Consider the following 54,607-nt stretch of genomic DNA (forward strand, 5'->3'; position numbering starts at 1 on the left):
AACAAAAAAATACTAGGATCCTAAAATATTTTGAAGAAAGAGAGACAAAATTATAAATACGGTTTTAAATAAAGATAATGAAATTTAAAAAAGATGGAAGGAAAGGGAAGTGAGAGAGAGGGACATATAATCTCTAAAAAATGATGAAAAAACGAAACTAATGTCGTAGTATCTTTAAAAAATCTTTAGGTGTAGTAACTTTTTTTGTAGTTGGGTTGATATTCAGTGATTGGACAATGGAAGAAAAAGATTAATATTCAATCTAGCCAATAGCGGGATAATTTTAGAACGCAGCCTCTAGTTACTCAATATTTGTTAATGTTCGTTTGTCTTACTTACTAATTGTTAATTATTTGTTAAGCTCTACTTTTATGTGGGTTGTCATTCGTGTTTATTTCTGGCCTTTGTATTTATAGTCTTAGATATTTTTATGTTAATTCAAGAAAAATATTTTTAAATTTTTTTATTTTTGATCAAATTATTAATTATGTTTTTCAATGTTCTATAATATAGATTTTTCTCAAGACATGTCATTAAACAAGGATGACAACCTCCAATAGTAGCAAGCCATTTGAAATTATAAGCAAAAAATAAGAAAAACTGAAAGTTAGAAATGAAATAGGAAATAGTCCAGACTTACATTATTTCATACTTGATTAGATGCTTTTTATAGTAAGTTTAATTGTATGACAGATTGAATATGAAATTAGGGATAGCTGCATCGTATTATAAACAGCTTTCCGCGTATATGAAGATGTACAATTATTAGATTAAAACCATTTTTTTAGCCCCGAGATGCCGAAGGCACGGACTAAAAAACTGGTTTTAATCTTAATGATTGTATATTTTTATATTCGTAGAAAACTGGATATAATACGATGCTAGACAAAGTTTTTTGTATTGATAAGAAACGGTTCTAATCCGACGGTTTCGAATGAATACGAGAATATCCATTATTAGCAGTGCAGTTCACAGTAAAATGTTCCTGGAACGATTATCTTTAAAAATCTATGAACTTTAAATTCTTCTGACAACCAAACGCTGAAAATAAAAGATTATCCTCAACACAATTTTAACCAACAAAAGAAGGCCTACAAATAAACTGGAATAGTCATTTCTCAATAATGCACAGTTATCTTGCAATGCACGAAAAAGACTTATTTAACGCGTTTTTCTACAGTGGAGTTTTCTAATTGCATCATTAGATCTTAGGTATTTTAGATTTTTATAGGCCTTCTTAATTTTGTACCGCTTAACACGGTGTACGGGCATGACATATATGTTCCTATGTTTGGCAGTTAGCAGCCTTCAAAGTTCATAGATTTTCGAAGATAATCGTTACCAGGAACATTTAATCGTGAACTGCACTAGATCCTAAATATTAATATCAATGCAATGTACTGGAAACTAAATAAATGAAACAACTTCAATTCTATTTTTATACCTTAAATTGTAAATTAAGGAAGAAGAGAAAATACTTTATTTGATTATATAATTTGCAGAGAAATAGTTGCAATTCTCAATAAACAAGGTTGTCAACATCCATAAAAGCGTAGCTCTGAAGCGGTAGGACAAACGAACATTAACACTTGTAGAGTTTCAGAACTAAATAATCAAAACATAAATGTATAAAAGTCGAAGCAAAATTGTAAGTAAATTTGTTGAAAAACTGAATAAATAAAGGATAATGTTTAAGAACATACTTACGTTTTTAGGACTTGACTATAGAGATGCTTCGCTTATAACATTGTACTTTGTTGACCTATTAATCAGTTCATATAAAACAGTTAAAAATCGTTATGTTTAAAAAGGACGTACGGAAATTCTAGTAATGATTAAAGAGTTTTTAAATCGTACCCAACTACTACAGGAATCAACATGCAAAGTATGAAATCGATAGGACAATTCTTAGATGCCTAAATTAACGAAAAGAGCTGCGGACGGACGAATGGACGGGCGGACGGACCGATCCTAATAATATAAAAGCTTCGCTTTAAACAAGGTTGACAAATTCCAAAGGAAGAATCAATAAAATAGAGAATTTATCTATCTACCTTTTTTTTCTTTACTTTCTTTAATAAAGGTACTAAGAAAGAGAGGGAATGTCTGATTGAGCGAATAGGAGAATCGCATCGGAATTTACATTGGATCTCATTGGTTGAAATTATGTACACATTTTCCTACGAAGGCATGTTTTTTTTCATTTCATACATACATAAAAGTCAGCTGTTAACAGTATATTTTCTTAGTAGAAAGCTTTGCGGAATCAGAATTAATTGCCCAAAAATTTCGTTTACAATTTGAAAGCTTGAAACAAAGTTGGATTCTTAAAAAAAAAGTTAGGCTGGCAACTCGCTGGTGAGGCAAAATTATTTTTGTGAAAAATCCTCCAAAATCGAATAAAAAAATTTACAAAAATGAAATAAAATCTTAAGAGGGTTATTAACATATGATTTTGTTTAATTTTTGTAGATTTTTAATGTGCTTTTGGATGATTTTTCACAAAAATAATTTTGCCTCACTATCGAATAGCGAGTCTATCATTTTTTAAGAATCCACATCAGCTTGAGTCGAAAGTAAACAATACTTTTGTCTGCTAGGAATGTTCTCTCTTAGATTTGACGAAAAAAGGGTTCAGAATATTCTTCTACTCTTCTATTTCTATTCTTTCTTTCTTTCGCTTTTTTACTATATTTTTTTCTTACTATTTCATACTTTTCTCTTTATTTCTTTCTCTAACCCAAAATTTTCCCATAAAAATCCTTTTAATTTCATGTGACTTATGTTAAGGTTACTCATTTTTCAGACAGAAGTCTTGTAAATTTGCAATAACATGATAATTACTTATATTAGAACTTGCGAAAAAAAATTGGCATATACTTTCTTCATTACTAAAATGACATCATAATTCTTTTTCTTAAAATCTAAAATTATCTCATTGTTTTAAAGGTAAATTCAAATTTTGGGTTATTTAGTATTTGTTCAAATTTTAATTAAACTTTTTAAAGATCAATAGTAATAGTTATTTCTCGCATCGCATTATAAACGGCTTTCCGCAGATATAGAATGTAGAATTATAAGATTAAAACCAGTTTTTTTTAGCCCCGAGGTGCGAAGGCTAAAAAAATGGTTTTAATCTTATGATTGTACATTTTTATATTCGTAGACAGCTGGATATAATACGATGCTAGACATAGTTTTTTTCGTATGGATAAGAACCGGTTCCTATCCACCGGATTCGAATCAATACGAGAAAATGTTTTACACTAGACAATTCGGAGCTTTTCAACAATGCACTGATAAACCCTTCCCTTATCTTCCGTTCGTTTGTTGATTACTCTAGGTTAGGTTAGACGAGGTTATATTGGGTTCTGGGTAGCCCCGCAGGTTTAGGGCACCGCAGGGATAAAAAGTAACAATACCCATATTTTCAGTTTATTCTAAAAGTAAGTTAATATTATTGCTGAGCATTAGGATATATAAGTTGGAAGGAATTTTAATGTTACAGGGAGATTTTAAATCTGCATCAAATTTTAAGGATTTTTTTTTTATAAAATTCGTTTTTTGTATAATTCTTTATATAAAAGCGGAAATACAATTTAAGTTAATAAATTTTGACCAATAGGATAGGTGAATTGGAAACTACCTGCGCTCTAATTGGCTGAATGATGTGCGACATTTCAGCTTCTACTATCAGAGCGCAGATAATTTTCATTCCACCAATCACAGATGTCAAAATTAATTAACTTAAATTGTATTTCCGCTTTAAGATAAAGAATTATACAAAATACGAATTTTATAAAAAATCCTTAAAATTTGATGCAGATTTTAAATCTCCCTCTAACATTAAAATTCTTATATCTTATATATCTTACTGAACAGGCACCAAAAATACCTAAAATTACTAGCTAAGTATGCTGTGCTTAATTCGGTAGTAATTGTATAGTATCCTATTATATAAAGTAAATATATTAACACAACTTATCTATAATACAAAGTAGAATGATGTCTCTCTGTCCGTCTATCTGTCTGTCTGTTTAGAGCTTAAGAAATCAGTAACCACTGAACAGATTGGGCTCTACTCTTTAAGTAATATACCTACTGGTCCTGTGATAATTTCAAGCTATTTTCTTGGGGGGTGGGAGACCCCCCTCTAGATATACCACACTTTTCTGGGATCTTGCTGAGTCAAGTATCAACTGTTGGGAATATCAAAGGATGACTCCATGCAAAATTTGAGCCGGATCCGGCCAAAACCGGCCGTGAATTTTATGAAAAACCGTTTTTTTCCGGTTTTTAGGGGGTATCTGTAAATCGATTCAGCTGGAGCAAAACCGGTTGGAGGTACAAAAAATTTTACTTCACATGAAATTTAGCCAATGCAATTGCCTACAAAAATGTACTTCATCATCAACTTGATTGGACAACTCTTTCCCCTCCTATATGTCCATTTAAATCTCGGAAACGGCAAAAATCGCCAAAAATCAAGCCTTCGGCGGCAAATAACGGCTAAACGGTCAGCCGGAGGCGAATAAAACATAAATACAGAAATGTCTGCCTCAAAAAGTTGTTCAACATCAAAGAGATGCTTGAGGTCTCTAAAACGACTCCTTCCCCTCCTTTAAGGGGAAAAACTGAAAAAACGTGATTTTCAAAAGTATGCCCACTTTGTGGGTGTGGGGGGCACTGAACCCGTCACCCCAGGGTCACTAAATATAAAGTCTAGGCGGCTCACAATGCTGAATTTTCACCAAGTGAAAGTCTTGCGTCATTATCTCTTATGAGAAAAAAGTTATTAATTAATTAAATTTTCAAATTGTGATTTTTTGATGGATTTCTTTGATGAAATGACAGGCCGGTCAATTTTTAGGCCATTTTTTGCGGTTTTTGGGCCGTCACGCCCAAACGGTTTGAGATAATCTCACGGGACCTTTTGCCCAACCTAAGTCTGGTTATTTGTGAGGTCTAGGAAAAAAAACAGACTTACGCAAAAGATTATAATTATAATCTTTATACAGAAAAATGGCACGAGGTGAGGGTTTGAGGGGGCAAAATGAGCCGACCAGCGATTTTTGACGGCGCCCAGCGACGTCGTGCTTCATCCAATCCGGGATTTTTTTTTCTTAGACCTTACAAATAACCAAGCTTAGGTCGGGCAAAAGGTCCCGTGAGATTATCTCAAACCGTTTGGGCGTGGCGGGCCGAAAACATCAAAAAATGGCCTAAAAATTGACCAGCCTGTCATTTCATCAAAGAAATCCATCAAAAAATCACAATTTGAAATTTTAATTAATTAATAACTTTTTTCTCATAAGAGATAATGACACAAGACTTTCACTTGGTGAAAATTCAGCATTGTGGGCCGCCTAGACTTTAAATTTGGTGACCCTGGGGTGACGGGTTCAGTGCCCCCCACACCCACAAAGTGGGCATACTTTTGAAAATCACGTTTTTTCAGTTTTTCCCCTTAAAGGAGGGGAAGGAGTCGTTTTAGAGACCTCAAGCATCTCTTTGATGTTGAACAACTTTTTGAGGCAGACATTTCTGTATTTATGTTTTATTCGCCTCCGGCTGACCGTTTAGCCGTTATTTGCCGCCGAAGGCTTGATTTTTGGCGATTTTTGCCGTTTCCGAGATTTAAATGGACATTTAGGAGGGGAAAGAGTTGTCCAATCAAGTTGATGATGAAGTACATTTTTGTAGGCAATTGCATTGGCTAAATTTCATGTGAAGTAAAATTTTTTGTACCTCCAACCGGTTTTGCTCCAGCTGAATCGATTTACAGATACCCCCTAAAAACCGGAAAAAACCGGTTTTTCATAAAATTCACGGCCGGTTTTGGCCGGATCCGGCTCAAATTTTGCATGGAGTTATCCTTTGATATTCCCAACAGTTGATACTTGACTCAGCAAGATCCCAGAAAAGTGTGGTATATCTACCCCCCTCCCAAGAAAATGAAAATCCCCCCTCCAAATTTCATTTTTACTTTTTCTGTTTAAATCTAAAATACGAAAAATTAGGTTGATCAAAGCCCCTAGAGGCTAGGGGCGAAACCGCTAGTATTTAAGTAGTACGGGTATTTGTCTGAAGCTTAAAATCTCAATAACTACTGCACTGATTGGATTCTCTATATTAAATAAGAATCACATAGGTCTCTTGACGGTTTTAGGCTATTTATTTGCAGATTTACGTCTTGGAACAGTTTTAGTGCGAAGCCGCTAGCAATTGTATAAAATAAAAGTTTTTGGTTTTACAAAAATGTTTGCACACAACCACAAAAATAACACAAAATTAATGATTTCCCCCAAAGTGCCCAGCGAGCATTGAAAGAGAATTTTGTTGAGCTTTTTTGTGTTTTTGTTTTACTTTAGGTTTGTTGGGTACAGGTTAACCCCGCATGATTAGGCTCTGCAAAGTTAGGGTTTCCCGTAGTGGTCTAGGCATTAATAAAACAATATAAAATTATCCCCCATCCCATTATTTAAAATGTTTTTTTTTGTAATATTGTTTTAAATTAGGTCAGGCTGGGTTAGGTCTAAAGAAAAAAATCCACCACCCATTTATTTCCAATTTAAAAAGGCGAAGTGGGCAAGGGGGCACGCTATGCACTTGGAGGGAAAGCACGAAATTATTTGTGATGTATAATGTATGTATATGATGAATAATAAAATAATATTTATATATTTAAGCCTATTTATGTTTGTAAATGAATGGAAATAAATGAAAATATTTATCTAGAAATCAGTGATATCATTATGAGCGCATCTGCTCTATAACAAGGTTATGACTGCTTGTTTGTCACTTCGTTACAACTTAGGTTTTAGAGGTTTTAATATTATTTTTAGCCACCCTCCTTTTCTTTGCGATTGTTCATATGTCTCATGAAACAAAAAGAGCATATTCCTTGAAAGGCAATCAGGACATGGAGATACATTTTACTGTATTTAAAAACTTTTCTTATTTGATTGCTTAAAACTTAGGGTAGTTTTTGAAGTCTAGGTTATATTGGACAAACTACTAGAAGTACCTTAACTAAAGCAAAACTACCATAAAACAACACAAAGTGTTATTTAAAATCTGAAACTCTTTATGGAGGTGGGGGGGAGGGAGGTCCACTTACAAGAAAATGGGATATTGCACTCATTTCTTCTCACATAAATCATATTTAAATATTTTGCTTCCGCAATCAACTTTTTCCTTTACAGGTCAACTTTTATAAAGCAAAACCAACTTCTACAAAATTCATGCTTGTGACTTCGCCCTTAGCATCTGTAATTAATAGAATTTCTCTACTTTCTGTAGTTAAGGTTTGTTCGTTCGTCCATATGGGACATTCTAAATAAGCATTAATATATGTATGTTATAATTGTGGTAGTGCGAATGGGGCGCTTGTCCAATATTATGGTATGGAGATCGCTCTTCTATGAGTACTACTAAAAATCCTACTTTTACTGCAATACACATAGACATTCTCATCGTCGGTTCGTCAATTTAGAATGCTTGTCCCTTTATTCCCACAAGTATAATACGAATTTGGTTGAGCTGGTGGTGGCTCAACAAAAGACCCACGCGAGGTATTATATTGCTTTAAACTAAGAATAAATGGTTGGTTATGATATTCGATCGGAATTATATAAGTATATTAAGCACTTAAGAAGGAAGATGGTTTTATAAAGTGTATTTACATTACAAGTGAATAAGTTAAGTATGAAAATATTTACAGGATAAGTGATAATAATCATAAGTAGTGTAGGACAGAAAAGTGCCCTAAGTCCTAAGCATTGAATTGTGCTAAGTGTTAGAATTCTAACATAAGGCCTAAGCTCAATTCATGCTAAGTACTGAGGGTCCTAAATTTAAACTACAATGCATGCCAAACAACTAAGTCATTACCGTTTAAAGCCAGAAGAACTTGATGGTAGGAGAGTCAATAAATAACTGAGATATTTTAAGAAGTGCATGCTATAACATCAACTTATAATAAGGATCTAAGCGTTTGTCTGTTTAATAAAGTGTCTGTATGTTAACTTGTGACGTAAATCAAACTATGGTTGTAGGCATACATACTTGAACTAAATGGTTACATGGTTACTTTAACAATAAACATAATGTTTTAATAAGCATATAACATTAATAAATCACATACAATTTACCATGATTAGGCTAGCATTACCCATATATGGTATTATATTGGTAAAGATAGGCCTATAAATGCATAAAAGTATACAAAAGATGCCCCGGGCCTAGCTAAAGTAATTGTGTCTCGTGCCTGAGTTGTGCTTGATAATTGCAGGGGCACATCAATCAAATATTTAGATTCTACTCTTATATAGTGTAAACTTTATATTAAACATAGGTAGATAGTCTGGATGCGAAGCATTTCTGTAAAAGTCTTATTTGTACGTTCAAAGAATTTTGAAAATTGGGGATCGCATCTCCAATTGCCTTTTGATTTCAAAGTTACATGACCATTCCTGGAACAATTAAGAAAGCAACTCTATAATTATAAATAGAAGGACCGAATGTATATTAAACATAATGTTTCTTTTTATATGATAAAACTTTTTCTAAAATTTGCGTTTAAAAAAAGTGATTTCTATCACGATTTGGCTTAATCACAAAAGCTTTGTACCTCTTTAATTAATGCTTAAAAAGTAAGTATTTCAGTCATTAGTATCCCGCAGATTTTTAAAATGTTAAAGCTTTTCATTTGTTAATGTTTGCTTGTCTGATTTGTTCAGTTTCGCTTCTATGGATGTTATAATTCGAGTTTATGAAGATGCTTTGCTACTAAATAATGAAAGTTACGATCAAGAGCGTTGCAAACAATGAATTCTTTAGATTTACTAATATCCAAAAAGAATGACAACATCCTTAAAAGCGAAGCTCTGAAACGGTATGACAGACGAACATTTACTCTTGTAGAATGTCAAAACTGAATATATAAAATATAAATATGCATGTTTAGACAAAATTATACGTAAATTTGTTGCAAAACTTCTTAAATACAGAATACTGTTAAAGACATACTGACATGTTTAGGACTTGATTATAGAGATGCTTCAATTATAATATTGTACCTCAATGTAATGGGAATCAGTCCTCCAAAAATCAGATCAATCGGATGATTATAACACATAAAAAACTGTTGTTAAAGTTTTAAATGCAAAATTTGAAATTGATAGGATAATTATAAGAGGCATAAAATAACGAAAAAAGCTATCCGTTACGTACGTACGTACGCACCGACCCTAATTATAGAAAAGGTTCGCTTTTAATAAAAAAAAAGTAAAGCGAGAGAAGTGCATTGTAACAAGAATGTTCAGTTGTAAAAAAAATAGAGAGAAATCATAGATAAACAACGAAACAAAAATATAAAATGTCGAACACAGTAATAGTGTCTGACTGATTATGACGTAACAAAAAAAAATTAGCCAATTAGAGGCCACTATAAATTTTACCATTGGTCAATAACGGCCTCTCATTGGCTAATTTTTTTTGTTACGTCATAATCAGTCAGACACTATTACTGTGTTCTAAAATGTCTTTTAAAGCATGACATACAGACCGACGGTCCAAGGAAAACTATAACTTGGATTCTCATTGGTACAGGGAAAATTCACCAAAAATTTCAGCTGTCTGTCTTAAATAACAGCTTAGAAATTCTTATTTTCCCTGACAGACAGACTATTGAACGTACGGACGTATAGACAAAGTGAGCTATACAGAAGCTTCGTTTTTAAAAAAGAATTTAGACAGAAAAAAAACTACTCAGTAATTGTGCAAATGTGTTTATATGTTCTTAAACAAAAAATGAAGGTTACACATGGAGGGAGGGAGGAGACAGTGGACTGTAAATTATACTGGTACCCAAAGTTTTATAAATACGTTCTCTTATGAGAATTTTATTCAATCTTAATTGAACAATTTTTAAAATTTTTACCAAATATTTTGAACAATAAAAGGGGTGATTTTGTATATCATAATTAAGTGTTCAATAATTTAACAACCATTGTCTATCCCTTAAATTTCATTGAGGTTACCCAGAGAATAGAACAACTGTAAAATAGAATATCACCAAGAATGACATGTAACCCAAAAAGCAAAGCGGTGTTTTCCCTCAAATTCTCTAGCGAACACAGAAACTCTTTTCTCGTATTCATTCGAATCCGGTGGATAGGAACCGGTTCTCATCCATACGAAAAAACTATGTCTAGCATCGTATTATATCCAGCTTTCTGCGAATATAAAAATGTATAATCAAAAGATTAAAACCAGTTTTTTTAGCCTGTGCCTTCAGCACCTCGGGGCTAAAAAACTGGTTTTAATCTTATAATTGTACATTCTATATCCGCGGAAAGCCGTTTATAATACGATGAAAGAAATAACTATTCTTATATGAGATTAATAGAATATAATGAGAATGGGGGGGGGGGTAATTTAATACGAATAAATTTTAAAAAAGGAGGGGGGGGGGGTTATCAAGTACCCGAAATAACATAACCTAACCCTGGTAAATAAGGGAATAATAAAGAGTAAATGCTGTTAAAAAAAACCTTTTGTTGGTTAAAATTTGTGGTCGAAACGTTTATACAATACTACTAATCGAAATTAAATAAAAGTACCCAAAGTTCAGTTCAGTTCAGGCGCGTCTCTCTTTTGGACTGTGGAGTCCAGAGAATACGGCCACCCCGCTCCTCCATGAATTCCTTTTTTTTGGCAAGTGCTTCAGCTTCTCCCCATGTTAATTCCAAATTAAAGAGGTCCTTTTCAGTGCTCTGCCTCCAGGTCATTTTTGGTTGTCCCCGTTTACGTTTACCAGTGGTGGGGTTCCATTTTAAGCATTTTTTTGGAAACCTATTTGTTCCATTCTAAGCACATGTCCTAGCCACCTTAGTCTTTTAAATTTCACTTCTGCTTCAATACTATTGCACTTGGTCTTAGCATACAGCTCAATGTTTGATATTTTGTTTGGCCAGAATATTTTGCAAATTCTTCTTAGGCAGCTATTGTGAAATGCATTAAGTTGATTTGTTTCAGTTTTCACAGTTCTCCAGCATTCAGCTCCATAAAGAAGAACTGATTTCACATTGCTGTTGTAAAGTCTGATTTTTGTTTTCAGAGCAAGTTTCTTTGAATTCCAAACGTTGTGTAGACTGTTGAAAGCAACCCTAGCCTTTTCAATCCTGGTTTTAATATCAGCTTTTGAGCCATTTTCACTGCTGATAACACTCCCCAAATAGGTGAATTTGTTGCTTTGTTTCAATTGTTCACCATTTATTGTTATAGTTTGATCAGGGTTTGTAGGTATATTCATAATTTCAGTCTTCTTGAAATTAACAAAGAGCCCGACTTGTCCTGCGTATTTGACTAGTCTATCTGTCTTAGCTTGTAGATGTTTAATTGTTTCTGAAATCAGTGCCAGGTCATCAGCAAAGTCCAGATCTTCTAGGTGTCCTAGTATGCCCAGCTGGATACCACTTTTTTTTTGTCCTCTGTGGTTTTCTTCATCACCCAGTCAATGACCAATATAAATAGAATAGGTGATAAAATGCATCTCTGTCTAACTCCAGTGCTTATTTTAAAGAAATCAGTCTTATTGTTTCCAACTGAAACACAGGCTTGGAAGTTGTCATAAAATTTAGTTATCATAATTATCATCTTTTCAGGTATACCATAACTTCTTAGTATTTTCCAGAGTGTTTGTCTGTGTATGGAGTCAAAGGCCTTAGAGAAATCAACAAAATTTACATGGAGTGGCTTGTTAAATTCAACACATTGTTCAATAACTGTCCTAAGGGTGAAAATTTGGTCAACACAGCCTCTTCCAGAACGGAATCCAGCTTGTTCTTCTCTTAGTTTATTGTCAATTTTCTCATCAATTCTGTTTAAAATAACTTTACATAGGACCTTGCTTGGGATAGAAAGCAGCATAATTCCTCTCCAATTATCACAATTGTTCAAATCTCCCTTCTTAGGTAGTTTTATGATTATACCTTTAGACCAGTCAGTTGGTATCTTTTCTTGTCTCCAAATTTTATCAAAGAGATCAGTCAGAGTCATAGCAGAAAGATCTATGTCTGCCTTAAGCATTTCGGCAGTTATCAAGTCAGGTCCAGGTGCTTTGTCATTCTTTAGACTATGTATAGCAGCTTTAACTTCTTGAATAGTTGGTGGTCTTGTGTCTATGTCTATTTCATGTCCTGGTTCTGGTTCAGCAGTAATTTCAGGTTCAGGTCTGTTCAACACTTCTTCAAAATGCGATTTCCACCTTTCAGCAACTTCTTTTTCTGTAGTGAGTAATTTACCATCTTTAGCCTTGATAGTTTCACCACTCTTTTTGTTATATTTGCCACTTAATTGCTTGGTTATGTTGTATACTGTTTTCACGTACCAAAGTCAGCTGCTCTCTGGGCCTTTTCAGCCATATTGTCAATGTAATCTCTCTTGTCTTTCCTTGTGCGCTTTTTGACTTCTTTGTCTTTAGCAGTATATTCAGCTCTTAAATTGCCCATGTCAGCCAAATGTTGAGCATTATGAATTTTGTTTTTAAGCTTCTTTCTCTCTTCTATTTTGTTCCATGTTTCTTCAGAGATCCAGTCCTTTTTCTCTGGTTTCTTGTGTCCTAGGATTTCCTTAGCAGTAGATTGAAAGTTTTCTTTAATTGAAGTCCATGTGATCTCAGTCTCGTCATTTAGGTCCTCTAAGACTTGAAATCTATTTCTGAGTTTTAAGACTGGGTCCTTTAATCTTGAAGAATCATATTGTCTACCAATCTCACTCTTTTTATCATGGCCAGTACGCTTCAGCTTTAATTTAATCTTACTGACAACTAGTTCATGGTCACTGAATATGTCGGCTCCTCTATAGCTCCTACAGTCTTGCATTGACTTGACCCATTTTCTATCGATCATAATATGGTCAATCATGTTTCTTGTTTGTCCATCAGGTGTTGTCCAGGTATATTTGTGAATGTTTTTGTGTTGGAATAATGTACCTCCTACGACCATATCATTATTTAAACAGAATTCAAGTAAAAGTTCTCCATTTTCATTTCTTGTACCTATGCCAAAGTGTCCCATTGCATTTTCCACTCCAGTCCTGTCAGTTCCTACTTTAGCATTCATATCTCCAAGAACTAGACACATGTCATGTTTGGGTACTGAGTTTCTGATTGATTGCAGTTGATCATAAAACTCTTGTTTTACTTCTTCATCTTTGTCATTTGTTGGGGCATAGCATTGGATAAGGGTCAACTTGCAGTGCCTTGATTGGAATCTAGCCTTAATTATTCTGTCTGATATAGGTTTCCAGTCTATTAGTGAATTGACATGTCGTTTTTGAATAACTTTGGGTACCGGTGTAATTTACGGTGCCCAATTTCCTCTTACTCCCTGAACCTAACCTGACCTAATGTAATACACAAACAAATGAACCCTCCCCCTTTCATTATTTTTTTTTTTCAAAATAAAAGGGTGGGGTTTCTGTGCCCCACCCGACAAGTGGAAAACCGCCAAAACCTGTGTGTTTAAGTTTGACGTGCTACAAACTAGCTTATAGTGCCTAATAAAAAATGACGTCATACAAGACAAATGTCATTTTTTAATAGGCACTATAAAGAGCTTATTTAGCGTTTTGTGCTACTCTATCCTGTGTATTTCTAATATGGGAACAAGGCCAAATAATTTTGTTATTGTTTTCATGCAACATTTCCGCGTATTATTATCATACAAATGAAGCAGTATATTTCAAAATCAGTTGAAAATATTCCTATTCAATGCAATAGCTAGGCAGCTTTCCTCTTAATTGTCTGTTCAGCTTATGAATATTTTTTATGCTTAGAAATTTTTTTTTTTATAATTGTACTTAAAGTTTTTTGTATGGGGACAAAGTATTTCAAAAACCAGCCATGTGACGTCATAAAAATGAGATGGGAGGAGAAGTAGTAAATAAAAGAAATGGAAAATCCCTCATTTTTATGACGTCACATGGCTGATTTTTTGAGACACTTACGTTTTTTTTAACCACATTGTCTTATTTCTTGGCTCATAAACTTTTGGTACTTTAACAGAATTGTGATTGGTTGGTTTTAAACTAGTTGAAACTTTTCAACCAATAATTTACAGGGAGGAAGGGGACAATGAGTTGCTTATTACACTAGTCCCCAACGATTTGTGATTAATTTCCTTATTTGTTAGCTTAACAACTTTGGGGACTTTTATCGAATTTTGATTGGTTTGTTCATAACGTTTCAACCACTAACTGTAATCTACAGAAGGGGTTATTTTGTATATCATCATTGGGGATGTACATCAATTTATTAGCAATTGTATTATCCCTTTAGTTTCCTGGGAAAGATAATATCTATATTCTGAGTAATTATTCAGATTAGAGAAATAATTATCAGTCTCCAACTAGATTACCATAGACATATTCAAACATGCAGAGCTAAAAAGTGTTTAGACATTAAAAACAAGCATTTTTTCTTTATTCTAAACCCTGAACAATTTTTGTAATCATATCACCCTCCAGCCATAAGGAAAAAGGATGAATACTCACCCCTTTTTCATGGTAAATACTACTTCCCCATCCCTAAATTTAGAAGCAGACGAAAATCAAAAGCCGCCCAGGGCTTTTTGTAAGTCAATCATAAATAATAATGTGAATAAAAAGAAAAGCGATATTTAGCAAACAGCCGTGCGCGGTCAGAATCAGCTGAATGTTCATTATGAAAAAAATTTCCCCCTTTTTAGAAATAGAAGGATTCATCTTTCATGAACAAATTTTTTTAAAATAAAAATAAAATTCTATGTAATTTTTAATTCAAACATTAAAACGAAAATATCTAATCTAATATTCTTGCCCTAAATATGGAAATAGTAAAAAGTAAAAAAATATTTTTTTTAATAATTTTTAATCCTCCCATTTGAAAAGTAGTGGAATAGCAATAAATTTTAGCGCGGCAACAGCGCTGAGTAGGCCTCTAGGCCCACTGCCTATTTTCGTCTTCTAGTTGCTTCGATTCCTCTCTTTTATTTTTTTCTCTATGCCCTCCAGCCCAGCATTATTAAAAAAGAAAAGAATGGCAATTTTGTTTACTCCAATTCATAAGGTAAATACTGTAGTTTTTAGAAGATGGTTATATTTCTTTCGGGAGGCTCCATTGGAGGCTGCTATGACTACAAAAATTGGATCATAGTTTAATATATAAGTTGTCATCATGGACATGCACTTTGATAACATTTGGCTCACCATCACCACCAATAGGAGCTTCTTAAAGGTCATCATCCTCAAAATCAAGATTTTAAAATGAATTTTTAACACATCAAAAAACATTTTTGTATACTTTTCAGGGTAATTTTTATCTTTAACGTGTATTTAGGTTCATCCATAAGACTGGGGGTCAGAAGCTGTCCTCTAAAATGATAGGGATCGAATTTATTTTTTTTCAAACATTTCTTATTTAGAAAAATCATTAATATCTACCTTAAACTATATTTCATGCCCATAAAGTATTAAAATTGATGGACCAAGCCGTATATCTTGAACAGCAGCGGGCTAATTTCCTATATCTTTACATGGATAAACGATTAGAGAAAAGCAATAGAGGGAGAACTGTATCTCCCCATCGCAACCGCCTTGTGCAACCTTTCTATTGGGTCAATGTAAATCAACCAATGGTATCGCTTATATAAACACAGCCAAGTAGCAGAAAATAATTTTAAATCAGACAAAAGAGGTCTTTGAAAAAGGTAGGGAGTTAGTTGTCTGTATATACATTTATACTATAGATCTGTTGATAAACGTACAGACAAAGTGACTTAAAGAACATCTTCGCTACTAAAAAGGAGTTTAAAGTAAAACCTGGATAGCCAATACAGCATAAAAAATCAACAGCAACAAGCCAGCCACATTTTTTTCTTGCTATTTACTGCTTAACCCGCACAAATTTGAGACAAAGTCTAGATGAAAAATTTTACCAAGACCGCTTCCGTAGCCATCCATTAAGCTATCTCCTCAGCTTGCAGCTTTTCCAGCCACCATAAAAATCCACAGCCACCCTTAGCCACAGTCACCACCAAATTTTGATTTATCCGCAGCCGCAAATTTGTAATCAGCAGCAGCTGCCGACCCTGACATTGTGTAACAAAATATAGCATAACAACCTAACAAAATTTGTGTTTATCTTGTAGTTAAAAATCAATTTGTTTTCCTCAAATTATTAGTAGTAGCGAAACTGCGCTTATTTAGGGTATGTCCTAAAAACAAGGTTTTAGAGTTATTTCAAACTTTGTATGATGATTCCTTTCACAGTTAGGTACGATCTAGAAAGCGAAGCAACTCTATAACAACTTTTAACAACTGTTTATATAGATATAAAAATCCTGCTTATCTTTTTTTTGGAGTACTGATTCATAGGACAACATAGTACAATGTTATAAGCGAAGCATTTCTATAATAAAGTCCTAAAAATGTAAGTATATCCTTAATATTGTCTTATATTTAAACAGTTTTTCAACAAATTGACTTACTTTTTTTCAATTAATATACATTTATATTCAGTTCTGACACTCTACAAGTGTTAATGTTTGTTTGTCTTACCGTATCAGAGCTTCGCTTTTATGGATGTTGTCATCCTTGTTTTTATATATTTACTTATAATTACATCCTACATTTTCTTATTATATTGCAAATAGGATTTCAAATATAGCTCTCTTTGGGCGAATAGAAATTTAAGACGACCTTTATATATTAATAGAATTTATTCTTCAATTATATTTTATTTTCAGTCCCCAGAATAAAGAAATCAATAACGTATCTTTTTCACATTTACACACCCATTTAAAAATTGAACAACAATATTCATAGTGTGTTTACTTAATGTTGCAAAAAAATAGTAAATTCTAAATAAATTGGCATTTAAAAGCTTACAATATTTAAAAATAATTTTAGAATTGTAAAATTTAAAGTATCTGATGATGAAAAGAAAACGAAGTAGTGGGTTTTGTCGTATTTTCACAGTAGACTTTAATTATTGTAGGTTAGGCAAATGTTAATGATTGCTCCGTAGTGGTAGGAAATTTAGCTTAGCAAGACTAAAGGAACACCGTTATATCCCGAAGAGTGTTTATTTGTTAATACAGCCACCAGATAATGCGCTAACATAGCGCGCACACCGCCAAATTTTTCAAGTTGGCGCACAAACAAAAAGGATTAGGGGAAACAACACAGTCGTGTCGGGGAAAATTAGGTTTTTACCTGGGAGGAAGGGACATTACATTTGAAATTTTAATGGTACCCAAAGTTGTATAAACTTGTTTTTTTATTCATTGATTTAAAAACTTTGGGTACTTTTATAAAATCTTGATTGGTCGGTACAAACTTCCAGTCTCCAAGTTTGTAATGTAATAATCTACAAAAAAAATTGTATATATCATCATTAGGGATTTTTGTATATATAATTTTTATCGCCCATTGTCCTATCCCTGTAAATTCCTGAATTTTTCCTTGTCATGTCAATTGTTGGGGATTTCCCCTTTGTTTCGCACATTTAAGGGTGTGTGGTTTAGCAAGAAGGGAGGGGGGGGGGGGCAAAATGCGGGAAATGCTTTTGCGATGAAGGGATGGGGGGAGGGGGTCAATTGACGCTTGGGTCAGAGGCTGACCGGAACAATGCAGTAGCGAAGAAACTACTCGACCACGACAGCAAGCGAGGAGGTAACAATAGCACAGTTTTTAGCAATTTTTCTTTAGTTCCCGCTAATCATTGATTTTGATCATAATTACATCAATTTAATTAATTAATTTGCCATTGTATACTTAATTAAATTATGCTTTAAAATAGAATAAAACCTGAAAAATCTTTTGGATTTAAAAGTATAATACAATAGATGACAAACTGATGTACATCCCCAATGATTATAAACATAGTTAACCTGAAATGTTAGTACATAACCTACTAATTAAGATTCAATAAATATACCAACGTTTAAAAATATTTGAGGAGAATTGTATTTTACAGTCCGATGTTCCCTCCCTCTTTTGTGAATTATTATTCAATTAATGTAGTTTAGACTTTAGTAAAGTGGTTGATTACTTTTAAACTTTCAATTTAGGTAGTGCTTTTGGCCCTTCGTTGTTATCAACCATCCAAAAGAGTATAAATCAGATAGCGTCTAAACCAACAATAACTTTAGATTATTTTATAATATAAAGCGGCTAAATACGCCCCTAGAGGCCATTTAGGGGCCCGTAAAATGTTTTCTTTTGCATCTATGTTAAGATTACCTGTTTTCAACAAAAAATATCTTAAATTCCGCTTGGCGGTGTTATATTTTTCTTTAATTTTGGCGATTTTTCTTGGGAAGTTTGTGTTACCCTGCACCAAAATAGTTATAAACCTGCCCATGACCTATAAGAAGCTAAACTGTAAAGAAGAACCGTATCAGTTCACGCAGACAGACAGAGATCCTGTTACTTTATTATTAGGATTTAATTTGAAACTGTTTAATTTTCAGGTAGTGAATATAATTAGTATATTAAAATGGATGCCATCAGAAAGAAGATGCAGAGCTTGAAGGTTTGTCAAGTTTTTTTCATACATTGTTTTTAAAATTAATTTATATGAATGTAGGGGGACAAAGTGACTCAAAAATAAGCCACATGATGTCGTGACGTCATAAAAATAAGGGATTATCAATATCTTTTATAGGGGTTTTCTTTCCTTCTTCTCCTCTCATCTCCCTAATTTTTATGACATCACGTGGCTGATTTTTGAGTCATTTTGTCCCTCTACTACATGAATACTTTTGAAATTGCAACGTTTTTTTTTATAATTTTGTTTGCAACCTTCTGAAGGATTTCAATGTTCTTAAAACTTGAAAGAAAAAAATAATTAAATGATAGGAAGTAATTTTCTTTTGGATCTACTGCAGTTCACGGTAAAATATTGCTGGTAAGCAATATTTCCAAAAATCTATGAATATTAAAGGCTGCTAGCTGCCAAACGGCTGAACGCACAGATCATACCCGCACACTATTTTAAGCGGCATAAGAAGGCCTACAAATAATCTGGAATATTCAAGATCCAACTATGCACAGGGAAAGCTTCACTAAAGAAAAAACGCGTAAAATAGGTCTTTTTCGCGCATTACTCTGCACTGCGAGATAATTATGCATAATTGATTTATGGCTATTCCAGATTATTTGTAGGCCTATTTATGCCGCTTAAAACAGTTGCGGGTATGATCTGTACGTTCAGCCGTTTGGCAGCTAGCAGCCTTAAAAATTCATAGATTTTTGGAAATATTGCTTACCAGCAATATTTTACCGTGAACTGCAGTAGATCCTTTCTTTTTCTAACACTGATTCATTGGTTAGTTTTTTTGTACGTCTATACGCCATAATCCAGAGGTTTATATATAATTATTATTACTAGGCTCAGACAGATGGTCTGTACGCTATAATCCAGAGGCTTATATATAATTATTATTACTAGGCTAAGAAAAATGATCTGTACGCTATAATCCAGAGTTTATATATAATTATTATTACTAGGCTGAGACAGATGGTCTGTACGCTATAATCCAGAGTTTATTTATAAATAATAATTACTAGGCTGAGGCAGATGGTCTGTACGCCATAATCCAGAGTTTATATATAATTATTATTACTAGGCTGAGACAGATGGTCTGTACGCCATAATCCAGAGTTTATATATAATTATTATTACTAGGCTGAGACAGATGGTCTGTACTCCATAATCCAGAGTTTATATATAATTATTACTACTAGGCTGAGACAGATGGTCTGTACGCTATAATCCAGAGGTTTATATATAATTATTACTACTAGGCTGAGACAGATGGTCTGTACGCTATAACCCAGAGGTTTATATATAATTATTATTACTAGGCTGAGACAGATGGTCTGTACGCTATAATCCAGAGGTTTATATATAATTATCATTACTAGACATATAATCTGTACGCCATAATCCAGATGTTTATATATAGTTATTATTACTAGGCTGAGATAGATGGTCTGTACGCCATAATCCAGAGTTTATATATAGTTATTATTACTAGGCTGAGACAGATGGTCTGTACGCTATAATCCAGAGTTTATATATAATTATTATTACTAGGCTCAGACAGATGGTCTGTACGCTATAATCCAGAGGCTTATATATAATTATTATTACTAGGCTAAGAAAAATGATCTGTACGCTATAATCCAGAGTTTATATATAATTATTATTACTAGGCTGAGACAGATGGTCTGTACGCTATAATCCAGAGTTTATATATAATTATTATTACTAGGCTGAGACAGATGGTCTGTACGCTATAATCCAGAGTTTATATATAATTATTATTACTAGGCTGAGACAGATGGTCTGTACGCCATAATCCAGAGTTTATATATAATTATTATTACTAGGCTGAGACAGATGGTCTGTACGCCATAATCCAGAGTTTATATATAATTATTATTACTAGGCTGAGACAGATGGTCTGTACGCCATAATCCAGAGTTTATATATAATTATTATTACTAGGCTGAGACAGATGGTCTGTACTCCATAATCCAGAGTTTATATATAATTATTACTACTAGGCTGAGACAGATGGTCTGTACGCTATAATCCAGAGGTTTATATATAATTATTACTACTAGGCTGAGACAGATGGTCTGTACGCTATAACCCAGAGGTTTATATATAATTATTATTACTAGGCTGAGACAGATGGTCTGTACGCTATAATCCAGAGGTTTATATATAATTATCATTACTAGACATATAATCTGTACGCCATAATCCAGATGTTTATATATAGTTATTATTACTAGGCTGAGATAGATGGTCTGTACGCCATAATCCAGAGTTTATATATAGTTATTATTACTAGGCTGAGACAGATGGTCTGTACGCTATAATCCAGAGTTTATATATAATTATTATTACTAGGCTCAGACAGATGGTCTGTACGCTATAATCCAGAGGCTTATATATAATTATTATTACTAGGCTAAGAAAAATGATCTGTACGCTATAATCCAGAGTTTATATATAATTATTATTACTAGGCTGAGACAGATGGTCTGTACGCTATAATCCAGAGTTTATATATAATTATTATTACTAGGCTGAGACAGATGGTCTGTACGCTATAATCCAGAGTTTATATATAATTATTATTACTAGGCTGAGACAGATGGTCTGTACGCCATAATCCAGAGTTTATATATAATTATTATTACTAGGCTGAGACAGATGGTCTGTACGCCATAATCCAGAGGTTTATATATAGTTATTATTACTAGGCTGAGACAGATGGTCTGTACGCTATAATCCAGAGTTTATATATAATTATTATTACTAGGCTGAGACAGATGGTCTGTACGCTATAATCCAGAGTTTTATATATAATTATTACTACTAGGCTGAGACAGATGGCCTGTACGCCATAATCCAGAGTTTATATATAATTATTACTACTAGGCTGAGACAGATGGTCTGTACGTTATAATCCAGAGGTTTATATATAATTATTATTACTAGGCTGAGACAGATGGTCTGTACGCCATAATCCAGATGTTTATATATAGTTATTATTACTAGGCTGAGACAGATGGTCTGTACGCCATAATCCAGAGTTTATATATAATTATTATTACTAGGCTGAGACAGATGGTCTGTACGCTATAATCCAGAGTTTATATATAATTATTATTACTAGGCTGAGACAGATGGTCTGTACGCTATAATCCAGAGTTTATATATAATTATTATTACTAGGCTGAGACAGATGGTCTGTACGCTATAATCCAGAGTTTATATATAATTATTACTACTAGGCTGAGACAGATGGTCTGTACGCCATAATCCAGAGTTTATATATAATTATTACTACTAGGCTGAGACAGATGGTCTGTACGCCACAATCTCGAGGTTCGAGAACGCCACAAAGGAGAGCAACAGATTAGCGGACCAGGTAAGTTATTATTTATTTTAATTCCTTTCCATAAAACATGTTTCCCATTTATTGTTAAAATAATTTGAAAATTATAAGTATAATTTTTACTTAAATCTAACCCCTACGGGTTGCACTAAACCTACGGAGCTTATACCTACGGTATCCTTTCCTGATCTGGTAACCAGTACGCAAAATTACCTAACCTAAAATAAAACAAAATAAGAATAAATTTATTTCAGAGTATTGGGAGATGTAAGGTCTTTAATATTCGATAAATAAAAATAGATTAAAAATTTCCTCTTAAATGTTTATCTCAAGCATATCTAAACATCTAAACCAAATAAGAATCATGATTTTTTATATACATACTAGCAATTACACCGCTAGAAGTCTCTAGGGCACTTAAGATGAGAGGGAAAGTCAAACCCACCCTCCGAATTTTGAATTTATGTATTAAAAAGAAAAAGTAAAAAAAACTAGTGTGGGAAAGGGTATTTTTACCTTTCCTGGACATATTATTAGCTTCACTATAAAGAAGAACCATATCGGCTCAGCGGTTAGCGGGATCCTTTCTCAAGACAAAAAAAGCTTTCTTTAAAAACTCTTTTCTAATAGTTTTAAAAGAATTTGTTTCATACTTGAATTTTGTGAAATATACTATCGCGTTAAAATACTATAAATTTAGACTTATCTAACTTTTACTGGATACGGTTAGTTAGCAATCTATATATTTATAAATATATATTGTTTCTAAGAGTTTAGAATAGTTATTTATCGCATAGTATTATAAACAGCTTTCCACAGATATTAAAATGAAATATAAAAGAGGAGTGGCCGTAGGCTCGGGCTAACAAACCTGATTTTATGATTAGTAAGACGAATGGTTAACGGACCCAACATGCAAAATCCTCAGAATGAAAAACTCAAGGCATCAAACTTTTAAATTTATTCAACGTTTCGAGGGCAAAACTGCCCTCATCATCAGGAATTTTTTTCGTCCATGTACATTGTTAATAAAACACAAATTGAAATTATGATTGATATTTTAATATTCATGGATAATTGTCTGTAATACGATGCTGTACATGATTTTTCAGCAAGGCTGAGAACAACTTCAAATCCAGCGGATGTTAATCGGTTTCATACAGTAGAACGGACATGCCTTAATTATAGAGCAGCTGTTTTGTCTACGAAAAACTGAATATTTAAATTTATTTTAGAGAAATAATTGAACATTCCTGATTTGCAAAGCTAAGCTTTAAGCCCCCACGTCTGTCCGTCTGTAAAAAAGAACTTTGATCGTGAATTAAGGAATTTAAAATCGTATTATTCGATTTTAAATCATTTAAACCTTTAGAGTTTGACATTTTTTACTTGATTAAGACTTAAGTTGAACTATTACCATACAATTTAGAAAGGTGATTTCTGTTTGAATTTAGCCTAAAAATAATCGAATTATCTAAATTATTGATTTAAGAACTACTAGCGGCTACGCCCCCCCTAGAAGCCCTTAGGTGCACTTAAGGTAGGAGGGGGAAAAGTTGACCTCATTCTATTTTAAATTTGAGATTAAAAGAGTAAAAAAAATATTTTTTGGGGTGATAGGGGTGAAGACACCCTCCCCAAAAATAGTTTAAAACCTTCCCAGGATCTATAAGAAGCTTCACTGTAAAGGAGAATAATATAAATAATATTCAAACCATATAACGAATTATTTACCTAATTTTTTTATATCTCTATGCTATCATCGTCATTTATCGTCCTTGCTAATTTAATTTTTAAAGTCACTTAATTCTATTATGACAAATAATAATAAATCTCATGTGAGCAAAATTTTAAATTTTGCAGAGACAAGAAAAAAAACTAGAAGGTACCAGGGATCTTTAGGGATAAGACAATGGGCAATAAGTTGATGTACACACTTCCCCAAATAACAATAAACAAAATTGTACCTGTAGTAGACAATATTGTTGTTTTAATAGTTATTTCTTTCATCGTATTATAAATGGCTTTCCGCGGATATAGAATGAACAATTACAAGATTAAAATCAGTTTTTTAGCCCCGAGGTGCCGAAGGCACGGGCTAAAAAAACTGGTTTTAATCTTATGATTGTACATTTTTAGAACTTTGGGTACCTGAGCTGGATCTTTAAATCGTTTAGTGGTGCGCTAAATTGGGGCGATCTAGTTCGGCGCACCTAGATATTATTATATTTCAATCTTTAAATCAAAATGGAAAGGGCAAACCAAGTGTCATTGCCGCGCCAAACCGGGGTGAACTGGATCGCCCCGATTTAGTGCACCACTAAACGATTTAAAGATCTAGCTCAGTATAATTTACAGTTCAATGTCCCCTTCCTTCCTGAGAATGGACCCATTTGATAATTTATTATATTTGTAGCCGGAAGAGGACATATTTCATGGACACAGGCACTGACATAGAATGAATTTATAAAAAAAAACAATAATGAGAACATCCATAAAAACGAAGCTCTGAAACGGTAGGACAAACAAACATTAATACATGTAGGTTGATAGAATAGAATAAGCAAAATTTTGATGAATAAGTCTAAACAAAAAAGTAAGGAACTTTGTTGCAAAACTCTTAAATACAAGTTACTGTTTAAAGGCATACATTTTTAGGACTTGATTATAAAAATGCTTCACTTATAACATTTTACCTTATTGAAGTATTCCAAAAATCAGATAAATAACAACAATGAGAGTAAGAGAGATAGACAAGAAAAACATATGACAAAGAGAGAGAGAGAGAGAGAGAGAGAGAGAGAGAGAGAGAGAGAGAGAGAGAGAGAGAGAGAGAGAGAGAGAGAGAGAGAGAGAGAGAGAGAGAGAGAGATAGATAGATAGAGAGAGAGAGAGAGAGAGAGAGAGAGAGAGAGAGAGAGAGAGAGAGACAAGTATATCTCATTTCCGCAAAGTAATTAGTTGTCCTTAGCTTTTCTTAAGACAGCCTTTAAATTACGTCCTCATTTCGGTGTTTATCCATTTCTACCAAATTTGTTATCATAGCAAATTTTATAACATTATATGCTTTTTAACATAGTCTATTGGATTTTTTCTTATGGTTTTTCCCTACGAAAAATAAAAAAAGGGGGGAAAGTGAATTTTTAATCTCACATATTTCTATAAACATGGTGGGCTACTACATGCATTTCTCTATCCTCCCCTCCTTGGACGCCAAACGGCAGACAACACGGCAGGGAGCTCATACAACATACCACATGTTATATTGAGTGGGCATTTTGGTACAATTGTCTGAAAATTGTTCGAAAATAAAGGCACACTTTTTCGCATCCAGTTTCATTTCCTTGCAAGTTCTTAAACGACTGGGCTTTGAAATACTCAAAAAAAAGATTAAAAAGAGAGTTTTAAGTGAGAAATATATGTACGGGAAAGAGAAAGACAACACTGGGATCTTAGGGGACATAACAATGGACTCTAAATTGATGTACATCCCCAATGGTGATATGTTAAATTTCCCCTTTTATAGATAAAAATCACTAGTTTAAAAATATACTTATCCTAGCATCTAGAGGCTTTGGTTTAGAAGGGGTGAGAAAATTAGCCTAAAAAATACCTAGATTTAAAGTGAAATATCCTAGAACTTATACAGAGCTTTCCCAAACTAGATAACCTTATCGGTTCAGTGGATAGAGAAATCCTAACGGACAAACAAACAAAAAACTTTCATAAACTTTGGGGACTAGTATGATTTACAATTCAATGTCCCCTCTGTCACTGGAAAAAAATGAGTTAGAGAGTGAAGAAAGGTTATGGAGAGGGTAGAGGGAGTGGGGTGAGGGTAGAAGGAGTAGGGTAAGGGTGGAGGGAGTGGGTAGAGAGAGGGGGTGGGGTGAGAGTTGAGGGAGTGGGGAGAGGGAGGAGGAAGGAAAGAGCAACTAGGGCTAAAATTGAGCGGTCAAGTTTAATTACTCAAGCACAACAATATGGATGTGCATACGAGAACACAAATTGATTAATTTTATATAATAGCTAAAAAAAATTTTTTATTTATAGGTTTTATATTAGGTTAGACTGTTAGAAACTTGAAAGATAAGACAATGGATGAAAAATTTTTGTATAAATTGGCAAAATTGTTTTCGTGAAAAATCCTCCATTATCACATAAAAAATCTACAAAAATTAAATAAAATCTTATGTTCATAACCCTTCTATGATTTTGTTTATTTTTTTTAGATTTTTAATGTGGTTTTGGTGGATTTATCACAAAAACAATTTTGCCCCACTAAGCGATTAGTGGAGCAAACTTTTTTTAAGAATCCACCTCTGCTCTATATCTCCTGTGTCCATTTTTCCATTCATAGTTTTATTTTTGCTTCGCTATTTTTGGATGTTCTCCTTAAATTATTTCCTTAAAACAATCAACATATTTCCCCATAATTTGTATTATGAGACTAGTAAGTATTTGTCCATTATTTGTTTACTAATGGCTACACCCCTAGAGGCCTATAGTGCATGAAAAGTCCACCCTACACTCTAAACAAAAAAGTATAAAAAAGTTTTGGGGTATTTTTTAGGGGCTGATTTTTCTTGGAGGGGTGGAGGTACTCTCACTCAAAAAAGTTATCAACCTTCCGTGGACCTATTAGAAGCTTGTCTTTTTGTTATTGTGCGCCCCTTGCATCTAGGGAAGGGATAGGACATCAAGGTTTTAAAATTTAGGAATGATTTAACGGTTTAAAGATTTATAACTTTTCAAAACTGTAAGATTACTGCTTTACAGTGTACATTTTGTTTCCTTTAAGTTTCCTTCTGTGTTATTTATTTCTATGTATTACAAAAGAGGTGTCCTTACAAAAATAAAAAAATAGCAAGTTTATTTATGAATATTTATTATAAATATTATTCAATCCTTATATTAAAGTAACATGATGTCTGTCCGTCTATTTTTCTGTTTGTTTGTACCGAAGGATCTGGCTAACCGCTGCACTTTACAGTGTAGCTTCTCATAGGTTCTGGAAGGGGGTACTACCACCCTCCCAAGAGAAACCATAAAAAATAAAATAACAAGGATGACAACATCCATAAAAGCGAAGCTCTGAAACGGTAGGACAAACGGACATTAACACTTGTATAATGTCAGAACTAAATAATCAGAATGCGAATGTATAAGAGTCAAAGCAAAAATGTAAGTAAATTTGTTGAAAAACTGCTTGATACAGGATAATGTTTATGGACATACTTACATTTTTAGGACTTGATTATAGAGTTGCTTCGCTTATAATATTGTACTTTGTTGTCCCAGGAATCAGTATACCAAAAATCAGACCAATCGGATAATTAGGTCACATACAAATTTGTTGTTAAAAATGCAAAAAAAACAACATGTTTAAAATGGACGTACGGACATTCTGGTAATGATTATAGAGTTGCTACGCTTTCTAACTCGTACCTAACTATTACAGGAATCACTATGCAAAATTTGAAATAGATAGGACAATTCTAACATGCCTTAATTAATGAAAAAAACTATTTAAAAAAGTAAAAAAATCAATATGTTAAAAATGGACGTACGGACATTTTGGTAATGATTATAGAGTTGCTACGCTTTCTAAATCGTACCTAACTACTAAAGGAATCACCATGCAAAATTTGAAATCGATAGGACAATTCTAACATGTCTAAATTAAGAAAAAAGCTATCCGTTACGGACGGACGGACGGACGGACCGACCCTAATTATAGAAAAGCTTCGCTTTTAAAAACGCAGCCCTTTGGAAAATTTTGGCAATTAGCTAAAAACATAACTAACACCATCTAGTGGCAAAAAATATGTGTAACAGCAGATCTAACATAGATTGAAAAGAAACAATTTTACTTGTCCCTAGAAGCCTCTAGGGGCGTATCCGCTAGTTTAGAATAATAAAACAGTTTATAAACAACATGCTTTAATCAGCAAAATACAAAAAATGTTACTTTTTGGCTTTTTTGTTGTTGTTATTTCGAATGACTACCATAAATGTGACAGTTCTTGACATAAAGGAATTTGAAAGAGCAATTTAACTGTCCACGCGAACCTCAAACTTCAACTATATTTCCCAGAGAGGGAGGAGACAATGGACTGCAAAGCAAATTGGTACCCAATGTTTTTTTTAAACAAGTTATTTTATTCATTTACCTTGAATACTTTTAATGTATTTTGAATAGTTAGCTCTTATTAGTGTTCAAACATATCAACCGATAATTTTAAATTACAGAATATTTTTTTCGTTATTACCATTGAGAATTTATCAATCATTGTCTTATCCCTTAAGATCCCTGATTATTTCCTCTTTTAAAATTGTTTCTTTAATGTTAAAAATTTACTACATGTAATGTAAAAATTCATTTAAATTCTTTCTTTTCAAACTATTTTTACGGTATACAAATATTTCTTCATTTGTTTTTTACCTTATTTTCTTAATAATTTACTTTTTTGTATTAAAAGAAATCAAATCAGTATAAAAATGCTTTGTTTAAGATATTTTACTTTGTTGTCATAGGAATCAGTATTTCAAAAATTAGTTATATAGGATAATTATATCACATAAAAATTATGTCAAAAAAGATAAAATTCAACATTTTCTAAATGAACGTACGGACATTCTGGTAACGATTATAGAGTTACCACGCTTTTAAAACAGTACCTAACTGTTCAATCATCATGCAAAATTTGAATTTGATTCGAAAAGAGCTAACCGTTTTGGACGGACGGTTGGACCTACCCTAATTATAGAAAAGATTTATTTTTAATAAATCTCTGACATTTTGAGCTAAGAAAAATTAAACTATCTAGTCATAGGCGTGCGGTAGTCAAGTGAATCTTGGTGCAAATGAATGTGAGCGATAAATTATTAATGTAACCGATTATTGAGGCAGGACGCTTGTTTTATAAGGCAGTAAGCGGTCATTAAATAAATATATCCCCATTAAAATAAACCAAATTACCTGTTCTTGTTGAAAATGCTTGGGAACTGTTAACTTAAACAAACCAAATATTCTAGCCTAACCAATGAGAAAAATTGTTTATAAAACTCTGAGGACTAATTTGCAGCAATGCCCTAACCCTACCCGCATGTAGGAGGGTAAGAGCAGAATGTTAGGGGGAGGGGTCTGTGATTGAATTTTTATGTGAACTTTATGTCGATTTTTACTAAACCTAACATTATTTTTAATAACTGCATATAAAAAAAATTACAGGGCATGTGCTGTCTGCTCTTTTTAAATAATCTTGTATTTGCTTCGCTACAAAGACCTATAAAATACCAGGGATCTAAAGGGATAAGATAATAACCTTTAGATTGATGTGCATCACCAATGCTGATACACAAAATCACTCCTTCTGTAGATTAGTGTTGGACACTTAACCTAATGAACCAACCAATCAAAATTCTATTGAAGTCCCCAAAGTTATAAGAACAGTTTGGGGACTAGTGTAATAAACAGCCCAATGTACCCTCCCTCCCTGATAAACTATACAGCATGACAAATTTTAGTTGCAAAACCTGGTGAATATACGAGCTAGTGAAATTATTCTCTACACAAAAATGTCAAGAACAACATCAAATTTTTAACGGTTAATATAAAATAGAAATTTAATGAGATATGCTTGGACAACATTTTCTACAAATTTGCTACTGTAATATAATAACATGGATGACAACATACATAAGCAGCAAAGCACAAATAGAATATTTATAAAATGAGAGGAATACAATAAAACAAAGAATGTTAAAAGCAAAGAACATAGAAAAAAAATAGAATATAATTTTTCCTAAAGCATAACGGACATAAGAGAAGATTCGCCACTAAAATATGAATCTACAGCATTAACAAGGGTGACAACTAAGAACTTCAGAGCTTTTTATTACTAATTTTTCTTGGTTTGGGGATAAAATCTCAATGTACAGACATACCCTAAACTTAGAACAGAGGTGGATTCTTAAATTTTTTTGGCTCACTGGCTCACTTAAATCAGTGAGGCTCGCTAAACAATTTTGTGAAAAATCCTTCAAAATCGCATAAAAAATCTACAAAAAATTGATAAAATCATAAAAAAGTTATTAACATAAGATTTTGTTTATTTTTCGTAGATTTTTTATGCGATTTGGAGGATTTTTCACTGATTTTTGTGAGCCAAAAAGTTTTTTAAAAATCCACCTCAGCTTCCATCTTGAAAAATAAATATAATAAATGCACAAATTTTTTTGTTGAAAATTTATAAGAAATGAAACCCAATTTCATCTTTTCGGCTTATTAATTAGCTGCTAATAAAAAGATAAAATAAATTTAAATTTAAAACAAGATGCATAAATTCCTAATTATCAGCAGCAATTAATTCTTTCTACAAGAATTTAAGGAAGAAATGTTTCATCTGTTTAGGAATGCTACATTTGTTCTTATGGAGAGGGGGGACATGGGGTTGATTATTATATCAGTCCCCAAAGTTTTATAATACCGTTTTTTTATTCGTTAGCTTAACAACTTCGAATTTTGATTTGTTAATTTATCAAGATGACTATCCAAACGTTACAATCACTAATTGTTATCTACAGAAAGGGTCATTTTGTGTATCTTTATTAAGGATTTACATTTTTAGATCTCTGATTTGGTCTAGTTGCGCAGCAATAAAATAACCAGTCCTTGAAATCTCATAAATACCAACGACCGTGGCTCAACACGTAGCACATCCACTCGTCGTCTTGGAGGTGATAGGTTCGAATCTCAACCCGACAAACCTCAATATAACAAAAGACGTTAAAAATGGTTCCTACTTTTACTATGTCAGATGCGCGATTAGCCTTGGCCCATAAACAGGCGCAATTCATTACCATGCATAGTTGATACTCTCAGACAAAGGTCTTGCAATCAAAGGATTTGTTGTCTGTTGGATGTTACTAAACCTAATATCCTTGGGTGTTAGAGTATTACATTCCATGACAAGCAGATGAGGTTCTGGATTATCTAGATGATCACTTAAAAAATCGAAGGAGAACCCCTCTCTTACGAGGTAAGAGAGGATCTCATAAATATAATTATAATTCATTATTAGGTATCTTGAGTAATATTATCAAAATAAATGCATTCAAATAATTGTAAAATGTAAGATCATTCCTAAACAATAAAAAAGATGTAACTTTTTAAAATGACCTTTTACATCTTTAAATTTAAAGCTAAGAGTTTAGCTATTAAACAAGGATGACTGCTTCTGTAATTTACGAAGCTCATAAACACTCCAATTAACTGCAATATGAAGAAACTAGCGGCTACGCCCCCTAGAGGCCTCTAGGGGCACTTGAGGAGGAGAGAGTCGAAATTAATAATTAAATTTCTTATTTTTTTTTTTTTGGGGGGGGGGGGGTTGCCCCCCCCCCCCTCATTTTTATTTTTGGTTTAAAAGAATTTTTTTAAAAATTGGGGGGGGGGGATTTTTCATTTTTTGGGGGGGTTGGGGGTGTCCCACCCCCCAAGAAAATAGTTATAAACCTTCCCGGGACCTATGAGAAGCTACCCTGTTAAGGAGAACCCGATCGGTTCAGTGGTTAGCGAGATCCTTCGGTACAGACACACAGACAAACATCCTGTTACTTTAGTTTAATGATTAAGATATTTAATGCATGTTTTTTAATCAGCTATGTATCTTTTAAAATGACAGAATAGTTATTTCTCGCATCGTATTATAAACAGCTTTCCGCGGATATGAAATGTACAAATGTAAGATTAAAATCAGTTTTTTTTTATCCCCGAGATGCCGAAGTACGGGCTACAAAATCTTATTATTGTACATTTTATATTCGTAGAAAACTTGTTGATGCTAGACATAATTTTTTTGTATGGCTGACAACCGGTTCTAATCCACCGGATATTAAACGGTTTCGAATGAATACGAGAAAAAGAATTACATATTTCTATAGAATTTCATATCATCCAAATGCATTCAGATAGACCGACGGACCAAGAAATTTAATAAGTAAAAGCTAAAGTCTCTTTTTTACAAATCAGCTGTCTATCTCTAATAATAGACACTTAGATAGAGTTTTAGCTTATATCATTACGGTCGGACTGAAGGATAAAGTGGGTTGTACAGTTGCCATTAAAAAGAAACAGCCTTATAATAGGCAAATAAATTTGGCATATCTCATATATTTTGCAAAGTTGTAATGTGAGACACAACAAGTCTCTGTTTAATACAGGGATGGAATGGACATCAGTCAGTTCATTACACTAGTCTCCAAAGTTTTATTATAACGTTATTCTTATTCATTAGTTTAACAAATTTTGGGACTGTTTTTTAATTTTGATTAGTTGGTTCATTAAGTTAAGTGTCCAAACGTTTCATCCTCTAATTGTAATATACAGAAATTAATTTGTGAATCTTCTTTGGCCATTGTCTTATCCTATGCTAAGAACAGGGAGGCAGGAGACAATTAACTGTAAATTATACTAGGCCCAAAATTTAAACATGTCTTCTCTTTAGTTGGCTTCAAAGTTTGGGTACTTTTTTCAATATTTGTCTCAATAATCTTAATCTTTAGTGGTAATTTTGATGATCATAAATAGAGGTATACATTTATTTATTGTTCATTGTCTTATCCCTTAAGATACCTTAAATGTATCTATTTTTAATACGCTGATTTCAAATAATTATTACCAAAATAAGTTTGCATTATGGTGTCTATTTTGATACAACGTTCAAAAAACAGAAAATTTAACTAGAAATTGAACAACTAAATTTTTTATTATGCAGATATCACTGATTTTGATACCTTGTTTTAACATAAAAGGTAAAAATTAAACAATAGTAATGTGTAAAAAAAACTTTAATTAGTTTTTAATTTGATGTTATCAAATTGGAATTAAATATAGCAAAAAAACATGTCTAAACATGACGATGGAGCGATTTTAACACATCAAAATTTAAATTTAGAAATATCCGTTAGGAACCTTACACCATACGTGTATAAAAGCTTTATTTTTAAAAACTATGTGTTATATCTAGGGGCTGTGATTCAGCAAAATAATTTTATTTGAAATTGCTGAAAACTTTAATATTTTGTGTTACGCCTCTAGGAGTAAAATTTGTTTGGTGTTATAACTTAAGGGAAGTGGGTAAGAAAGGGGGGGGGGGAGAAGCAAGTGGGTTGCGGGGAAATTTTCTATTAGAATGACTGCCCCTTGTCCCTGGTATTATCTAGTAAAGGTAAAACTTGCAACATCATTTTAAAATTAATGAAGCAAAAATCTTAATTGCGAAATTTTAACCCCTCTAATTTGTTTAAAGTTTAACCAGCCATAAAGATGTTGATTTTGCAATTTGACAGCATTTTTACACAAAAAAGGACCAAAGGGATAAGACTATGGACATTACAGTTAAACAATAGATGGGGAAGGGGTTAAATAACTGTTTTCTTCCATCCCGAGGACCCAGTGACGACTTTCAATTGGGTCTTTAAAAATCAACCAACAGCGTTGGAAATATTAGCCCAGCCAAGTCGCTGCATTAGAACAGAAAGCAATTTGCTAGTAGACGAAAAAGATCCCCATCAGGGGGATCCAGGTAGTTATCTGGTTATACATCTATTCTACATATTTCTTCTAAGGAAGATGAATTGATGTACATCCTCAATGATTATTAACAAAATTACCCACTTTTGATTATGAAAATTATTATTTGAATAGTTTAACACTTGCAGTAAGAACCACTCAGAGTTTTGAAGTCAACAGATGAGAGAGAGTTTTTTTTCTCTTATTCATTCGAATTCGGTGGATAGGAACCGGTTCTCATCCATACGAAAAAACTATTTCTAGCATCGTATTATATCCAGCTTTCTACGAATATAAAAATGTACAATCATAAGATTAAAGCCAGTTTTTTAGCCCGTTCCAACGGCACCAGGGGGCTAAAAAAACTTGTTTTAATCCGTTAAGCCGTTTTTAATACGATGCGCGAAATAACTATCTCTTTTTTAGGGGGTTCCTTTCTCACGTCTCCTCTCATCCTTCCTTTAAAAAAAGTATTTTTATGACTTCACAATGACACTTTCCACATCTCCCTATCATATTCTATTTTTTTAATTTAGTGATTTTAAAATTTTGCTTATAAAATAACAGTATTTATTTAAATACTAAATGTGAAATGTTAAGTATTAATTGTATGGAACTGACATTTTCTAAAATAATTTTAGACGGTAAAACATCGCTTCCGCATATTTTTTTCTCGTTTTTTAAAAGGCCAACCTATTTATAAATTATTAATATTACCCTCCAAGTAATTTTAGGAATAATCATCTCAAATTACATCTATTTATTGTACTAGCGGCCACGCCCCTAGCCTCTAGGGGCTGTGCCCCAAGAGGTAATGAACTGGGTTTGATCAATTCAATGTTTTGTATTTTTGAATTAAAAAGAAAAAGTATAAAAAAAATTGGGAAGGGAGGGGGGTTAGTCTACCTTTCCTTTTTTAATTTTAGTTTAATTTTTATTTTTTTTTGGGGGGGGGGGGGCAGCCTGACAGCTCCTAGTCTGATATTTACAGAGAAGGAATGAACATTCGCCTATTTATTACACTTGTCCTCAAAGTTTTATAATAACGTTCTCTTATTCGTTGGCTTTTATTAAATTTTGATTAGATGGTTCATAAAGTTGAGTTTGAACGTATCAACCACTGATTGTAATCTACAAAAAGGGTAATTTTGTGTATTATCAATAATAATGAGTATGTTTTACCCCTTTAAATTCTTGAATTTGTAGCTGTTTTTATTGACACTTTGTCTGAAGCTATGAAACTTTATTCTAGACAACTTTTCTTTTTCTGTCACTCTTTGGTGGTGACACGGATTTAGAGGGATAAAACAATGGACGATAAATTGTTTACATCCCTAATATTAATACACAAAATTGCCCCTTCTTTAGATAACAACCCCAAAGTTGTTAAGCCAAGGAATAAGAAACCGTTATTATAAAACTTTGTGGATATGTGCAATAAACATCCCATTGTCCCCTCTCTCTCTCTCTGTTGTATCTCGGTGGTGAGCATTATTTAACATAATTTATTGATGCTAGCCCGCTATACTTTTTACAGAGCAGAGCTATTCTCTGAAACAAAACCTCTTATTATGTGAGATATCCTTTATAGGGAAGCTCCACATATATAGGTCCTGAATTTTAATTTTAGATTCAAGTCTTGGCATGGTTTAAGGCCATTATACTGCTCAGTGTTCATCCTTCGTCGTTGAGTTCCTAGATGCTAAAAGCGTAGCCACTTGTGTTAACTATAGTGTTATTCTTTTTTGTAGTGAGGCTTATGTATAATTTCAAATGTTCTTCTATCAGATACTTTTAGGGGAAAACGTAATTGCTAAACCATTATTTAAGATAGATGGCTAATTTTTAGGTAAGATTCTTAAGTCCAAAGAGAATCAATGTGCTTTTCTCAGCTTTTATCAAGGATAAAAGTAACTGTAATAATTTTACTCTAAAGAAGAACCATATCAGTTCAGAAGTTAAGAGTGCCTTTTAGTACAAACACAAAAAAATACAGACGGGCAGTAAAACATTTCACCTCTTTTTTTCTACTGTACATTTTTTATATTCTGATCTAGCGAGGCTTTAAAGAACGTTTCATACTTGTTAAGACAAATACATAAACAGCAAAGAACAAAAAATAAGACTTAAAATAAAATAAAATTGTGCCTTTATTTGACCTTATTCATGGAAATTGTTAAATTTGATGTGTCTACCTGTCACATGACAAATGATGTGTTTTAACACATTTTTTAAAAGCAAAGCTTTTTCTATAAATTGGGTCGGCGAGTCCCTACGTCCGTTTGTCCGGATCTGTTGGCTCTTTTCGTTAATTTGGACATGTTACAATTGTCCTATCGATTAAAAAATTTGCGTAGTGATTCCTATAACAATGAGGTACGATTTAGGAATCTATAATCAATACCAGAAAGTCCTTACGTCAATTTAAATCATGCTCATTTTACTTTTTTGACAACAAATTTTAAATGATATGATTTTTCTATTCATATGATTTTTTAAAATACAGATTCCTATTACAACAAGGTACAATGTTATAAGTACTTATAATATATAATCAAGTCCTAAAAATGTAAGTATATTCTTATACAGTATCCTGTATTCAAGCAGTTTTGCAAAAATGATATTCTGCAAACACTCTAAAAGTGTTAATGTTCGTTTGTCCTACCGTTTCAGAGCTTCGCTGTTATGAATTGTGTCATCCTAGTTTGTTTACTTTTATATTGTAGAATAATGATGTCAAACTTGAACTTCTTTTTGTATTGTAGAGATGTATTTTATTAAATAACTAGCTAATGCGCCTCTAGCATCTTGGTGCTCTGTATTAGAAGAGGTAGGACACTAAAAAAACATAAAATCATCCAAAGACTTCAATCTGAAAATAAAATGGTCTAAAACCATCCTGCGACATATGCAAAGCTTACCCAAAATGCCTAACTCAATAGGTTTAGTAAAGATATCATAAGTTACAGACAAAAAAACCTTACTACTTTATGGTAATTATAATAATAATCAACAACCCCTTAAATTTACGAAAGGATTGAAAGAGACAAACAATTATATAGTAGGTTTGCTACTAATAATATTGATATTTATTGGTGAAAAGAAACTGAAAATTATAAATAATAAGGCAATCGCAAAAATAGATATCCTATTATATAAAGTAGGAAGCTTTTTTTGGTTGCAGCAAAAGATCTCGCTAACCGCTGGACCGATATGGTTTTTCTTTAGAGTGAAGCTTCTTATAGGTCCAGGGAAGGTTTTTTTTAAATATTTTGGGGGATTGTAGAAATCACTTCTAGAAAATAAATTATCCCCCAAAATTTTTCCTTTCTCCTTTTAAAACTGGAATCGTAAGTTGGGGTTGCCGAGACTTCTAGGGGCGTAGCCGCTAGTATTATTTAATGCATTAACTTAATAAAAAAAACAATTGCTGCTGATTTTTGCAACTGCTGATTGCTGGTTTATTTTTTCCTGATCAACAAACATCCGAGTGTTTTCTTTCTTTAATGAAACTAAAACATTGCTAGCATAATAGCAAAGCACTCTAATCTACAATTTGTTAGAGCGTAAGATCTCTCATCTCTCTCTCTCTCTCTTTCTCTCTCTCTCTCTCTCTCTCTCTCTCTCTCTCTCTTTCTCTCTCTCTCTCCCTCTCTCTCTCTCTCTTTAATAGAAAAAATGTATTGGATGTAATGTATTTCCTTTTGAAATACTAGCGGCTTCGCCCCTAGCCTCTAGGGGCTTTGCCCCAAGAGGTTTGATCAACCTAATTTTTCGTATTTTAGATTTAAAAAGAAAAAGTAAAAAAAAATTTTTTTTTGGGGGGGGGATTTTTCATTTTTTGGGGGGGTGGGGGTGTCCCACCCCCCAAGAAAATAGCTTAAAACCATCACAGGACCAGTAGGTACATTCCCTGAAGAGTAGAGCCCAATCGGTTCAGTGGTTACTGAGATCTTAAGCTTCAGACGGACAGACAGACGGACAGACGGACAGACGGACAGACAGACGGACAGACATCGTTCTACTTTGTATTATAGATGAGCAACATCTTAATTATGTTTCAGATTCCATTAGTGAAAATATAAAGGAAAGAATATTATGTAATATTGAACATTCATAATACATTTTTAAAAGCGAAGCTTTTCTATAATTAGGGTCGGTCCGTCTGTACATCCGTCCGTCTGGAACAGATAGCTTTTTTCGCTAATTTAGACTTTTTAGAATTGTCCTACCGATTTCGACTGTTCATGGTGATTCCTGCAAAAGTTAGGTACGATTTAAAAAGCGTAGCAATTCACAATCGTTACCAGAATGAAAGTACATAACAAAAATCAGAGAGAGAGGAAACAATGGGCTATTTATTACACCAGTCCCAAAAGTTGTTTCATAACGTTTTTTATTTGTTGGCTCGATAACTTTTGGGACTTTGAATTTTGATTAGTTGAATTTTAAAGTTGAGCGTTCAACCACTAATTTTAATCTACAGAAGGGATGAAATAATGTATCATCATTTGAAATGTAGATCAATCTACTTGCCATTGTATTATCCCTTCAGGTTCCTGAGAAAAATAGTTACCCACTACGGACGGACCGACCCTAAATATAAAAACGCTTTCCTTTTCAAAATATTTCGACAAACAAATTAGCATTTATTCACATGATATGCATGACTTAATGCAACAAGGATGACAACATCCATAAAAGCGAAGCTCTGAAAGGGTAGGACAAACGGACATTAATTCTTGTATAGTGTCAGAACTGTATAATGAATGAGAGTCATAGCAAAATTGTGAGTAAATACAGGATAATGTTTATGGACATACTTACATTTTTAGGACTTAATTATAGAGTTGCTTTGCTTATAATATTTTTGCTTAGTTGTCCCAGAAATCATTATACCAAAAATCAGAACAATTGGATAATAAAATGGACGTACGGACATTCTGGTAATGATTATAACGTTGTTACGCTTTCTAAGTAGTATCTGACTACTACAGGTGAAACCATACAAAGATTGAAATCGATAGGACAATTCTAACATGCCCAATTTTAACGATAAAAGCTATCCGTCTCGGACGGACGTACGGACTGAACCTAATGAAAGAAAAGCTTCGCTTTTAAAAATAAGAACATTTGTTGAGCTCTCCATTGTAAGTAGAAATATTTTGTTGACATATACAAATAAGAAAATTGTGTATTTTGTGAGCTTGGTAGAAAGCTTTATGTGTGTGCTAGGAATATTGGCATGGGCAAATTATTACAAAACAAAAATGTCAAAAGTAACTTTAAAAAGTGTCTCGAAAATCAGCCAAGTGACGTCATAAAAATGAGGGAGAAGTGGGAAAGAAAACCCCTAAAAATGAATAATTCCTTATTTTTACATGGCTGATTTTTTAAACATTTTGTAAAGTTAAAGCACAAAATATTGTGGATTGACCAACGAATAAAGTGAATTATAAAGCAGGCACTCATAAAAAAAAACATGGAACCATGTAGATTGTAATTGGTAAAAATTATCTTTACAAAAAATCCAGCTGGCCATCTTGTATTGTTTCCCCATAACTCTTTCTTACAGACGTACAGTTGGACGGACGTAAATATCAAATTATGGAGCAGCTTCACTACTTAAAAAAAAGAAAGTATTGATACCAACGGTTAGCGAGATTTTAAACTACAAACACAGAGACAAACAGAATTCCTGGTACTTTTATGTAAGGATTGAATGCTTTATAAATTTTTATTGTATCCTTTACCCCTTTTAGCATATATATAAAGTAGAAGCTAAAAGTTGAAAGCAATATGTATATTTGTAACTCCCTCTTTCCCCCTTCTCTCTCTCTCTCTCTCTCCCTCTCTCTCTCTCTCTCTCTCCCTCTCTCTCTCTCTCTCTCTCTCTCTCTCTCTCTCTCTCTCTCTCTCTCTCTCTCTCTCTCTCTATCTATCTATTTTTCTCTCTCTCTCTCTCTCTCTTTCTCTCCCCCCCCCTCTCTCTCTCTCTCTCTCTCTCTCTCTCTCTCTCTCTCTCTCTCTCTATTTCTCTCGTTCCCTCCCCCCCTCTCTCTCGAACTATAACTCAGTCCTATTGGCCTCAATACAATTTTGCAACAATATTGAAAAATTTACAAATTCATCTTTTATCAATACATGTATTGTGGGGGTCTGTGTGTGTGTGTGTGTGTGTCTGTGTAAATGTGTGTGTGTGTAAATGTGTGTGTGTGTGTGTGTGTGTGTAAATGTGTGTGTGTGTGTCTGTGTAAATGTGTGTGTGTGTGAACCTAACACAGATTTATCTTTGAAAAGTTTCAAGAAGCCTTTGTACTCTAGCACATGACTTTAAGATGACCGACCGACCAAGTAGACCAAGAATGTACTTGAGTTTTAAAAACACAACAAACCACTAAAACATTGCTTTAGCAAATAAATCCCTATATAAAAATGTTTGTAGAACTTGAGGAAAATTCATATGTACAAAATACATACTGTACAAAATTGGATCTTAAATTATCCCTCTTTCGAAGTTGTTTAGTGGACTACAATTCTATAAATACACATGATTTTCAATTGAGAATTTCAAAATTTAACAATGAAATTTATTTCCCGATTCTAAGACCAAAGATTTTAGGGGAATGCCTTGGATCATAAACAGGCGCAAATCAATACAAACTTAGTTAGTACTCTCAGACAAAGATCGTGTAATCTAAGGGTTGGTTGCTGTGTTAACAGCTACTTGTATCTAACTGAATTTAAAAAAAAGACATTTCTCCAACCTAAAGCAAATTAAATGATTTACAATCGAATCACTTGGATGTTACACAAGAATTTCATGTTCTCCAACAAAGTGAAACTCACAGCAGGCAAAAATAGCAATACTTCCTACCCTCCTATTGGTTGACGAGGTGACCAATATATGAGTTCCATGAAAGCAATCGAAATTGACGACAACTTTTCTCCAGTCATAATATCCACGTATATTTTTTTTATCCCAATCATATTACGCTCATTTATTTCATGTTATATTTTGGTCAGTTAGACTTTGAAAAAGTGTTTGATTTTCATAAAATTACATTTTTTGGACTGGAAATTTTAATTGTATCCAAAGATTTATAAACAATAATTATTCATTAGCTTTAAAATTTTGGTCTCAATCGTTGTTTGAGACCCAACATGTCCCAACATTTTATAATTATAATATACAAAAAAATGGTTAATTTTGTATCTCATCATTGGGAATGTACATTAATTTGTCGACCTTTTTCTTATCGTTCGAGTTTCGTTCTATTTTGTAATCCAGTATGGCTTTAATATTCGCTGTATTAGAACCGATTCTCAGCCATACTGAAAAATTATTAGCATCGTATTTGAGACAATTTTGCACGAATATTAAAATTAGAATCATAAAATTAAAACCAGTTTTGTTATCCAGGGCATTCAGCCATGCTGGTTTAACAAAACTGGTTTTAATCTGATAGATTTTCATTTAGATATCCGCGGAAACCTGACTATAATACGATGCGATGAATAACTATTTTTTTCAACCCTAGGCTGACGCCGACATCCGTGACTATGGCAAGAAGGTTCACAACCTTGAGATTGAGTTTGACGAGACAAATGACAAGCTGTCGAAGGCCACTGAGAGCTTGGAGTCGAAGGAGAAGAACCTGAAGGAGGTGGAGGCTGATGTGGCCGCCCTTACCAGGTATAAACTGTATTCTAATAAAAAGTAACTGGATCAGTGTGTGTGTGTTTGTCTATACCAAAGGAACTTGATAACCGCAAACCAGATATGATTCTCCTTTGCAGTAAACCTTCTTATAGGTCCATGGAAGGTTATAAACTACTATGGGATGGTGCCTTCACCTTGCCTAGAGTTGATGGAAGAGGAAGCCAAGAAGTCAGATGAGAACCTAGCTGGTACATCTAACTATCTATCTATCTATCTATCTATCTATCTATCTATCTATCTATCTATCTATCTATCTATCTATCTATCTATCTATCTATCTATCTATCTATCTATCTATCTATCTATCTATCTATCTATCTATCTATCTATCTATCTATCTATCTATCTATCTATCTATCTATCTATCTATCTATCTATCTATCTATCTATCTATCTATCTATCTATCTATCTATCTATCTATCTATCTATCTATCTATCTATCTATCTATCTAACTATCTATTTAGACGGATAATGTTGATGGAAGAAGAGGCTAAGAAGTCAGATGAGAACCTGGCTGGCACCATCACCAAGCTTGCTGTCACATCCAAGGAAGCTGACAATATCCTCAAGAAAGTTAAGGTACAGTAAGTACAGTTTATTATAACTGATAACAAATCAAGGAGACAATAGGCTGTTTCTTACACTAGTCCCCAAAGTTTTAAAATAACATTTTCTTATTTGTTGGCTTAACAACTTTGGGGACATTAGTAAAATTTACTTGGTTGATTCAGTTGAGTGATTTTGTGTGTCATCATTGAGATGAACATCAATTAATCTGCCATTTTCTTATCCATTTAGATTAAAATGTAAGAATAACCAAGCCACCAAAAATAAAAATTTAACATCATTGTTTGTATCGTTTGCGGAGACAACAACAAACTCTCGCACATGAATGCCGCAATATCGGAGGTGAAATTAGAGGAAATGTCGTCTTTTCTGATTCAGCGGAGTAAGGTTTAAAAGGCATAGGAAATTTTAACAAAGAGCAAGACAAATGACTCAAGGAACGCTCCCTGTCCGATACATTGTTAATTATTTGTTTGTGTGCAGGTATACGAGTCCAAGTGTATGAACAACGAAGTTACCATTGAGGAGTATGACAAGAACCTGAGACAAACCACCAAGATGGCCTCAGATAATGAACAGAAACTGGATGAGCTCACAAGAAAACTTGGCGTTCAGGGAAGATCCTTTCATTGGGTTGAAAATATTGAAATATTTGGGGTTTGGGGCAGGGATACATAAAAGTTTGGGGTTTGGGGACTAATAAAAGTTTGGGGGTGGGAGATAGTAATAAATCTTCTGGGGGTTTGGGAATCATGAAAATTTCGAGATGCGGTAGGAATAATAATCAAGTAAATTTGAAGGTGGGGTATAACGAAAATTTTGGGGAGGGGCTTCATGAAAATTTTGAGTGGAAAAGCATAGAACTTTGGGTTATGAATCATTAAAATTTTAATGTTATAAATCATAAAACTTTTGGGGGTTTGGGAAAAGATGAAAATTTTATTGGCATAGAAGATAGAACATTTTTGGTGGGGGTATAATTTAATAAAAGATGGTTATAAATTAGTGAATCAAATTGCAATAGGCTTCGCTACTATTATACGTTATCATCCTTGTTTTGTCTACAAATAGTTTAACATAAAGGATTTAACATGATGTCAGGAGGATGAGTTGAGACGTGCTATTGAGAGAGCTGAACTTGCTGAGAAGAACCTCAAGAACATCGAAGATGAACTACAAATGGTCGGTAAGTGAATTTTCAGGTTGGATTTGAATCCGATTAGAACCAGTCATAAGGTTTAGTTTTATGTTTTTTTCTAAATTATGAAATGATGTTTTTTTGTAACTTTACAAAGTGTCTCAAAAATCAGCCATGTGACGTCATAAAAATGAGCGATTATCCATCTCTTTTTTTAGTGTTTTTTTCCCCACTTCTTCTCTGATCTTCTTCATTTTTATGACGTCACATGGCTGATTTTTAAGGCACTTTCCTCTTTGCAAAGACTATATAAAGTTACAATCAACATACAACCAACCCTTTGACATCACGACCTTTGCCTGGAAGCCCGATTAGGACGCCACTTTAATGAAATAACAGCAGTTTTCTTATTCGTTGACTTAACAACCTTGTGGACTTTAGTTTAATTTTGATTAGCTGGTTCATCAATTTGAGTGTTCAAACGTTTTAACCATTAATTAGGATCTACAGAAAGGGTATTTTCGTGTATCATCATAAGGTATGTACATCAATTTATTGTCTTATCCCTTTAGATCCCTGACTAACTAAGCTTATTGTACCTAAGTGAGAACATGAAACAGCTGGAGATGTCTGCAGAGGTGGCCTGTGGAGAGAGAGGAAACTATAGTGTCCAATTTTTTCGACCAAAAATTTAATATTAAGGTGAGAACATGAAACAGCTGGAGATGTCTGCAGAGAAAGCCGTGGAAAGAGAGGAGAAGCTGAAGGACAAAATTTTGTCCATCAAACAAAAGTTCAAGATCGCAGAGGGCAGGTGCGTAGCTTATTTATTGATTAAGGGAGGGGGGAGGGGACATTGAATTGTAAATTACACTGGTACTTAAAGTTTTACAACCGCGTTTTCTTAGTCATGAGCACAAAAACTTTAGGTACCTTTATTGAATTTTGATTGGTTGGTTCCAAGCTAGTAGAGCAGGGGCGTCCAAGCTTTTTACTTTGGGGAGGGGGGGGGGGGTAAAAAAATTTAAGAGGGGGAGAGGGAAAAATGAAAAAAATTTAGGGGGGGTAATCCCCACTTTACCCCCCCCCCCCCCCACTTGGACGTCTATCTAGTAGACGTCCAAGTTTTTCAACCAAAAATCTAAAGAATACAAATATATGGAGGTAGGTAACATTGGTCTGTAAATTACACTGGTACCCAAAGTTTTATTATCTCTTAAATCAGTACCTAAATTCATCATCATTTGTATTATCCCCTAAGATCCCTAAAACAAAATATAATATAAAATGTTTATCACTTTTTAAATAACGCTGTAACAATGTAAAAAATTGCAAGTAAAATATTTGAAGACATGACTAAAGAAAATATTGTTTATACATTTTGCCCTAGGGATCTAAAGGGATAAGACAATGGCCGATAAATTTATGTTTATCCCCAATGATGAAACGCAAAATTACCCCTTCTGTAGATTATAATTATTGGTTAAAACGTTTGGACACTCAACTTAATGATCCAACCAATTAATGTCAGTCCCCAAAGTTGTTAAGACAACAAATAAGAAAACGTTATTATAAAACTTCGGGGACTAGTGTAATAAACAGCCCAATGTCCCCCCCCCTCCCTGCATTTTGCCGCTTCAAATTCACAGTGAATGTCTTTGTTTTGACAGTTTAATTAGCACAAGCCACTTGTTGTAGCATTCTTGTAGCATAGCTACTCTGCAGCTAATTTAGTCAGTAACTAGATTTATGTAACTACCCTGGGAAAAAAATCGTGGAACCCTAAGTTTGATTGAAACGTTCTCTAATTTACTGGCTTAAAAACTTTGGAGGCTTTCATTATCGTTTGGTACAAACCATTAGTTTCCAAATTTATAAAGGAATATGTTGTGTAATATTATTGGAGCTGTATAAGTTACATCTATGTAACGTAGAATTATCGTATACTCATGGACGTCCAAGCTTTTACTTTAAATTTTTTTTGGGTGGGGGTAAATCTAATAAATTTTTTTTAAAAATAATGGGGAGGGGAAGGGGTTACATCATCCTGCCCCTCGGACGTCCCTGCTTATGCGATTTATTTGTGCTATGCCTACAACCATACTTGTTAGTTCTCACTTGAAATGAGTAGGAAAAGATTTGCGGCAGACAAACAACTTTCAAAAACACTTTTAAACAAGTATAGTAAATAGTGAGGTATATTAATATCTGTAGCGATAATTTAAGGAATGAAAGTCATTTTGATAAGTATTTTTAAAAGCGAGCATTTTCTATAATTAGGGTGTGTCCGTCCGTCCGAAACGGATAGCTTCTTTCGTTAATTTAGGCATGTTAGAATTGGCCTATCGATTTCAAAGTTTGCATGGTGATTCCTGCAGTAGTTAGGTACGATTTAGAAAGCGTAGCAAATCTATAATCGTTATCAGAATGTCCGTACGTCCATTTTAAACATGTTGAACTTAATTTTTAAATTTTTATTTGATATAATAATCCGATTGATCTGATTTTTTGAATACTGATTCCCATCACATCAAAGTACAATGTAATAAGCGAAGCACTCTATGATCAAGTCTAAAAATGTAAGTATGTCCTTAAACATTATCCTGTATTTAAGCAGTTTTTCAAGAAATTTTGTGACGAATTTTATACATTTATATTCTGAATATTCAGTTATGACACTCTACAAGTGTTAATGTTCGTTTGTCTTACCGTTTCATAGCCTAGCTTTTATGGATGTTGTCATCCTTGTTTTTTTTATAATCCATTAAATGAATATTCAGTAAATTAAATTTGTACCCAAATACAACTTTGTTACCTTGGCTCTAAAGATTGGATACTTCATATTAAATTTTTATTTGTTTGTGCCAAACAAATGGTGTCTAAGCTTCTCAACCACTAATCTTAATTTAGATGAGGGATAATTGTATTTATTATAATTAGGGATATAAATCAATTTATCATCCATTGTCTTATATTCCTTAATATATCAGCAAGAATATCATTATTATAATCATAACTTCATAGGCTGTTAATTCAAGTTATTTTATTTTAATTTACCTACCCCGGCCCATAAATTAAAATTAGTCTACAGTAAAATAAATTTTACTGTGCAAAAATTTTCAGTGATATAAGAGAATGAGATGCTACATGTAATGCGAATGATCCTACATATACGTCTTATTTGCATTGTAAAAAATAAGCAGAAAATAGTATATTTTCCAGTATGACTTCGAAACCGCTGATTGTCTGCTGGATTAGAAACGGTTCTCAGACATACTGATAAATCATGTATAGTATCGTATTACAGAGAATTTTCCAGGAACATTGAATGATAATAATAATATTATCACCAGTTTTATTATCCGTGGAACGCTGTTTGTAAAACGATGCGAGAAATAGCTATTAATTAACCATCTAATATGCCAACTTTTCAAAGGTTTTTATTTTAAAAGTGTTTGGTTTAATAAAATCAAAACGATTAGAACTAACCTCTACCTTTCCATTTACGCAATTTATTTATATACCAGATGCGCCCCTAGAGACCCTGAGGGAAGGTTTTTTTTCCGGGGTGGGGTAGACCCTCTACATTAAATTTTAGTTTTGAAAAGAAAAAGTAGAAAGAAAGTTTTTTTGTCAAAGGTGTATTTTCTTAAAGGTTGACTTCTGTTGGAAGGGTTGGGGTACCCTCCAGCAAAATAGTTATAAACCTTTCCTGGACCTAAGTGAAGCTTCACTGTAAAGGAGAACATAAGGAGATTGACATATTTTTTTATTAGAAGTTTTATTTTTTCTTCTAATGTCCCGTCCTTTCCTGGCCTGAAAAATATACCCTTCAGCTATTAACTTGATTTGCATCTCATTTTCAGTTTTATTTGACATTAACTTGTTTGCTTTAATCAAATTTCAATGCATTTATACACAAGGACGTCCAATAGGGGGGGGGAGGGGGGTAAAGGGATGATTACCCCCCCTCCCAAACAAAAAACAAAGCTTGGACGTTCTTGCCTATATGAAAAAAAACAATTTGAATTTTTAATTATCACCCCCTCCCCCAAATGAAAAAGCTTGGACGCCCTTGTTTATACAATTTAGATAAAATTCTAATTTCAATTTCAAGGTTTTATAACATTTTTTGCAAGACTTTTCAGCTGCCCATTCTTAGGATGCAGATTATTATGCATTATTTTTCAAAAAAGCTTTGTAGTATTCAACCAATTTAATTTCTTAATTCTTTCTTTGAGACCTCTAAAAAATTGTTCTTGCACAAGTTTTTCTGTAACATTTTTAAAGTTTGTCGATTTCCATCAGATTTCATTTTTTGGATAAGAGCAAAAGAATAGTCATTTATCGCATTTCTCAGATATTATAATGAAAAATTTAAAATAAGTTTGGTTAGCCACGAGATGCCGAAAGCCTGGGCTAACAAAACTGGTGTTGATTTTATGATTTTATTTTAATATTCGTGGAAAATCATCTTTAATTCGATGCTGGTTTTCCAGAATAGATGAGAACCGGCTCTAATCCAGTGGATATTAATCGGGGTTCCGAAGCCATTTGTCAAAAGTAGTAGGATGTATGTTTGTCTGTCTGTATAATATTTTGCCTAACTTGACTTTGAGTAAATGATGTCATACTGGCCTATTATTGGTCAATTAAAATGTAAACTGCCTGTCATTGGTCATTTTTATTGTATGACGACATTTTATATATACGCACTATACGGCACGCTGCATCACGCAGAGTGTCTGTTACGGCTGCAAATTTGACCTTAATACGGCTGCCGAGCCCAGTAACTTTTAGCCTAATTCAGCTGAAAAATGCCAAAATTTATTGTTTCAATTAATGTTAACAAATTATCTGTCAATTTCAATAAAGAAAATAATCTGAAATTGCATTTAAACTATGTTGAAAAGTTTAATATTTTTCATCTAAAAATGCATACATTGAAAAAAATCTTTTTTTTTATTTATATACTAAATACATAAAAATAAAAAAAAAGTAATTAACTATATAAAACATTCTACTTATTGATATTCTGTATTTTTGTTTGTGATTACTTAATTAGGTAGGTTGTGTGTCATTAACAGATTTCCTTAGCAGTTGCAAAGGATACGACAATCAAAGATAAAATCATCACTAATATTGAAGAGTAAAAGTACCTCTCCAATAAATTGAAATCATTATTCAATAATTATTAGAAGTACCCAAAGTTTTTTTACGAATGAGAGAGCATGTTTACAAAACTTTGGGTACCAGTTACAATTCAATGTCCTCTCCCTTCCTGCCATTAGTTCAGCAACTGAACTGTTGGGGTATTTGGTATAAAAGCGCTAAAATGCAAAAAAAAAACTATATATTTATATATCTATCTATCTATCTCTAGATACGAGTACGGAGAGATGAACATCACCAAGCTGAACCAGAGGATCTATCTATCCATCTATATATCTATCTATCTATCTATCTATCTATCTATCTATCTATCTATCTATCTATCTATCTAGATACGAGTACGGAGAGATGAACATCACCAAGCTGAACCAGAGGATCTATCTATCTATCTATTTATATCTATCTATCTATTTATATCTATCTATCTATTTATATCTATCTATCTATCTAGATACGAGTACGGAGAAATGAACATCACCAAGCTGAACCAGAGGATCTATCTATCCATCTATATATCTATCTATCTAACTATCTATACATATATATATCTATCTATCTATCTAGATACGAGTACGGAGAGATGAACATCACCAAGCTGAACCATAGGATCTATCTATCCATCTATATATCTATCTATCTATATATCTATCTATCTATTTATATATCTATCTATCTATCTAGATACAAGTACGGAGAGATGAACATCACCAAGCTGAACCAGAGGATCTATCTATCTATCTATCTAATTATATATCTATATATCTATCTATCTATTTATATATACATATATCTATCTATCTATCTAGATACGAGTACGGAGAGATGAACATCACCAAGCTGAACCAGAGGATCTATCTATCTATCTATTTATATATCTATCTATCTATATATCTATCTATCTATCCATCCATATATCTATCTATCTATCTAGGTACGAGTACGGAGAGATGAACATCACCAAGCTAAACCAGAGGATCGACGACATTGAGGACGAGATCTACAGGGAGAAGCTGAAGATTAAGAGGTGTGCGGACGAACTCGGCGAGACCTTCGATGACATGCTCACTAATTATTAATTTTTATCATGTAGTTTTTTTTTTAATTGTTTTATGGGAAAGTTTTTAAGATTTTATACATTTTTAAGACATAAAAAGTAAAAGAAAAATTTAGAATTTTAGCTTCTTTCCCTAATTATTTGTAAAGCTAATAAGTTATCATGTTTATTAAGATCATTTCTTGGTTAAAATTAACAAAAATATGTTTAGGAATTACAAGTTTTTTAAATTTGTTTACTATAATGTGTAACAACTACCAGCTTCCAACTGGGAAATTTCATTCATGTCAATTATTTCATACTGAATTTTAAATAAAAGTTAAAATCATTCATGTGTACTGTTACTACTTTTTTAAAATTACAATTCATATCACGATTAGGCACTTTGTATTAATGAAGTACCTGTACTATCATCTCTAGAAACGTAAGTACATACGTCGAAATAAAATTTCCCGATGTGGATTCTTAAATCTTAAAATCATAGAATAGTTATAACAATAATATTTTATTTAATTTTTGTATGTTTTTTATATGATTTTGGAGAATCTTTTATAAAAACAATTTGGGTGATCTGGCGATTTTTTTTAAAGAATCCACTTCTGTATTTAACGCCATATTTACCTGAGGTTGAATTCATCGCATCGTATAATAGACAGCTTTCCGCAGATATTAAAACGAAAAATTTAAGATTAAAACCAGTTTTGTTAGTCTCAAATGTGGTTTTCATTATGGCTGAGAACCGATTCAATCCAGGGAATAATAATCGGTCTCGAAGCCAAATTGGAAATAGTATTTTTTTAAATATTCAAATGAAACCACTTTTTTTTCGAATAGACAGAAAATATACTACAACAAGAGTGACAACATCCATCAAAGCGAAGAAGCTCCGTAACGGTAGGACAAACGAACATTAACACTTTCGATTATAATGTTGCTACACTTTCTAAATCGTACCCAACTACTACAGGAATCACTATGCAAATCGATAGGACATGTCTAAATTAACGAAAAAAGCTATCTGTTCCAGACAGACGGACTTACTTTTAAACAGATATTTTTTATTTGCTATAATGATAAAAAGTGTCTGAAATATTTAAAAATTATATCATACCTTGTTAAAAACTTTTTAGAAAACTCAGCCTTCGAGTAGATCTGCAAAACATTAAAAGTTAATACAACAAGGATGACAACATCCATAAAAGCGAAGCACTGAAACGGTAGGACAAACGGACATTATCATTTGTATAGTGTCAGAATTAGATAATCAGAAATAGAGTTGCTTCGCTTATAACATTATACTTTGTTGTCACGGGAATTAATATACCAAAAATCAATCAAAAATTTGTTGTTAAAAAAGTAAAAAAAAATCGACATGTCTAAAATGGACGTACGGACAATCTGGTAATGATTATAGAGTTGCTTTCTAAATCGTACCTAACTACTAAGGGAATCACAATGCAAAGTTTGGAATCGATAGGACAATTCTAACCTATTCAAATTAACGAAAAGAGTCAGGGATCGGAAGCCTCACGTAAGCCGCGTGTAAGCCTCAGTGAAATCGTGATTTTATCACTATAAAATTCAGCTGGATGTATAAAACGGCTCTTTAGCAGACAATCCTTCTTTCTTAAATTTTTTTTTCTGCTCACAAGCAGGTTTAAAACTGAGGCTTATGCGCGGCTTACGTGAGGCTTCCGATCCCTGAAAAGAGTTATCTTTTCCGGACGGACGGAACGACCCTAATTATAGAAAAGTTTCGCTTTTAAAAATACAAATACATATATACTAGGTATATATTTATAGTAAAGCTTCGCTTACATTAACTTATAGCCTGCTAAATGATGTAATACAAGGCTAAATATTTCCATAAGTAGCGCAGCAGTATCATGGAGGAAAAAAGGCCAGTAAACTGTTACCTAAAAATCAACAGATAAAAAAAAACATTATTGAATTTGTTAACCCTTTACAGTCGGGCCCCTTGCCGCACCTTAATCAGTCAAGGGGGGGGGGGGCGTTCAACGCCCCCCCATGTTATCTCAGTTCCTATTAGAGCTAGAGGGCTAAATTTTTTTGTGTAAGTCCCCTGTGTTATGATGAATTTCCGACCTTAAGTAAGTCAAGGTCAATTTTCGCTTCCTTCACCCTTTTATTTAACAACCTTTGTTTTTAGGTCCTTTTTTACTTAAAAATTTCAAATGGCTGTAATTTTTTTATTTTTTAAGCTAGAATAAAAATTTTTTTGCAGAAAATGTTAATCTTTATGTAAATTTTATATTTCAAATATAAAATATAAATTTCAGCGTCCGCAGCTGTACTTGGCAGCTGCCAGCCGCCGCAGTCGGCGGTCGGCGGGAAAACGGCGGCGGATCTTTATGAAATTTTGATACGTTATGTAGACATGTAAGACAAGCTTAAGTTTTAAATTTGAAGTCTCTAAGTCAAAAATTGAGGCCACAGGAGCCATTTAAAGATTTCTGGAGACCTGGAGGATCAGGACCTGCAGGATCATACCTGGAACCTGAAATTGACTTGAACACCTGTATTTAATATGAGGATGTACTACTAGAGGATATTTTAGTATTTGGTAAGATAAAATGCTTTTTTTAAGTCAAAAAAATATTTTTGCTCTTTACCTGGATGACCCTGCCAGGTTTGCTGGCATCCTGTGCCCGCCAGGATGGAGATATTCAAAAAATTCCAACTCTCGGTTATGTGTCATACCCAAACTTAAAAAGTCACGCAGTTTGGGCTCTTTATCTTTCACACACAGAAAATGAGATAGAAAAAACCGGATGGGGGGGCGTTAAGGGTTAAACTTTAACTCAAAATAATATATAACCAATTTTTACGTTGTGACAAATGAACGTGCGGACATACCCTCATGATAAAGTAGCTGCCAACAACGAAATTAATTGGGGAAAATATCATGAATTGACGACTTTTTTATTTGCCCCCCCCCCCCCCCCAATATATTATTTTAGACTTATTTCTCTTGTTGGCTATACCTTATTCATGAGTAGCTCCGATTCTAAATATATGAAGTAGAATAATATTTGTGTCTTGAGGTAAATTTTAAAAAGAACTTTTTGAATTTCACTCTTGTCTTCATCAAAAGAATTAAGATAAAACACAAACTTATGAAGCTCTAATACAAGCCAGTTGTCCAATTTCTTGATAATTCGCAGCCGAAACTTGCTTCCCAATTATGCTAAACAGCCGCTTCCATGCATTAGTGAACAAAATGTTGCATCAGTTACTATAAAGGCTATAGTTAGAAGCTTTTAGTCCAATACATATTTAAATTTCGAATCATTTAGCTGTCCACAGACTTTTAGCCGTTTCCAAAGTTGCTGCCAATTCCACGAAAACTTCACAGCCAAAATCAGTCGCGATTATTTACATTTTTAAAGAGACGATGAAGGGAGATTTATTGGACTGTAAATTACTTTAGAATTCAAAATAGTTGAACCACGTTATCTTATTCGTTGGCTCAAAAGGTACTTTTCTTGAATAGTAATTAGTTAGTTCCAAACTAGAAGTGGCCAAAATTTTCAACCAATATAAAAATAGTAATTTTGATTATCTCTTGTAGAAGATCTGTAATATGTGCTAAGAGAAAATAATATATACATATATTACGAGTTTTCGAAATAAAAGGCTTTCTATCCTTGGCATAGTAAATACATTTTAATTTAGCAAGACTTCTTTCAAATCTATCGGCGGTTTCCCTCAAAGTGCCTAGTCGAGCAGCACAGAAACCCTTCCCCCCCCCCCACTTTATCTTTAATTAAAAGGAAATACATGGAATATTTTTTTTTGAATGTTTCTGTTTTTTTTATTTTAGGTCAAGTAAGGTAAGGTTATATTGGTTACATGGTTGCCCCGCAGGGTTAGGCCCTCCAGATTGGTAAGGCATAACAAAAAAATCCATTTATATTTTCCATCAAAAAAGGGAGGGGTTGTGATCTTCGAGATAAAGTAGAAATATTTCATTCCACTAGTATTCCTACACCAAAAACGTGTCTTAACAGTTGATTTTAAACTTGTGTGTTCTAAAATTTATACAACCTGCGGTTTCCTCAAAGAACGCGTTGAGCATTGTAACACGCCTCCCCCCCCCCCCCATTAATTTGAAATTAATGAAAATAGGTAGTTTTTCGTGTTAGGGTTTTAACTGGATTATTTGGTTTACAGTAGCCCTGCAGGAATAAGTCACCGTAACTGAAGAACCTACAGGGGTTAAGAATATAAAAAAAACTTCCCACCTTATTTTATATTTTTAAAAGTGAAGCTTTTTTATAATTAGGGTCGGTCCGTCCGAGATAGATAGCTTGTATTCGTTAATTTAGGCATGTTAGAATTGTCCTATCGATTTCAAAATTTGCATAATGATTCCTGTAGTAGTTGGGTACGATTTAGAAAGCGAAGCAACTCTATAATCATTACCATAATGTCCGTACGTCCATTTTAAACATATCGATTTTTCTACTTTTTTAACAACAAATGTTTAGTGATCTAATTATCCGTTTGATCTGATTTTTGGTATATTGATTCCTGGGACAACAAAGAACAATACTATAAGCGAAGCAACTCTATAATCAAGTCTTAAAAATGTAAGTATGTCCATAAACATTATCATGTATCAGGCAGTTTTTCAACAAATATACTTGCAATTTTGCTTCGACTCTTATACTTTTATGTTCTGATTATTCAATTCAGACACTATACAAGTGTTAATGTCCGTTTGTCCTACCGTTTCAGTGCTTCGCTTATATGGATGTTGTCATCCTTGTTTTTCAAAAAGGTAGGAGGGGTTTCTGTGCTCGCAATATCTTTGGAAAGTGTGCAATTTAGTTGGGTCTTTTACTTTCCTATCATTTGAATACTAATTCAACATTTCATTTGCCTTTCGTTATTGTAAGGATGAAATCCTCCATATAAAAGCAAACAGGTTATTGTAAACAAAAAAAATTTTAAAGAAAATCTACAATTAAAAATTATTTGTCAAAATGAAATAAATTTTTGAAAGACAATTTATTTTTATGCATCCTTGCATTATTGTTATTTTTCTAAATCCGTTTTGCCCTCATAAACTTGAATATTTTCAAATCTTAACTGCACTGCAAAACTTTTAGTAGCATGTGTATTTGAATTATATATGTATATGTATCATTTAAACTTTGCCAGTGCATACATTTTTACTAGTGACTGCACCATAGCATTCTGTATTCGAAGATCTTTAATAAATAGCTAAAAACCATCCAAAGTCTTAAATCTAAAAATATAATATCCCAAGACCGTCCCAGGATCTATGTCAAATTAGTAATGTTTAAAGAGCACTTGTTAGATATGTTGAAATTCGCTAGTATGTATATTGTCAGCCTTGCGTAATTCACCAATGTGGATGT

General features: G+C 33.2%; 1 protein-coding gene across 1 annotated transcript; it reads left to right on the forward strand.

Moving 5' to 3' along the window:
• Positions 1–17,640: 17,640 nt before the first annotated feature.
• LOC145312206 (uncharacterized) lies at positions 17,641–49,529 on the forward strand. Its single transcript, XM_080151419.1, has 9 exons — positions 17,641–17,718; positions 18,519–18,580; positions 21,921–21,998; positions 41,085–41,239; positions 41,733–41,847; positions 42,319–42,446; positions 42,933–43,021; positions 43,676–43,787; positions 49,077–49,529. Exons 2-9 carry the CDS (start codon positions 18,545–18,547, stop codon positions 49,219–49,221), a joined length of 858 nt encoding a protein of 285 aa, XP_080007545.1. The 5' UTR covers positions 17,641–17,718; positions 18,519–18,544; the 3' UTR covers positions 49,222–49,529.
• Positions 49,530–54,607: the final 5,078 nt, after the last annotated feature.

The sequence above is a fragment of the Acartia tonsa genome, chromosome 2 (assembly GCF_053477335.1).
Source record: "Acartia tonsa isolate MP-2025a chromosome 2, ASM5347733v1, whole genome shotgun sequence".
NCBI lineage: Eukaryota > Metazoa > Arthropoda > Copepoda > Calanoida > Acartiidae > Acartia > Acartia tonsa.

Excerpts from the sequence above, each read along its gene's own strand:
- LOC145312206 (XM_080151419.1), top strand. The coding sequence starts at position 18,545 with ATGGATGCCATCAGAAAGAAGATGCAGAGCTTGAAG. Across the intron at positions 43,022-43,675 it reads AGATGAACTACAAATGGTCG|GTGAGAACATGAAACAGCTG; the intron begins GTAAGTGAATTT and ends TTTAATATTAAG. Across the intron at positions 43,788-49,076 it reads TTCAAGATCGCAGAGGGCAG|GTACGAGTACGGAGAGATGA; the intron begins GTGCGTAGCTTA and ends CTATCTATCTAG.